General features: G+C 32.5%; 6 protein-coding genes and 1 pseudogene across 8 annotated transcripts in view; 4 read left to right on the top strand and 3 right to left on the bottom strand.

Moving 5' to 3' along the window:
* Positions 1-6,300: 6,300 nt before the first annotated feature.
* LOC113873730 (calcium-dependent protein kinase 10-like) lies at positions 6,301-10,013 on the bottom strand. Of its 2 annotated transcripts, none has more exons than XM_027512014.1 (7): positions 9,675-10,013; positions 8,748-8,888; positions 8,474-8,626; positions 7,949-8,064; positions 7,563-7,730; positions 6,915-7,139; positions 6,301-6,479 (listed from the first exon to the last, which is right to left on the bottom strand). In XM_027512014.1, the coding sequence occupies exons 1-7, from the start codon at positions 9,982-9,984 to the stop codon at positions 6,351-6,353; spliced, it is 1,242 nt and encodes a 413-aa protein (XP_027367815.1). In that variant the 5' UTR covers positions 9,985-10,013; the 3' UTR covers positions 6,301-6,350. The 2 variants fall into 2 exon arrangements, with proteins under 2 accessions (XP_027367815.1, XP_027367814.1); XM_027512013.1 differs by having other exon boundaries at positions 8,745-8,888; positions 9,675-9,993.
* A 15,878-nt stretch (positions 10,014-25,891) lies between these two features.
* Positions 25,892-27,639, bottom strand: LOC113871386 (syntaxin-81-like). The gene is made up of 5 exons (XM_027508479.1): positions 27,625-27,639; positions 27,110-27,349; positions 26,852-26,983; positions 26,661-26,740; positions 25,892-25,994 (listed from the first exon to the last, which is right to left on the bottom strand). The coding sequence occupies exons 1-5, from the start codon at positions 27,637-27,639 to the stop codon at positions 25,892-25,894; spliced, it is 570 nt and encodes a 189-aa protein (XP_027364280.1).
* Positions 26,414-31,290, top strand: LOC113873321. The gene has a single exon (XM_027511388.1). It carries the CDS (start codon positions 30,442-30,444, stop codon positions 31,240-31,242), a length of 801 nt encoding a protein of 266 aa, XP_027367189.1. The 5' UTR covers positions 26,414-30,441; the 3' UTR covers positions 31,243-31,290.
* Positions 31,291-32,553: 1,263 nt separating this feature from the next.
* Positions 32,554-36,260, top strand: LOC113873544 (pentatricopeptide repeat-containing protein At2g37320-like). The gene is made up of 2 exons (XM_027511698.1): positions 32,554-32,622; positions 35,206-36,260. The coding sequence occupies exon 2, from the start codon at positions 35,346-35,348 to the stop codon at positions 36,054-36,056; it is 711 nt and encodes a 236-aa protein (XP_027367499.1). The 5' UTR covers positions 32,554-32,622; positions 35,206-35,345; the 3' UTR covers positions 36,057-36,260.
* Positions 34,544-35,345, top strand: LOC113871385 (putative pentatricopeptide repeat-containing protein At3g23330). Its single transcript, XM_027508478.1, has 2 exons — positions 34,544-35,287; positions 35,340-35,345. The coding sequence occupies exons 1-2, from the start codon at positions 34,544-34,546 to the stop codon at positions 35,343-35,345; spliced, it is 750 nt and encodes a 249-aa protein (XP_027364279.1).
* A 4,768-nt stretch (positions 36,261-41,028) lies between the features above and the next one.
* On the bottom strand, positions 41,029-46,045 carry LOC113872107 (annotated as a pseudogene).
* Positions 46,046-67,190: 21,145 nt separating this feature from the next.
* LOC113872952 (syntaxin-81) overlaps positions 67,191-72,089 on the top strand; it is a 14,993-nt gene continuing 10,094 nt past the window's right edge. Inside the window, exons 1-3 of one of the 2 annotated variants that reach the window (XM_027510857.1) lie at positions 67,191-67,325; positions 67,411-67,487; positions 67,614-67,812. The gene's annotated coding sequence lies outside the window, so the exon portion shown is untranslated. The remainder of the gene's footprint in view (positions 67,326-67,410; positions 67,488-67,613; positions 67,813-72,089) is intronic. The other variant, XM_027510858.1, reaches the window with a different exon arrangement.

Genomic DNA, 72,089 nt, shown 5'->3' with positions numbered 1-72,089 from the left:
TTTTACTTTTGAGCTTTTATCTTCTAGTTTCATTATAAATCTTCAAAAATTTAGATGAAAAGAAAATTAAAAATTTTAAGTAGAAGAACATAGATAAAGCCATAAAGGTTAAATTTGTACAATTTTAAAAATAGAGGGATTAATCAGCTCAAGAAAATTGAGAGACTAAAATCATATAAAATATAAGCTAAAAAAACTAAGTGTAACTAAATCTAATTTTTATGATTAAATTTATAGTATTGAATTTTATTTTAAAAAATGATCAAATAAGTAATTAATTAAATTATGCAACTAAACACACGCTTAAATTTAATTTTAATTCCTGATGCAAGGGAATCACTCAAACTAACAACATAGATTCTTAGGAATAATATATATCCATTCTTATTAAAGAAATATTAGAATTATTGAAAAGAAAAACTGAAATATCCAGAAAAGAAAAAAAAAACTCATAAGATCTTATTTAATTAGTTTAATCAACAAAATTTATGATTTAAACAAAGCAAACAAGACAATATAATTAAAATTATTTAGACCCAAAGCCTATTTTACATTATTTAGAACCTGATTTTGAGCAATGTTATATATACGATTGAAGTTAATATAATCCCCAAGGTCTCCTATTCTTTTTTTATAGTAGAAGCTATCCCTTCCATTAATTCTATTTTTGTCTGATTAAATTGGCAATTGACGTACATTTCTATTAAAATAAATTACAATAAAAATGTCATATACTAATAATTTAATATTACATTAATATTTATTTTTATAATTTTGGTTTAATAAAATTTAAACTATTAATGTTAATATCATGAGTCAATAAAATAACATAATTGTATTATATTAACAAATAATTTTCTTATATAAATTATTGATGCATGTTAGAATGTCAGAAATTAGTATAATATACAATATAAATTTTAAGCCAAAATATATATTTAATCTGTATAGTTAATATTCGTTTATAAATCAGTTATTGCATTTTAAAAAATTAAATTTAGGTTTTAATAAATATTTTATAATATTTTACTTTTTACTATTATAATAACATTAAAAAATTAATAAGAATGAACATAAATTTTTACTAATAGTAAAATACTTATATAAATATCAAAATATAAAATTTTGGAAGTATAAAAATTAATTTATAAATAAATATTAATAATAAAAAAATTATATATATAAACCTGTTTTTATTAAATAAAATTCAATTGGAAGAACTTTACTATCTTAGTCGACAATATTTGTAAGTTAATAACACTATTATTATGTTTCTTTTTTTAGTGAAAGTCAGGTACAAGATTTAAACTTGTAAAATATTAGACACATATAATGCTTGAATCAACTGCCTATTGATAAATCAAAATACTTAGCGAAAATAAGTTTACATAATTTTTGAGTAAACCACAGAAACTTGCCAACTGTGACCCAAAAAGAAATTTAATAACAATGGTTTTCTTAAGGCTGTCGAGTGGGCCACAATAAAATACGCAATAAAACAGTAACATATCACTTTATTTTGCCAAATAATGCTAATAATTACACAGTTTAATTCAATTTATATTCATGACGTTGAGTTCTTCATTACTTATGTATATTAATAGTTCTTTGGGGGTCGAATCGTATTATATTCAACTTTTTTAGATTATTTAATGCGCGTTATGAATGTTGATTTTCGTGGTATCGTGCTTAAGGTTTGTGTTGTTTGTGACAACCATTCCTATTTTATTCTATTATATATTTTTAGTATAAACTACTTTTTGTAATCTTTTTTGTCCTTTCCTCCGTTAAAAGTGTTACTTTTATTTTACAGAGTTTCTTAAAAGTATTTTGAAAAGGAAAAGAAAAACAGTATATTAATATGAATAGATTATTTGTTCGGTGAGTTTTGTTTTCTTGAAGTTAGTAGTCATAACAATGAAAAAAATATTTAACCTGTAATGTTTTTTGAAAGATCAAACGTTTGGCTTCGCAGTGTTTTTCATAGGCGTCCACGCTTTCTTCAAAGGTTAGAATAACCCTTTCAATTTTTTCTTTCTTGACATTCTAATAAGTGATCCTTCTCATCATGCAAATCACATACCTCCTAAATAAATTTACAAGACACCGGTGTTTTATAATACAACGTTGAATAGTATAGTTAAACACACTACCTAGAGAAAGAATGAAAGAAAATGAAATAAAAATGACATTGCGTGGAAGAGAGATGTTATAATAATTATATTTATTATTTAAAAAAAGTAAATTCTATTTTGCTCTGAAAATTAAGTATATGACAGTTAATTTTAATAATAGAGTTAGTAATCTATTTAAAAATATATATAAATATTTTAGAAAGATTATTCTATGTCCTCAAAGTTAGAAATGCCGTAGTAAATACTTAAAAAAAAAAGAATATTTAAGTACATTTTTAGTATTTGAAAAAATGGATTAATGAGGTAAATTCTCATTAATTGTGATTGCAATACGAAATTGGAAGTTGGGCAAGTGATGGATGATACTCACCGATCAATTAAATCTTTAAAGGCAAAATTGAGGCATCAACAAAATATTACTCCTAATCGGTTGATTAGATACCCCACTTAATTAAAGAGTTTGTGTGCAAATAGAATCAACCCATGTCTTTGAATAATCTAAAAGGGGATATTATGTTATCTCTCAAGTTTCCTGTAAAATCATATTCACACATTTGGTAAATGGTGATATCCACTGCCTTTCATGATTATATTAACTTCATATAATGCACGCATTCTCAAAAATAAAAATAATAATGCAGGAAAGACCTGCAATAAAAATAATTCTAGTAATAGCAAATTATTTGTAGTATGATATCTTCTCAAATACTTTTTTTTCCAAAAGCACAAAAAAAAACTAGGCTAAAAAGGGTTCCTCTCTACTTTATTATTTAAAGATTATTGGAATTTTCTGTTATAAGAAAATATAAATTCAATATACTTTTTTTTTTATAGTTCTTTGCAACCCGAATCCCCTTGTTTATTAGGTAGACAAGCATGGAAATGGAGTAAGATAAACTAGACATTTTTTTCAAGAATGACTATTTTAATTTTTAACCTAATTTTCTACTAAAACAATACTGAAAATTGAAGCCTATTTAAACATTTTAATTTGTATACTAAATTAATTTGAATATGCAACCAGAGCAATTTAGATTCGTTGAAGATTACATTTATTAATTAACTTAGTGAACTTAGTTCATCAATTGACTGAGTTAAACTATAACTTAAAATTGAAATTGACATAAGTTTAAGACAAGTATATATTTTTCTTTTACTCGCGATCGTACACACGAGTTGAATTAATCATATAATTTGTAAAATTGAAAGGAATTGAATTACAGTTGAAAAAATATTCCATATAAAATTCATGTCAAATTAATAACCCTGTTACTTAAAATAGACCAACAGGACTAACTTAAAATTAATAATATCTGAAATAGTTAGAATATTTTATCAACATAGTATTATGTTATTTACAAAATTAATATAAGAAAGTTAGAACTTCGAGTTTAAAAGAATTTTTTTTAAAAATACAAGTAGAAATAATAATGAGTAGAGTTCTGTACTTCCCGGTACCTGAATTTTTATATCCGCTTTTATTATCTGTACTTTAGTTCATTAAAATATTTTATTTTATTTTATTTTTTATAAACTAATAAAAATGCTAATTGAAAATACATTAAATATAGTACAGAATTATTATAAACACAAAAGCATAAATACAATGAGAACTTCTAATGTTAAGGTATCAAAGTTAAATTTTGTAATTTACAATACTATTTATCAAAATTTTTAAAAAAAATAAAAAATATAATGGTAAAAAAAGAATCAAAATTTAGACTTAGGGTAAAAACAGAAAATGGTGTTGGTTAAGAAAGAAATTATAATAAATATAAAAATTAATGTACTTATATCCAAGGTTTAGAGTAAAACATAAAATAATACCATGATAAAAAAAATTAAATTTATTATTTCATATAATTATTTTAATTTTATTTATTTGTTATAAAAATATTTAATGATAAAAAATATAAAATATGAGCAAATAAATATAGATACTATATTTTACTTGTATTTATAGTCATATCTGTATAATTTTTAAATATTCATATTTATAAAGTGAGTAACTATTGTATAGATGGGACAAAATTTTCTTACATTAGTTTAAATTTAAAAATTCTTACACTCAATTTGAATATTTTATTTAACTTATATTTAATGGGTCATAATTTATTAATTTACTGATTGTTAAATATAAATTAAATAAAAGACTCAGATCAAATGTAAATTTTTTACACTAGTATGAGAAATTTAAAAATTTAAATAAAATTTTTTAATTTTTTTCATATTAGTGTAAATTTAAAAAAATTTATACTTGATTTAACTTTTTCATTTAACTTACCTTTAACAAATTATAATTTATTATTTAATTTTTATTATACATAAATTAAATAAAAGATTGAGAATGTAATAATTTTTAAATTTCCATAAAGATACACAAGCTTATCTTTCATTTAAACATATCTCAATAATGAAAAAGACCAATTCACAATTTCTTGACAGGGTCCATTTGGCATACTTTCTCCTCTACCATGTCGAGACATTAATTGTGTTCATAATTGGTTGAGCGCTCAAAAATTCATTTGATCTATGTGAACAAATTGATGGAGTTGATACTATTATATAAAAAGAATATATACTATTAATACACCATGTTATTATAAAAATACATTTTATTATTATTAATTTAGATTTAAAATATTTACACTAATAATTTAATTTTATTAAAAAATCATTAAAAAAGGCTAACCAAATAAAAATTTGTTAGTAAATAGATTTTGGAGCGCTATTATTTGAATCCATTTAATTTGTTCATCAACGGAGCTTGCTAATGATAATATTAATTTTTTTTAGTGCTTAATATTGTTAAAATATTTATATTGATTAAGAATATAGCTATAATATTTGTCTTTATTAGTGTTGAATAAGCTAATTCTTAGAAGTGAATTATTCTCAATTTTCTTATCTATAGGAAATTATAATCATTAATTAATTATTGCAATTTTAATACAAAATTATAGAACCTACTAGTTATAGAGTTAATCAACCCCTAATTTAAACTCAATTAATTAGTGTCTGCCTTTACTTAATGCAATCCAGTGATGGTGTTCAAGAAAATGACATTATACAAATCCAAAAAGAAGACAACGATAATTTAGATGGCAACATGTAGCTTTACAGAACCTAATAGTTTAGCCCCCAAATGGATTATATTCATTACAATTCAATGTTTGTTCCATTGTCCTCATCATAAGGTTTTCTGGAATCATTTTATGTAAAATCCTCCTCCATGTTTTTTTAAGGTAATGCAGCCACTCTGTGTTTTCACTTGATATATACCATGATATACAGTTACAATACATTGTTAGAGCATAATCTAATAATATAAGATATTAGATTATGTGTCTTTGTTCATTCATATTTAATATAGCAGTGAACTGATTTTAAAATAATTTTTTATGTCCATACATTACCAATTTTTAGTATTCATTCTGAACTGATTATTTAAATAAACTTTCAACTACGTTGAAACTAAAGATTTTTCTAAAATATTAAAGAGATTTCTTTATTTGAATTTCACATTCAATCCAAAATTTTAAGGGATTGTTTAGAAATAAAGGTTTTGAAATGAATGACAAAATATTTTTTTTTATTTTAAATAAATATATTTAAAATTAATATTTTTTAAATAAAAGATATAAATTGATATAAAAACATGTATGATAAGCTATCTGCATATTATATTTTTCATTGTGTAGTATTTTTCAAGTATACAAGAGTTTACTGGTAATTTAATTAGAATCAGAACTCTTTGTCAGGAACAAAATCCAGACAGTGATATTTCTTAGATTAGGGAATAGTCATCATAGCACTTTGAACCCCAAATGTACTGTAAAGCATGACAAATACCCATTGAAAAGTGCTCTTTACCAACTCTATAGTCAAGTCACTATTTCATGTTAAACATGAATTATTTTACACTCCATGAAGATGGATGGAGTTCTCAAATATATAAATGTTGATCCAATGGTACTTAAGATATTACATTTTCATAGGAACTTAAAAGAATTTACCCTGTTGCCAAAATAATGTTTTTATCCATAATGTACATAACATTGCAAAATCCATGAAGCTTACCTATCAACATTTTTACCGAAAATGAAGCCATTTAAATTCTTCAAGAGAAACCAATTAAGTTCAACACAGATAGGAGAAAATGCTAAGTTACTATAGTAAAACAAGAGAAACTCATTAACTACTATATTTTTTTTATTAGCATACTGGTAGTGCCTCCCTAAAACCAATTCTAAAACTAGTGCTACCCTTTCGACCCCTCTTACCCAAATCAGCATTGCCTCTTTGCATCATAGCCACAAATTCATTGTAGTCTATTCGTCCATCCTGAGAGTGACAAAGTCATCATAAGATAAATGGAAATTAGAATTTCACCATAGCATAAAATTATTTTCATATCAATCTAAAAAATTGTATTAGCCACCTAGCACTTTCCATGAAAATTCAAAATCATGTACTCTACACAGCTGAGAAAAACATGGTGAAGATGTTAATTTACTTCTCATTCTAATTGTAGCAGTCCAGAATTATGTGATCAATATATTGAGGAAAACCAGAACAGAATCAATTTATATACGAAAATAGTGTTTGAACAACTAAAAAGTTGTCCCCTTTACTTATTTAATATTTTTTTTTAGAATGCATGTATACTAAAAAGATAAAAAAAAGTGAGAGATAAAAATAATTATACATAGTATTACATACAGTATTGATTTTCAGTTGTTAATATAAAAAAACTTTTAATTAAATATATATACTCACATTATCCTGATCAGCTTCTCGGATCATTTCCTCCAAGCGGACATCTCCAATGCCAAATTCTTCACATGCTTGCTGAAGCTCATCTTGAGTAATGTAGCCACTTCCATCTTTATCAAAATATGAGAATGCTGCAACTAAATGATCTTCCCTGTCAACCTTGTTCAAATGCAATGTTGCAGCTATGAATTCTCCATAGTCAATTGTGCCACTATTATCAACATCTGCCTGCAATCCAAAACAAGATTGGTTAACTTTTTTTTTTCAATTATTATTTATTATCAATCTGTCATTATACTAAAAATGTCTCACTAGATGATACTAAAAAGTCAAAACACTTATTTTCAAGCTTAATTAATTAAAATAATGAAACAGTAAAAAAATAAATTGCTCTGGGTCCTGATGGCATAAAAAAATTGTTACTCATCTGTAACCATGCCTGACATTTACTATAATATATGTATTAGAATAGCACGATCTGATCAATATATGAAAATAAGTGAGAAATGCAACACACTATTTGACAGTCTCTTCTTAATTAACACTATTGATATGTGAAATTCTATGCTAGCCCCACTAAATGGAAGAAAGGGAGAAAATGTTGATTTCATAAAGTTAAGGAAATAAAGATGATTCTGAAGTAATACTTACTGCTTTCATAAGGTCATAAATTTCGGATTCATTGAGATTAGCACCAAAATTTTTCAATCCAACCTTGAGTTCTTCAAAAGTAATTTGACCACTATTGTCTGTGTCTATCATCTTAAACATTTCTTTCAATCCTGCAATTTCTTCTTCAGAGAGATTCTCTGCAATAACCTGCAGAGAACCACAGAGAAAATTTAAAAGAGCAAAATTTGACAATCTACGAAGAAAATTTCCAACATCGAGCACTGAAACTTATTATAATAAATCAGCTGACACAGACAACTTTGCGAATAAAAGAAAAAATAGCACAACCTGTGGTTATCAATCCCTAAAGAGAGTAAAAGTTGATACTCTCCTGATACTGGATTATGTGATAGAATATAACTTACTCTAAGAGCCATTTTCTTGAGTTTGTTCATCGCAGAAAACTGCTTTAGGCGGCTCAAAACTGCAGAATCAAGAGGCTTGTCTGGAGCTGCTCCATCAACCTGAATCCAGGGGTGACCTGCAAAGAATCAACGCATAATTACTAACAATGTGGTAGAGAACGCCTTAAATTTAACAAAGTTATGATAATTTGTATTCACAAGTCACAATTCTGATAATTCAGTGCATAATCTTTCATCCAAAATAATTTAAGATCCCATCAAGGTGTTGGATAAGACTAAAACATTTAACATACTGAATTTTTATGAAAAACTGAATGAATAACTTTTCTAAAATATTTCCATTTTAAGTGATTCAATTTTGTAAAAGAAAACTTTTAGCATTTAACAAAATAAATAACGCAATGCTGAAGAAGAAAATATATAATATATGATCACATGCCAAGTGTGGCAAGATAATGAGTTGTATGTTGCCTAATAACTTCTCTTTCACTGGCATTTCAGTTGGATCACATTATTGAAACTTACGAAGAACATCATAAGCTGTTATCCGTTTACTAGGATCTCTAACAAGCATCTTCCTAACCAAGTCTTTTGCACTTTCAGATATACTAGGCCAAGGTTCTGATGAGAAATCAAGCTCATGATGCAAAATTGCCTCAAATATCTCGTGTTCCGATTCTGTTATCAAATAACTAAATAAATGTCAAAATATTTAGAACTAGGAAACTTTTGAAGGAAATATAAACAAACCAAAATGGTGGAATCATAATGTGCTAGTAGGGTTATGAACTCTTACCACCCCAAAATGGAGGCACCCCACTTAAGAGAATGAATATGATAACACCAGCACTCCACACATCTGATTCTGGGCCATAACGTTTGCGTAGAACTTCAGGTGCAACATAATAAGGACTTCCTACCACATCACTGAAAATTTCACCTGAAAATGAGTGTTACTGTGTTAGTGACAAAAGTTTAAGCCTTAAGGCGATCATATAAGTAGAACAATGCTGAAAATTTTATGTTATGTCAAATGCATGATATTTAGTGAAGCATTAAGATAGCAGGAAGCAGAGAAAACAAAACCTCTTCATCTTAACCTACACACAAACTTCCACAAAAAGAGATTTTTTTTCTAATCCAAAAAGAGCGTTGTTCTTCGCATTTTAATATACTAATCTAACTTTGCTTAGCTAAATTGCACTTGGAACCTTGCCTAATTCTAGATTGAGCTCATTTCTCATTATTTCCCCTTCAGGAATGTTCTCCATGTTCAAAAGTACTTGTTTTATAAGTCAAATTCTCACATCAAATCATGTAGCTATATTGGTTTCAGTTTCTCTTTTTCCTTAAAAACATTCCAATCAATTAGATGTTACAGAAAAAATTATGATCCATACCATTAGTTAGCATATTATGCACAATAAGAAAAAGATTTCTCCACCCACAGAAAGCTATAGCAAATTAATTGCCAAAGCAAACGGGTGATAAAATCTGAACTAATCCCAATGGTAGGACACATGCACGCAAGCATTTGCCAAATCCGGGAGATTCTCTATATAGTTACACTTGGGTACTTTTTCAAAGAGGAATGTCCAAGTTCCACAAGGTACACCATTTAGAACAAATGGCCCAAAAAAAGATTTCATGTGGTTATATAGCAAACAACGGAAGATAGATGTTAATTATACAAAGGGAGGGAAAAAGAGGAACTTTTTCGACAAACCTGGTTTGAAAAAAGTAGAGAGTCCAAAATCTATTGCCTTAAGAGGAGAGTCTTCCTGCTGACTGACAAAGAGAAAATTCTCAGGCTTGAGATCCCTATGCATTACTCCGAGGGAGTGGCAAGACTCAATCACACCAACTATAGTCCTTGCAAGTTTAGCTGCTTTTCTTTCAGTGTAATGCCCTCTTTCCACAATCCTATCAAAAAGTTCACCACCTACACACAGTTCCATCACAACATGGACAGCAACACCATCCTCAAAAGCCTCTTTGATGGATATCACATTAACACTCCCTGCCAAGTGATGCATTATCTGAATCTCCCTCCTCACATCCTCCACATCCTCTTCTGTAAGTAACTTCCTCTTCAATATGGACTTGCAAGCATACTCTTTCCCAGTGGCCTTCTCCACACAAAGGAATGTGGTCCCAAATTGACCTTGTCCAAGCTTTGGTCCCAAGTTATAAAACTCCCTAAGGTTACCAGTTTTTCTTAGCAACACGGAATCTGCTTTGAGTCCTGCACTTGCAAGCCTCTTCACGTTGTGGGGCCTCTTTGGCTTTGTAGGGTCCTCCACCACGTGCCCTTTTGGTTCTGAATGTGGTTGCTTAGTCTCTTTGGGTTGACGTGATGCCGTCAGCTCCTCCTTGTCAATTTTCACTATCTGTGGAGGCTTGTTTTGAACATCTTCTGTTGCATTTTTGCTCTTTTTGCCACCTTTGTGTGCATTAGAAGCCTCTTTCTTATGTGACCACCAGAATGAACGTGGAAAAATTGACCCAGATGCTCCATCCTTGGAAGAATAGGTCCTCGATCCAATACAATTGTTTCCCATCTGACACTAGACACCACTTCTACTCCCAACCATCTATATAACAACAAACCAAAACCAAATCAAAATAAAACAACAAACTTAGAACCCCAAAAACCCAAAACACCAAATTTAACACTATTCTTTAGATAGTTTTTAATCAATATCAAAATTTTATCCTATTCATTTGTCAAAAGTTCATAACCAAAATACTTACTTTTATCGTACACGTTGCTGGAATAAAATTATAAATTTAACAGAAAATAATATAAAAACATTTTTTAAACTGCATCTAAATATTGTTCAAACACCCCAATTCATTTTTTTCCTTCAAATCAGAAAGAGAGAGAGAGAGATTAAGAAGAATGCATGCAATGTTTGTACCTTCTCAGGTTGATGGTGCAATGGAATTGATACTAGAATGCGCGTTGAACAACGAAGGTTTTGGTTTTGGTACATAGTGTGAGGGATGAACATGCATGCAAGTGTGCTGAGAGAAGGGTATCAAAGAAGATTAATTAATGTGTGGAACCCATTATGATGGCAATCTTTGACGGATGAAAATGAGGGGAATGATATGTATGCACGTAAATGGAGAAGGGTTTTGATTTTGAAGGCGTAAATGAGAGAAAGCTTAACGTGACAGAATCGGAAGGATAAGAGAAAGAAAGAAACAAGAGGAGTTGTACCGGTTTTTCTGTTAGAAAACGAGTTCCTACACATTTGGGTGATCCAAGGGCTCAGAAGAATGAGACAATTGGAATGGACGGTCCAGATTTTATGGGTTTGATGGCGTGGTTGTCTCGTTGTTACGTGCAACTTGTAATCTCTATGTATCTTCCCTGGCGCCGGCCGCCGGCAGCAGGCCATTCACGTTGATTTCTTTTTTTAATTTAAAATAGTTTAATTAAATATTTATTCAATATTTTTTTAAAAGATTATTTATATTATAAATTTATCTATTAAATTTATTAGAAAAATCACAAGTTAATTCCAAAATTTGTTGATAAACTTTTTTGTGCATATTCTTATTTTGTTTTCTGAGTTCTTTTTTATGATAATTTCATAATTTAACACTCAGAGTCATTTTTGTTCAGAAATTTATGAATTTGAGAAAATATTATCAGAATAGAATTTATCAATATATTTTGAAAAATTAATTTATATTAGATATAATTAGCGAAGTACTTGGGATAAGCTACATGATTTTTATTTTATAATATTTATTTTAAATAATAAAAGAAAATTATGGATGATATTTTTAGACCACAACGTAAATTAATGATAATAGTTTTCAATAACATTCAAAATTATTTTAGACTCAGATCCGTTGAAATTACGTATTAAAAATTTTTGTAACTTAATATTTTTTTTATAAAATTTAAAATTAACTAATTTAAGATTAATTTTATAAAATTGCATAAAAATAAAAATAATAAATATTTTATCACATTACTTTATTTTAACGAGTATTTTATTTTTAAAATATAAATAAATATAAATTTTTTATAATATACTTACACATGTCTAAAAGATTTAATATATATTATCTTTAAAATATTATAAGTTGATTTAATTGTTGAATTATCAATTTTTTATAAAAAACATTAAAAAGTATAATTGTCAAAATTGACATCTAATTTGAACTTATCTGGCTCGTTATTTTAAATGTAAAGATGATAAATGTATATAAATTGAATGTAAAATATATGTTGAGGGAATAATTAAGATGCAGTCAAGTCCACAATTGCCTCTGTAGACTAGCTTGGAATTTTAGGATCCAGTTTTTTTTTTTTTTTTTTTTTTTTTTTTTTTTTTATTAAGGGTATTTATAGCTGGGGCTTGGGAGATGAGTATACTCGTTTACTTTTGGGATGACTCGTAGTTTTAACTAAATTTAAATTAATCTTTTAATTTTTATAGTTTCTTTAAATTTTTAATTTGGTCTTCATGATTTAATTTTTTTAATTAATTTCTTACAATTTTAAATTGTTTTAAATTAAAATCTCAATAATAAATGTTGTTATATATTTGGTAACTATAAATGATGTGGTCTTTCGATAAAACTTGGTAACCTATTTATTTTGCTTTCGGATTTTTTATAATTATTTTTCATAAATATTCTTTTTAAAATTTATAAATTATATTATTATTATTATATGATATTTTTAGTTTAGAGATAAGTGTAAAATATTTTTTATTTTTTATTAATTTCTAATAATAAAATATTCATATATAATGGGTATAAAAACTTAATAAAATGATGTAGAATTAATTTTTAAAAGTTTTCAAGATTTTAAGAGTGATTCAAAATCTCTCTTTTTTTCCCCTCATGTTGTTTGGTTTATCATATTTTTGTTGTTGCGTATTGAATATGTGGACATAAATATAATTTAAAAGATATGTCATCAATTTAGTGTTAAATTGTTTATCACCTAGCAATAATAAGATTTAAGAATTTAGAGAAAATTACTGATAAAAATTAATTATAAAATAGAAAAATAAATTAATAAATTAGAAATGTCATGCCATTAATATTTAATAAATATATAATGAAATTGATCATTAAGGTTTTAATTAAAATATTTTAAAATTATAAGATTTTGATTAAAGGTTTTAAAATTATGACAAATTAATTAATATAAAAAAACTATAGAGACAACTAAATTAATTTAGATTTTAATTAAATAAATTAGTTTACTTATTAATGGGGCAGGTGCGAGTACTAAAGTATTTGTAACTGCAAAATTTATTGAAATGCCCTTTTGTAACTCCTTCCACAATTTTTGCAAAAAATTTTGATTTTTGCTTTCAGTTTCTGCATGATTGGAGCGGATTCGCATCTTGTGTTAGCTCTTCAAGCAATTGTGATTTTAATGTTCTCATTATCTGGTAAATCTAATATAGTGGAGACATTTACAAGACAGTCTTATAAACATTTTGCTTAAGGTCAAGTTTTGTTTAGTAAGCGAATATTATTCATTTTTGCTTAAACGATGCAAAATTTGCCTAAGCACATTTGCACTGCAAGTCATATTTGCATAAAAAATTTAAAGGATAAGTGAAGTGAATATTACTTGTTTTCGCATTTGCTTAAGTAAATTTGGACTATAGGATTATATTTGCGCCAAAACTGTAAAGAATTCGTATCTCTGTTTCTCTCCTTATAAAAAAGTACTCAGATAATGGAGATGTCCATATGCACTCTCAAGCATTTTGCTTCCCTCTTTGTTCCCTTCCTTGCGTGTTTTCAATTTTATATTTATATTGATTAATTAATTAATAATCAATGCTTACTACCTCTGTCACTTCGCTTTTCCACCATATATTCTTTGTCCATACCATTCACTGTCACATGGTCCATTCCAGCAAGCATAGAACCTTTGATAGTCTCATTTGTAAGTTTGTATGGGAGAGTTTGACAATTGTTGTAGGCCTTTATACTAGTTCACAGTCTTATTTGTAATTGCACTCTACGAAAAGCATTCTGAATGATTTTCTAGAATAATCCTCTTACTTGATGTGATTCTCAATTTTTTTTATTATATATGTTGAAAAATACATTAGTCTACTTATTGAAAGTCATAGCATGATTATTTTCAGCTATATGAAATCATGATTTTTACTTGGTTGCATTGTAGGTTAATCTAACAAGAAATGAGCTACCTATTATTAAGACAATTATTAGAAAGGAATTTAGATAAAGATAAATTTAACATGAAAGGAGATTCAACTCTAATGAGTAGAATATATGTTCTTAAAAGGAAGTGTGACATGTCTTCATGTTTTGTTGAAATTTTGATTTAATCCTTAAATTAGAGGTAATTTAGTTGGATTTTAACAAAACTATTTTAATTATTATTTCTTGAACTTTTATTTTTATTAACTCAAATTATTAATTTGAAACTTTTATTTTAAAATTTTTACAATAAATCAAACAAAACATTAAAGTATATAACTCATATCTTTTAAAAAGTAATAATTTTGTTATTGCATAGATAGATGCTTGTGGTATTGTATCTTTGTATGGGAGCTCAGTAGACATAAATTTGTATAAAAAAGTTAAGTATAAAAATTAATCATACTAGCATGGTAAAAAAAAAAAACCAATTTGTTGAAAGACTTAATGAAATATAAAGAAATTAGTTATAAAAAAATTAGTTATGCCTATAAAAATTAATTAGCTATAACAATTACATATTTGCATAGTTGGTACTTTATATGTACAAGTAACCAATGTTAAGAAATTATATTGAATATGCTTCCACTAGTGTCTACAGTGGATTGTGTATTGTTTGTGGGAGATAAGGTTCTCATTAGATCTCTGAGTTAGGCTTGAGAGCATCACCAAGATTTTTATCTTGTGATATCTCATGTTTCTCTTTAGCGACATTAACAAGAACATATAAATTACCTCCAAATTGTTAATAATTAACATAATCATGTTGCTAACATTATGAATTCTTAATACAATCCAAATCATGTATAGACATTTGAACTAGATCAACATCAGACAAATTACTATCTTCCTTAAGTGTAGTCTTTTCCATCTTATTAATGTCTTTAATGGTTTAGTCTACCATAAACTCTACATCACGACTTCTAATAGGTTTCTTTTCAACAGGATCATACAACAGATAACTATATTCATCTTGATCATAACCAATGAAGATGCACTGCCTAGTCTTCACCTTTAACTTGAATTTTTCATCCTTTGGAATATGCACAAAAGTCTTGCAATCTAAGACTTGCAAATGATCATACTTGGCATTTTTATCCAACCAAATTTTGTCTAACACCTTAGTATTCAAAGCAATTGCAGGACTAAGATTAATAATAAGTGCTCAGATAATTTTTTTCATAAAGCATACAACTAACTCTCTCAATCAATCTTCTCCAATAAAGTCACCTAGCATGTGTTTCACTCGCAATGTAGTTATAAACATTATCACCCATAAAATGTCGAATGAAACTACACATTTTGTATGCTTAATGTCTCATTTTTCATTAGAACGTGGAATCCGGCTTCTTAGTAGCAAAGGTAAAAAGATGCATTTTCTTAACAAATAATAGAGTTTCGTATGAGATATAACCTTAATCCATTCATAGAGTTCCATGTTATAGCATTCATCAATCACAAATTTTGAGATTTCTTGCCCACAAAAAAGCCACAACCCCTTCACCTTAAATGGTGGTTCTGCTCCAATCCTAAACATCTTTTCAAGTGTATACTTGTAGGTCAAATCCATCCATTGAAGAAATTACTAAAGATTACATCTCTCAAGATCATACATGTCCCAAGGGAGTCGTAATAACACCACTTTTGATTATAATGTGTTTGAAGTTGGTTTTAGTGCTTAAATAAAGTCTTTTCCAATTATCTAGTATCATCATACTTAGAGGGAGAAGATTAAGGAAATTCTTGGGTTTGAGCTTGTGTTCCTCTTTGTGAGAGAAATTAAGATTTTTCATGAGAAAAAAGAAATACTATGGAAAACGACATTATATATGTCAACTCAACCACTTTCCTACATATCACTTAACATAATATGTTAGCATTCTATGAATGTTTGTCAAAAATGTCTGAGTATAGACTAAAATGTTTAACGGATATGAAAGTAAAAGATTAATGTGACATTTTAAATATTTCAATGACTAAAATACATAACGTTAACTATATTAGGGACAAAAATCGAAGGTTTAGTCATTTATTTTATTATCCTTACGTATATTAAACATAGTATAAAATAAGAGTTTATCATTCTTTTATTATATCCTATTTTTATTCATCTATCAAATATTTTTTTTTTATTAAGGTTAACTATTTGAACTTTCAAAAATATCATCTATGAATGTTTGTTAAAAGTGTCTAAGTCTAAAGACTAAAATGTTTAACACATATGAAAGTAAAAGATTAATGTGATATTTTAAATATTTCAATGACTAAAATACACAATGCTAACTATGTCAAGGACAAAAATTGAAGATTTAGTCTATTTATTTTATTATCCTTACATATATTAAATATAGTATAAAATAAGAGTTTATCATTCTTTTATTATATCCTATTTTTATTTATCTATCTATCATATATTTTTTATATTAAAGTTAACTATTTGAACTTTCAAAATTATCATTTATGTTTCTTAAGGATTTTTTTCCTTCTATTAATCTACCTTAAAAAACATGAAATGTACCTCAAATGCAAGAACGCGAAAAAAAAATCACCTTATTTATTTATCTTACACAAACTTACAAAAATTACTTATTAATTAAAATAAAAATGGCATAAACTACTACTAATAATAATAATTAATTTTTAAATTTATAAAATATTATATGTGATAAAAAATTATATATAATATTTTTTAATTAAAATAAAAGATTTAATGTAATTTTATCCATTGATATTATTAACAATTAAGATTTCTTGATATAAGATGTCATATTTATATATTTATATTATTTAATAACTTTTTATAAAATGTAATACTAATTAAATAAAATATAATATTATTTTATATTATTTTTATAGTTATATATATTAAATTTATATATTTAAAATTTTGTAAGTACGTTATTTAAATTTTAATATTTATTTATTTTATTTTTAAACTAATTATTGAATTAATTAAACTTATAATTATTTAAAAAGTTATTAGATAATGTACATTAAATATATAGCATCAATAAATCATAATTTTATTATTAAACATAAAAATTTTAGTCAAAATATATTATATCTAACTTTTCATCATTATTAGTATTGTACAAATTATAAATCTCCACTAAATATTGTTAAAATTTAATAAGAACTAACGTAAAAATTAAGTTAAGACATTTTTTTATGAAATTAATTTTTTATTAAAATAAATAAATGATTCATATACAAATTATCATCATCATATTATTAAATTAATTATTATAATTTATTAAATAAAATATATATTTGCATTAACATGAGCATAAACATTAAATTTTAATAATTTTATATTAAAATTATTTAATATATTATATAATATCCATTTTGTTAATTATTTTCAGTTAACCAGATAAATGGTAAATTTATTGTCTTTACTTGTTCAGTTCATTGATGCGTGCGGTGCATTTTTTGAAACATTGTAAGACACAACTTGGGTCTTCAAACGGAAAATTAAAGTTCTATGACATCGGATCCAAATTCTCTCCAGTTCACGCAGGAACTGGACGTCCAATCATTTTTTTGCTTAAGCGAAAAAATTTGCTTAAGCGAAAATAGGTTATTTTCGCTTAAAATCATGACAAAATGGCTTAAGCCAATTTTCATAAAACAAATGGCATAAGCAAAAAATGGCTTAAGCGAAAATAATAGGCTTAAGTGAAAAATGGACAGAGAGTTTTAATTTTCACTCAATTTTCTCTTCTTCTTTCCCCTAAACATAACATTTCCTCCTCAACAATATTCTGGTACTCTACCGGTTATTACTTGCAACAGAACCGGTATACTTGCCGTATTTGAAGGAAAATAAACCAACACTCTTATACTTAACTCTTCTCTTTCTCTTCTAACTCTCTTTTCCTTCAACCTTATACCTAACTCATCTCCTCTTCTTCTCATTCTCACATCACCAAATACCTATCTCTCCCTTTTTTCTCTATACTCAACTCTTCAATTTCCTCTTCTTCTACCGTCACCATTATATCACTCGCTCTCCTTGTCTACATCCATTCTTAATCCTCTTTTTTCTCTACACTCAGCCTTCATATCTTCAAACACATAAAATTCACTTAAGATAAAATAATTCACTTAAGCGAATACACAATTTGCTTAAGCCAGAAAAATTAGCTTAAGCTAATTTTGCATAAAAAAAATTTGGCAGTGGAGGAAGAAGAAAGTGAAGAGTTGAGTGTAGAGAAAATAGAGGATTAAGAATGGATGTAGACAAGGAGAGCGGGTGATATAGTAGTGACGGTGGAAGAAGAGGAAATTGAAGAGTTGAGTATAGAGAAAAAAGGGAGAGATAGGTATTTGGTGATGTGAGAATGAGAAGAAGAGGAGAGGAGTTAGGTATGAGGTTGAAAGAAAAAAGAGTTAGGAGGGAGGGAAAGAAAAGAGTTAAGTATAAGAGTGTTAGTTTATTTTCCTTGAAACACGACAAGTATACTGGTTTTGTTGCAAGTAATAACTGGTAGAGTACTGGAATATTGTTGAGGAGGAAATGTTATGTTTAGGGGAAAGGAGAAGAGAAAATTGAGTGAAAATTAAAATTCTCAGTCTATTTTTCGCTTAAGCCATTTGTTTTATGAAAATTAGCTTAAGCCATTTTGTCATGATTTTAAGCGAAAAAACGACTGGACGTCCAGTTCCCGCGTGAACTGGAGAGAATCCGGATCCCTACGACATCGTCTTCTTCCACTTTTTAGTTAGGGTTTGTTTGCTTTCAAGCCAAAACAACACGATACAGCAATCGCAATTGCGAAATCGAAGCTCCTTGAATTGATTGATAGCAGATTTGGGGTATGGCAAAAGCAAGGGACAGAACCTAAGATTTCAAAGATGTCGTGCGCCCTTTGGGCTACGACGAGGTTTCACATTCACTTTTTTCTTCCTGTTAATTCAAATCATGAGTTTTTAGATAGAAATTCCAACTAGGATTTGTATGTAAGTGAACGGGATCAATCAACATTATTCAAATTGGTCTGAACATTTTTTACAATTTGTAAACCTCATTGTGTTAATGATTATTTTGGCAGGCTAAGCTGGCATCAATTTTGGCTTCTTTCATTATTCATAAACCTCCGCAAAGGTCACCATTTACCAAAGCTGCATTAAAGACGGTAACGATCAACTTTCATATTCGTGTCCATTAAGCTATTGTTCTGTGTGTGCTGTGTGTTGAGTTGTGTTGTTTCAGTGAGAAAAAGGAAGCAATGTTACTTTTATGTAATGTATTTTGATACTAATTATCCTTTTTTCTTTCCTAGTGTGACCTTGTGTCTTTGTTTATAGCTTGAGAGTATTGGAGAACTGGAACAGTTTTTGTTGAAGCATAGAAAGGACTACATGGATCTGCATCAGACGACTGAACAGGAGAGAAATAGCATCGAGCATGAAGTAAGTTGCATGACTTTACCTGTGACATTAGTTTTCAAAAGTAGCAGTTATCTTTCTTGATAATTAGAAAATACTTAGTGGTATTGCTATTGTTGTTAGATCAGATTGGTTCTTGGCGAAAGCTTGGAGTTTCACATATCAATTAATTTTGTGTTTGTTGCTGACATTGATGTTTTATGACTTTCTTGCTATAATGTAGTAGATAAGACTTAAATTTGTTTGCTTAGGCAGCCTTGCAATTTAGCATGTGAAGTCTTTCTCCTTCTAGATGTTATGTCACAATTCTAGAGAGAGAACAATTAATAGGAAGACATATTAGCAAGCAAGAAATAGATCCAGAAGCGACTGAAAGAGAGAAGAGATTAAGATATTTATGTTTGTTGATGAGGAAATGGAAGTACAAGGAAAGAACTCCTTCTCCAAGTGTTGCCTCTGCACAAATGAATCCTAGGCTTGGTTCTCTCTTCGATAATCCCCTTCTGTACAACATATTATCCTATTATTAACTATCATTTCAACAGTCTATTTGCTTGCCAGATCAGCATAACTAACTAACTAACTTTCCTAAGTGCTGTATAACTTTTTATATACTCTGTAACTCACACATGCACCTTACAGACCCTCTGGTAGGAGCCAAACACAAATTTTATAGAAAAGGAATTACATAAAGAGATTATTAATATTGCAAAAAATATAAGATGAACAATATAGACAGTCACAGAGATGTCCTGAAGAGCAAAGTTCTTAACAGAGAGATACTCTCCCTCCCACTATGGCAACAACAATTCTCTCAAAACTTCCCAATACCTCCCACTACATGATACATACAAAATATAATCAATTCACACTTCACACACCCCAGGTCCCTCCTTCGTAACCAACTCTCCACTTTTAACATGTGTGATTTTAACTCATCTTTGAGCTTTCTCTTGTAAACCTTCCATATCTTAGCTCCATATGACAATTGATTAATTGGTTCAAGACTTGCGTCCCTATCACCCTCTCTTCATTAACCCAAGGACTAACATCAAGGTAATTAAATCATGATTCAAATTGTGAATCGTAAGTCCTATTTTTTGAATCGTAAATTGAATCGTAAGATTCAAGATCAATAATTTAAAACATAAATATAAGAGTATTGTAACATAAAGAAACATCAAAATATCTATATATTAACATTTCGAAGTCAATTAGTATATAGCAAACAAATATGCACTAGGAGACAATAGTGCAATAGAGAATAGCATGAACCCGTGTGCGCAAAGAAGAGGCATGCGCGGGAATGAAAAAAATAAGGTTTTCTTTCAATATTAAAGAGTGGGTTGACCGGGAGAGGCAATATTATGTAGAAATCGGTATTTCTGTACACACAAAAAAAGTTTATTACGAATTTTTTACTTAATTGGGTCGTGTTGACTCGACCCATTTTGCACTTGAATTGTGCATCGCCACGGTGAATTGCAGTTCAACAGCGATTCTTGGAATTGGCGACCTGATTTTGGATGCAAAACGATTCATCCTGCGATTTGTATCCCTGTTTTACAGATTCGTATTGCGTTTTCATGTGGTACTTACTACCATGACTAACATGTTACTAGATTAATTATGGTTCTTGTTAGTTGGGTAATAATTTATGCCTTGACTGCTTGTGTTATTATCACTGAATCGTACTAGTTTTCACATTTTACTTCCATTCAGAGTGGTTCTACTAAATTAGTCAAAAGTTGAATTTTATATACTGTTTGGTTTTTTATTTGTTGTATACATTAATGCTCACTCGCATTAATGCATAAATAGAACTTATTTTAAGCCTGCAATGTTATCAATGGTGGATGGCGCGTCATGGTGGAAACCTAAATAAGTGCCATAAAGTTATAGCGGCCGCCATGGCGGGTTATGGCTAATGGTAATAATTTATAACTTGACTGCTTGTGTTATTATCATTGATTGATGCTGGTTTTCTCGTTTTACTTCCATTCAGAGTGGTTCCAATAAATCAGTTAAAAGTTAGATTTTATACACTGTTTAGTTTTTTTATCTTTTGTATACGTTAATGCTTACTCACATTAATGCATAAATAGAACTTATTTTAAGCCTAAAGCCTGTCAAGCAATTTGGCTCAGTGAAACTTGTTTACTTTACTATATAATTTATATGTTTAACTACTAATTAGATTTTGTCTCTTACTAGTCATATTTCTTTCCCTTTGTCCCAAATAAGAAAAGAAACCAGTGTCTCAAAATCTCTCTCCTCATAAATTCAAGAGAGTTTGCTATCTTATTTTTCGGTCTCGATTTATAAATCACCTCAAATTGGAAGCCAAAGAGTTTTTAGACCCAACATTGTTGTTTTGTAACAAGTGTTTAAGACTTTTTTGGTTTGTGAAAACCACAGAGAGCTCTGTCCTATAAGATAGTCTTTACAATGCTACACCGTTGACACAAGAGCTATTATTTCCTTTTCATACACTGATTTGGACAAGCTACTATTAGTCAAAGCTTAACTAAAAAAAGTGATTGGCTCGCTTCCTTGAATTAACAGCTCCTACCCCGTTCTCTGAAGCATCACACTTATTCTGAAAGGGTAGTAGTGAGCAGTGTTGTCAAATTTTGGTTATGGCGGCGCCATGGCGGTTTGGGGTGGCGGAAATGACAGTCGCCGTTACGAAGATAGCGTGGCGTGGCGGAATGACGTGGCGGCGCCATGGCACCCATTACGAGCATGGCAGTAATACCCGGCCTTGGCAGAAATTGTGATAAATGGAATTTTAAAAAAAAAAAAATGTATTTTCTGCACTTTTAGGCCAAATCCAACCTGACCCAGTTCAGAACCCAATTGCCTAAATCCAGGTTTTTTCTCTCTCTTCTCCTTACGATCTCACTCTCCCTCTCTTTGCAATTGCACTCTCTCTGCAATCTCACTCGCCACTCTGATCATCATCTCTTTTCTCTCTGCCCTCCATCTCTCTCTCCATGTGACTGCTTTTGAGATCTCTCTGCAACCGCTTCTCTCTCTCTATGACTGCTTTCTCTGAGATCACTCTGCTAAGATCTCATTTTGTCTTGGGCTTTTTGTGTTTCTGTTTTGGTGCATTTCGGTCTCTATTTCCGGCGACTGCAGCTGCATCTCTGGCAACTGCACCATCTTCGGCAATTCCAACCTCCATTTCCGGCAACTGCACCTCCATCTCCGGCGACTCCATTTTTCTGGTAGCTATTTTTTGTCATTTTTCCTCTCATTTTTTTCTTTATTTCCCCCATTTAAATTTTACCCTTTCCATCTTTCAATTTCTACCTTTCCCACATCTCTATTTTTCTCTGATTTTCCTATAAAAAAATTCTATTTATTTCAGCTACTCTTAACATGGCTCAACATGAGTCTTCATCAAATTGTTCAAGAACTTCTAATTGTTCTGACTCGGGATGGAAATATGCTCATTCGGTGAAAGATGAAGATACAAACAACATTGTACGTAACTTTTGTAGAAAAGTTATGAGTGCTGGAATCACTAGAGTGAAACAACATTTAATTGGAAAGAAGAGTAACGTGAAAACTTGTTCCAAGTGTCCAGAAGAAGTTAGAAAAGAGATTGAGACATATCAAAAGGAAAAAAAGAATCAAAATAATTTTGAGATGCCAAATGTGAGAAGCTTTGAAGGTATAAACTATGATGTAAGTGAGGATGAAGAGGATACCCAAACCCGTAGTGTTGCCATTGGAAATTAGAAAGGGCCAATGGACTTGTTTTGTAGAAAGCCTAAAAGTGCAATTGAGAAAAGAAAAAAGGAAAAATTGAGACAAACAAATTAATAGAACGATGTGACAAAGAAGCTAAGGCAAGGGTCCATCAATACATGGCTCAATTTTGGTATCAAGCTGACCTTTCCTTTAACCTTGTTAAACTAAAGAGCTTTTAAGAAATGCTCACATTTGTTGGTGCCTTCGGTCCAAATTTATCCGCTCCAAGTTATCATGATATTCGAGTTCCACTTCTTAAGAAAGAGTTAGAATATACTGATTCTTTGATGAAAGATCATAAAGAGCAATGGAGCAAACATGGTTGTTCTATCATGTCAGATGCATGGACAGATCAAAAGCAAAGATGTTTGATTAATTTCTTGGTCAATTCTCCTGCTGAGTCTATGTTTATGAGGTCCATTGATGGACCTAATTTTGTGAAGACTAGTGAAAAATTATTTGAGATGCTTGAGGCTCTTGTGGAGGAGATTGGAGAAGATAAAATTGTGCAAGTGATAACCGATAATGGAAGCAATTATGTCTTGGCTGGTAAGATGTTGGAAGCAAAAGACAACATCTTTATTGGACTCCTTGTGCAACTCATTGCATAGATCTTATGCTTGAAGATATTGAAAAGCTTCCCTTGATAAAGAAGACAATTCAAAGGGGAATATTTGTTGTTGGCTTTATCTACAGTCATTCAAGTACCTTGAGTTTGTTGAGAAATTTTACAAACAAGAGGGAATTTGTGAGGCATGCAGTTACTAGATTTGTAACTTCTTTTCTATCATTAGAAAGGCTTCATCAAGAAAAAGCAAATCTTAGAAAGATGTTTACTTCTGAGGAGTGGTGTAAAAACAAATTGTCAAAAGAAGTTAAAGGGAAGCAAGCAACCAAAATTCTATTAAATCCTGTATTTTGGAATAATGTAGTATATACTTTGAAAATCATGACTCCTCTTGTTCGGGTGTTACATTTGGTTGATGGGGAAAGAAGACCAGCCATGGGATATATTTATGAAGCAATGGAGAAAGGTAAAGAAGCTATTATAAAGTCATTCAAAAATAATGAAAGCAAATACAAAGATGTGTTTGAAATCATTGATAATAGATGGACTTGTTAACTTCATCGTCCATTACATGCAGCTGGTCACATTTTAAATCCAGAGTTCTTTTATGACAACCCCCCAAATAGAATTTGATTTGGAAGTTACAAATGGGTTGTATGATTGTATCAAGAGGTTAGTGCCAAGTTGGGATGTGCAACAAAGCATACTACTTGAATTACCAATTTATAAGAGTGGTGGTGGTCTCTTTGGGTCTGACTTTGCAAAATCACAAAGAAAAAATATTGCTCCTGATAATTCATCAAAGTCTTCAGCTTTTTAATTTTAAGGTTATAATTCATCTTTAGAGTTATAATTTATCTTTCATTTTATAGCTCAATGGTGGAGAATGTATGGACATTCAGCTTCACATTTGCAACAACTAGCTATCAAAATTTTGAGCTTGACATGTAGTGCATCTGGATGTAAACGCAACTGGAGTGTTTTTTAGCAAGTAATTTCTTATCTATCAAGCCTACTATTTTCTTCTAAAAATTAGAAAGAAACTAATTAATATTCTTTTAATTAAACTCATGTTGCAGATTCATTCAAAAAAGAGGAATAGGCTTGATCACAAAAAAATTACATGACTTAGTTTATGTGAAATATAACCAACAACTCAAAGAACGTTACAATCTTAAAGATGTAACTGATCCAATTACACTCAATAACATTGATGAGTGTAATGAGTGGTTGGTTAGAGAAATGGATGATGATGCTCATGATGAGGATGCTGGAAATGACTTAGTTTTTTATGGTGATAACACTTTAAATTGGGCAACTGTTTATAAAGCTTCTGGAATTGGAGAGCCTATAACATATACTAAGCGTCATTCTAAGAAAAGAAAGAGTCTATCAAGTGGTATCACTATCAAAGCTGCAAAAGTTTCCAAAATCAAGGCATGTTCAACAGCCAAAGGAAAAGAGAAAATAGTTCTTGAAGAAGATGATGAAGATTTAGAAGATGAGGAGATGTCGGAAGAAACAGAAGATGAATTAGAAATTAATCTTCCACAATCTGAGGGAGAAGAGGAGGAGGGATATGCCTTGGTAGATGAAAAAGAGGATGATTATGTTGGAGTTGAAGAAGAGTATTAAATTGATCATCTTTGTTTTTATTGTTAATTTGACATTTGATAATTGCATATTTTGTATTGAGTTATATTTTAGATTATAGTTTATGCTACATATATTTTGAGTTAATTATTTTCTATCATTTTCTATGACCTATAGTATTTTTTTTATATATTTTATTATATCTGCCATAACTCGCTATGGCAGCCACCATAACTTTATGGTAGTTTTTTTGGTTTCTGCCATGAACTGTCATTCGCCATTGATAACATTAGTAGTGAGAGCCCTTTTTAATTCTTCAAACTCTTGCAAAGCTTATGAACCCCAATCAAATCCCTCCTTCTTGGTCAGTTCTGTTGGAGGTCTGGTTAACCTCCCATATCCCTTAATGAACTTCAATAATCTATGTTCAATCTTAAAAGTCCCCTTACTCCTTTAACATTGGGAAGAATTGCCCATTCCACTACACTTTTCACCTTGTTTGGATCAATTCCTACTCTAACACCCAAAATGACATACCCAAAAGACTAAATCTGTTGTCTTCCAAATAAATACTTTTCTTATTAGTCACAAAGTAAATTTCCTTCAACCTCTAGTGTACTTGATAAAGGGGTAACAAGTGTGTACGCCAATCCTTACTATACACTAGGATATCATCCGAAATACTCAGCAATATAACTAATTCTCTCCCTTCTGCTTTTCTTTTTCCCTATGAAAATAAATTTTCTAGATATTGGGTTATAGTCATTTAGTGGAGAATAAACAATTAGTGTGGTAGTTAAAACACTGCAATGTCAAACCATATAAAAATTATTATGCCCTTACTGTATGAATTAATACACAAAATATGGATATTAGGATTATTAGGTTTATAAACAATTATTGTGATTTTGGGATTTTTAGGTTTTTTTGGGGTTATTACTTCTTGGAAGTATTTAATAAAATTGTTTCAGGGTTATAGTCATTTAGGATTACAGATTACTGGGATATCAAGTGAGATGGCTATTAAGATTTCTTAATACTAAGTTTTGCATATTTAAGCCTTGAATTTGAGATGAAGCAAGTACATTGTTCTGTTTCTCTCTACATGATCTATTTCCTTTCCTTATTTTACTTTAATTCCCTTCCCCTTCTGCCTACGTTCTTCCTGTCTATTTCACACACCTAGCTTTACTTAACAGTGTTGGCAGGTTAGGCAACATAGATACATATGAAGTAGTTACCTCACCCAAATATGTGGTCAACTGTGATCCATAGACAACTTAATATATATAGATAGACAGATAATGGCCTTAAAATTTGCACACACGAAAAAAAAAAGGGAAAGAGGAGAGAAAGAATATATGTTATCTAACCTGCTCATACAAATGCTCAATTTGCTGAGCTTGTTGCAAAACATGTGTAGACATGGGGTGATTTAGTGTAGACATTTCCACCATCTTAGTTTCAGTTTCTTGAACTGTATCTAGAAGACTAGACAATTCCATCTAACAGAAAAGAAACAATAGCAAAGGGTTACATGTGAGAATCTAAAAGTCTTCAATTAAACAAATGGCACAGAAAATGACAGAATAAGTCCTGCACAAACTCATAAGGGAACCAATTTTTATCACTTGAAGGGCACGCGTTTCATCATCCAAGAGTTGTTGGACCCTTAGAGGCTCACTGTGTAATTCATCAGGTTCTTTGAGCTCCAATTCATCTGATTTAGAGGTTTCTACAGAATCTTTTCTAGTCACACGGTTAAGTTTTCTACACGGTATTGCTCTATTAGTAGCATCCTGGAAGCGTACAGCTTTAAGCTGATCAAACTGTGCTGTCACTGAATGGAGTCTTTCACTTAAAATTAAAACCTATAAAAGTAGGCAAGTAAACATTAGCATATGAAAAAGTAAATTACAAGGAGTATATTGATTAATGGAAATCCCATGGTTGGATTAGGCAACTTCAATTTCCAAGAAATATTTAAGAGAACCTAAATTCTTTGTTTGAAAATAATGGAATAAGTGTTGTTTGAGTTTCTGAATGTCTACACTATCATTGTTAGAAATGACAACGTCACCTACATATATTACTAAGTAGATATGGTATAGGATGATGAGTGAAGGAAGAAGACAAAATGATCTACCTCATAGCAAGTCATGTCATATTGTTGTAAGATGATAAGTCTGTAATTAGGCCTTTTTTTACAGCTCATATATTCATATTTGACATTTATTTTATTTGAGTTTTATACTAATTTATATATTAATTGTGCAGTTTGGTATAAAGAGGCCACAAGTGGATTTTGGGTGCATTCTGGGCCCAAATTGATGGAAGATTAGAGTTTCGCAGCAGTTAGTATGCCCAAACTCATTCAATAAGTACGGGGTGCTTCGAGCCCATGTACGACCATGCTCATCTGCGGGAAGCCCAATTATGAAGAGTTTTTAAGATTTTCAAATCCTATAAAAGGGAAGATCTCAAGCATTGTAAAAAGACTATTTTTGACATATAGTCTTTGGCTTTCAGATACACGTGTCATCTCGTCTCTCTTGCACGGGATCCTTAGCACATGCTTGGCGAAACTTGGAGCTTCAAGCGACCGTATTTGAAGACCGAGAACACATCTCATATTCTAGTTTGCTATTTCTTTTGATTATGGCTTTGTTTATGATTGTTTTAATTCTTTTCTTTAGCATGAGTAACTAAGTCCATAGTTAGGGCTATGAGAATTATTGTTCATGAATTTATGAAATTTTGATGTTTGAATCTAAATTTGATTTCCATTTTGTGATTAGATTTTATCCTATTGTGCTTCTTTTTTAATCCAAATTAATTATATCGTCAGACGATCGTACTTTAGTTAATTAATAGATCTATAGGGTAAAACGAGACAAAGGATTAGGTGGACCAAACCAATCTTTATTTTCTAATCGTTATTAAATTAAAAAGTTCGTAGGCTCCTAAAGTTTTCTTAAATTAATGTCTTGCATGACCATTGAGGATGTTAATTTAGAGAAAAGAATATTAATATTGCATGACTATTGGATATTAATAGTATTCGTATGAATGATTGGTAATTATAAGGAAATTGAATTTAGAGTTAAACAGAAAAATAACATAAAGGATTGAATGAGAAAACCCATATGCCCTAGGTTCCTCTCTGATAAGTTTAACCAAGACATGCATTGTATTCCTTACTCTTAGTTTTATAATTGATTTTATAAATTCTTGTTTTTAATTAATCTTGTATCTTTGAAGCTTAAACAATTAAATTAGAAAATTCTTAGTAATTGAAAATTAATCTTTGTGAGACGATATTTCGGGAACTTAATTTAAGAACCCTTCATTACTTTTTGTGGGTACACTTGCCCTCCGAACATAAGACATGAACTAAAGTAGTTGAACCAAGCACGTGAAGATTGCTGAAGTAGATGCTTCGTGTGTAATGAAGCCAAGACGCTAATCTATATAAACTTCTTGTAACTCTTCGTGAAGAAAAGTATTCTTGATATCTAATTGATGAAGGAGTCATTGATAAATGGTAGCAAGAGCTAAAAAGATACAAACAAAAGCAATCATGCCATGGAAGAGAAAGTATCTCCATATTCAAGACCAAATATGTGAGTGTTGCCCTTGACCACTAATCTTGCTTTTAAACGATCTACCTTTCCATCATGTCCAATGTTGACATATATCCACTGGCATCCAACAGTAGTCTTACCTGGAGGGAGGGAAACTAAATCTCAAGTGCCATTAGAATGTAAGGCGATAGTTTTATCCACCCTTACTTGTCTCCATCCTAGATCAGACAAGACCCATTTGTATTCTGAGGTATAGACATAGAATCCGAAGAGGAAACAAAAGCAGAACAAGAAAGAGATATGCAATTATAATTCAAGTGACAAACATAAATAGGATTAGGATTATGAGAGGACATCTTTACTCGAAGCAAGGAGTTGTTCAGGAGATAGAAACATAGAAACGGTTGAAGTAGTAGATGAATTTGGAGGATTAAGCTTCAATTGTTGTAACTTAGAATTTGTGCGATTCCTCCTATGGTAGGATAGAAGAGGAGGAGGAGTAGAGAGAATGGGAGCTGGAACAGATTGAGGAAAAGAGAAAAAAAAAAAAAAAAAAACTCGAGGGAATGGAGTCCAAATGGTCAACAGTAACAAAAAGAGGGGAGAAGAAGGGATGACTCTCAAAGAACCTGAGGTCTGCAAAAACAAGGTAGCAATGGAGGTTAGAAGAAGTGTTTGAATATTGTTGTCTCTTGTCTGACCCAAAGGTCTAAATTATACAAGTGGACAAGGATCTATATTAATTGTAAAATATTTTGATAATAAATGTAATCTTGTTATTATGTTCTTAATTACTGTATTAAACATAATTATGATATTATGCTCCTAATTACTGAATCTACATATCAACAATAGCAATGTGATGTCTGCTACAACTTATAACCTTGGTCTCAGATCCTCTATTGCAGTTATTTTTATCAGCAAAGAAGTATTATTGAAAGGGAGCACAAGGGGTTCTCCAATCCTCTATACAAGAGCAATTATCCAATACTACTATTGCATTATTTAACCAAAATGTTTAAAACTTTAATTTCCATGCCAACCATTGATGAAAGGGAAAAGTGCAAAGATTAACATATTATCTAAAAAAGATATTACCCGTGTTCTGTCTGATGCTGCATATCAGAAGTACTGCAGACAAGTTCGATGGGGTCCATTTTATTGAAGTTGGTAATCTACTAAAGGCTACAGCACTCTAGGATTTAGGACAGACTTAGAATGAAATGCATCCATTTAGTGGTTATGTAAATTAGCCTCCTATTACATTAGCAAATGCTGATTGCACATTTTGCCCTACTTAATTTCCTCTGCTATAATTTATCTGACTGTGTTTCTTTCATGAACGTTGTCAGGGATGAACAATACTTGACATTGGGAAGATGCATGGATTCTCCACGGTTGATGGTTTTGTGGAGATAAGTGACTGTCTGGCAGAGATGATTAAATACCTGGCTAACGAACCGTCTGTTGGTCTTTTCTTTATCCAACAGCACACTCAAAATGCAGTGCCGAATATCATCAAACTAAATAACGATGTTATTGAGAAGTCTCATGAAACAGCATTGCACACAGAAGATTTGGAGGACTCTGTCACAGTAGTGAGATCAATGAATGAGTCTGGATTTCCCATAGCTGATGAGATGATTGGAGACATAAAAAAAATCCTTGGAAACCATGACATCAAAGCAACCGAAAAAAGGGTAATTCATCGGTCGGCATCAAATTTTCAGACTGAGAGTAGTAGATCATGGGGCAAATCAGCAGTATATGCCCAGGAGGGTAGTGAAAAAATGAGTAACTATTTTTCAAGTGTTTTTAAGTTCTCAAAACAGAAGACCAACAATTCCAAGTGGCCACAACTTGATTCTGCGGTATCAGTAAATTCCAAGACTGAGATGCCACAGCCATACTGTAATGTGCCGCCGTCGGACCCATCAGCAAACACTGCTACATCTTCACAGGGAATGGAAGCGGACAAACAACAGCCACAGTCAAGCCAAGTTGAAGATGAATCTCAACTTGAACTAAGTGATACTAGTGATATTGGGAATAAGTTATTGTCAGTATCAGAAAAATATGATGACTTCAAAGCTAGCAAACAAGCTGAGCTGGAGGAGTGGCTTGAAGGAACAAGCAATCATGAGGATAATTGCCTACCTGGTGATGAGAAAAGGCTTTAGTTTTTTTTGCTAACGCTTAGATACAATGCTTCACCCTGTATATAATTTTAATATCCAATTAATTTTTTCTAGCTAACTATTATAAAGTGAGATATTTTGTAGTGCTGTCAATTGTACTTTGGATAACTATGAAACCGTCTGGAGTTGACAAGATTCAGCAATCCGTCCGCGTGGAATGATAAAACTTCGATTTTTCCTTTGTAAAATGTGATTATACAATTATATGTGCTTTTTCTGGTTTAAATTATTTTTAAGTCAATCAAGTTTTATTATTAAATTAAGTAAATTTAGTTTCTTTGTCAATTTTTCCACTTGAAAGCTTTAAATTATCATTTTTATACTCAAAATCTTTACAAAATGAATTAAATAAATTGTACTATACTTTTTTATGTTTTAATTACCATCTATCAAAATATCATCTTTAATTGAAATAAACTTGTAGCGTAATTCAAGTTCACCAATATTTTAATAGAAAAAAAATGAGGGATTTAAGTTAAAAATTAATAGAACAATTAAATTTGTTTAATTTTAAAAATAAGATTTAATCAATTAAAAAAAATTTAAGAGATTAAAATTGTTTATAATGTAAATTAAAGAGACTAAAAAAAAAATCAAACGCTAATATTCTAGATTGTGAAAGTAACTTCCTCTCAAGTACCTACAATTTTTTCCTAGTTATTATTGTTTTGTTTTTGTAATAGCTTTGAGGATAACTTACTATAAATTTTATATCATATGATAATATATTATAATTATTAAAATTGTCTTAACAAAACAATTTAAAATATTATATACATGATCATATTTATAGAACAGAATTGTGAAATAAACAAAGACAATAATATTAAAATAAATGCAAGAAAAATTGTAAATTATAATAATATAACTATTTTTGTATGAAGGATGTCTTTTAGTTGATGACTACTGTTTTTTAATCTTTTTGAGACAATAATATTATTGGAATACGTAAAATCTTTTCTAACAAATTATTTTCCATACAATAATATAATATAAGTGTTAATAAAAGTAATTGTTAACTGTGGCAATGAGAATTAAATTTAAAATTTTGTTTAAATATGAGTAAAAAAAAGTGTAATAATAAAGAAATAAAGTAATACATAATTCAGAAGTGTTTCACGATTATTTTTTATTTTTATTTGAGAGTTAATTTTTAAAAAGAAAAAGTTTATCTGACAATAACTATTACTTAAAAAAATTTAAATTAAAAATCAACCTTTATTATTATTTTTCCTTTACCATCCATTTGAAGTCTTTTTTTTCTTTTCTAGCGCACTTGCAAATCGAAGGCTTGTGGATTGACGTGGTATCCAAGTAATAGATAAGGGGACAGTCCCAAAACCTCTTTTCACCCGCTGTCAGGTGCGCTGTTTATTTTCCAATTCCTTTCTCGCTGCTTTGCATTCCTCATTTTCATTGTTTTCTGTTCATTTTCATGTCTCTTTCGATCTTGTTAAACTTCTCCCTCATTAGGGTTTTCACCTCAGAAGTAGCTATATTTGCCTCGCCAATCTCGACTTCTAAATTCTAACTACAAATCGTTCTGTCTTCACATTTGGTTTTTGAATTCTCTCTTCCATTCAGAGTTTGAATTAATGAAAATTCCAGTAAATGTTATATCCCTGTAAAAGAAAAAAATTATTACTCTAGGTTAGAGATATTGGATTCTGTTTGGAAAGAATCAATAGAATAAAAGAGTTCGGGCAATATTAGGATTTTTGAAGATTTTTTTATTTAAATATTATAAACTTAAAAACAAATTCTTAATATATAATTTTTTTTAAAAATTATTTTCCTGTCTGAGTGTGTCAGTCTACATGGCACTAGTTTTGCCAATGCAGTTGACAAAAATATTAAATTTTTATTTAATTTTTAAATAAATTTCGTCACAAAAATGCGAAATAATTAGATTGTGATATGTGTTAATATTTACAAATTTTGCAATATAATCGGTGAAATTAAATACTAATTTCACCATACACAGTGCGAAACTCTCATGTGATACGTGTCACAATCTGAGTGAGTTTTACCATAAAAATTGCACAACTTACAAGAATTTGACACCTGTCACAATTTTAGGCTATTACGAGAATTTATCTTTATTAATTTTAATAACATAATCAAACCAAATTTGATTTAGATTTATATACAAATCATTACTACATTTAAAATAAAGATCAAATTACTAACATTCCGTAAAAAAATATTTTTTTTATTTAAATATAAATTCAAATTACATCTTAATTTAATAAATTTAAATCACTAACATAATTTTAATACCAATTATGATTACATTAAAAATTTAAAAAAATAGTAACATAATACAAAAAAATATTTTTTATATTTATATACAAATTACTATTAAATTTTTCTTATATTACATTAATATTTTTAAATTTAATATATTTTAGAAATTTTAAAAAACAAATATTACAATTATTAACCATAAATATTTTATTATATTAAACATATATTAAGAATTTGTTTTGATGTTTATAATATTTAAATAAAAAAGTATGTGGTTGAAAGGAAGGTTAATCAAATAATTTTCCACCAAAATCTCGAGTTTTTCATTGAGTTAAAATTCAAAAGAAAAGTGTGTGCGCCCCTATATATATTTGGAAGAAACTTGTACAATTTGGGAAGGGATTTTGATTGATCAAAAAGAAGAATTTACTTCAACTGATATGCCTTAGACTTGGCCATACATATATATATATATATATATATATATATATATATATATATATATATATATATATATATATATATATATTAACAGTTTAGGAAAAAATAATTTAAAAATATGTGCCGATGAGATTTGAAACAAAAAAATTAAAATTAAAATTTAAAAAATCTTCATATATATATATATATATATATATATATTAAATTAATAACTTACGAAAGAAGAAAAAAGTATGATAAAAAAAATACATATATTAAAAACTGAACACTCAGAATTATAATATAAAATTTATTATTTAGATCCTATTGTTGAAAGGCAAATTGATTAGTGGGGTTTTTTTCCCCCTAACCCATATGGGTCAGGGTTAGGACGTGTCTGATCTGGTCTGGCTATTTGATAACTCTACTGTTTTTCAGTTGCTCAAATGTGTAGACATCAAGGTGATTGGTTGGTTTTCTGGATTTTGTGATCATTTTGCTTGCCAATGATCTCATGTGCCCAGACATTTTAGTTGCTAGAATTCGATGTTAGTGTTACACAATCCCTGCGAGACATTTATTTATTAACATTCAGCACACGATTGAGGTTTACACAATGTGGTATGGTGCATTTCCTAAACGTTACTTTGCTGATGCTTTGATGCAGAAATTCTTTGGTAAAACATGTGTAGTCGATTACCTTAGGAAGCATTCTAAAAATGCAAGTACCTGCAGAGCACTGGAGTCCGTAAGCAGTATGAATACATTAATGGGGAAGCCAACTAAGTTTTTTCTTTGTACTGCACTTAGTTCTAGTGCAAAAACCATGAATTGGCATTTGGGTATTCAAATACATGCTTATATGATTCGATCTGGATATGAAGATAATTTGTTCCTTAGTAGTGCACTTGTTGATTTCTATGCAAAATGTTTCGTTATTGTGGATGCAAAGAAGGTATTTAGTGGCATGAAAGTACATGATCAGGTGTCATGGACTTCACTTATTGCCGGATTCTCAATGAATGGACAAGGAAGAGATGCCTTCTTGTTGTTCAAAGAGATGTTATGCACCCCAATTAAGCCTAATTGTTTTACCTTTGCTAGTGTCATTAGTGCCTGTGTGGGGCATAATGGGACACTTAAAAATTGTTCAAGTCTTCATGGTCATGTCATCAAAAGGGGATTTGATACTAACAATTTTGTGGTCAGCTCATTAGTTGATTGTTATGCAAATTGGGAACAAATTAATGATTCTGTATTATTATTTGATGAAACTAGTGAGAAGGATGCTGTTGTATACAATTCTATGATCTCTGGATATTCTCAAAATTTGTACGGTGAAGATGCACTGAAACTATTTGTAGAAATGAGGAAAAAGAATCTGAGTCCTACTGATCATACTTTATGTACAGTGTTAAATGCTTGCAGCATCCTTGCATTGCTCTTCCAAGGAAGACAAATACACTGTTGTTATTAAAATGGGTTCTGAAAGGAACGTGTTTGTGGCCAGTGCTTTGATTGATATGTATTCAAAGGTTGGCGATATTGATGAGGCCCGATGTGTGTTAGATCAGACTTCTAGGAAGAATAATGTGTTGTGGACATCGATGATCATGGGCTATGCACAATGTGGGAGAGGTTCAGAAGCTTTGGAACTTTTTGATTGTTTATTGACCAAGAAAGAGTTAAGTCCTGATAATATCTGCTTTACTGCTGTCTTAACAGCTTGTAATCATGCAGGATTTCTTGACAAAGGGGTGGAATACTTTAATAAAATGAGAACAAGTTTTGGCTTGTCTCCTGATATAGATCAATATGCTTGCTTGATTGATCTTTATGCTAGAAATGGAAATCTAAGAAAGGCAAGGGATCTAATGGAAGAAATGCCTTATGATCCGAATAATGTTATATGGAGTTCCTTCTTGAGTTCTTGTAAGATTTATGGAGATATAGAACTTGGGAGGGAGGCTGCTGATCAGCTCATTAAGATGGAACCGTGTAATGCAGCACCATATTTAACACTAGCACATATCTATGCCAGAAAAGGTTTATGGAATGAAGTAGCTGAAGTCAGAAGGCTTACGCAACAAAGGAGAATAAGAACATTTGTAGGATGGAGTTGGGGTTAGATAAGCAGATTCATGTCTTTGCAGTTGATGATGTAACTCATCAACAATCAAATGAAATTTACATTAAGTTTGACAAGATGTTTTAGAGAATTTAGAAGCATCATCTTATTTAACAAAGGATAGCTACATTTCAAGCATAGATTTACTTGCTTCAAATATGTATATCCCAATTTACAATGAAAGACTTGGATACTTATGAGCCGTTAATCATTGCACACTGAACTACAATACCAGGTGGAATTTCACTTTGTGAAAAATTACCTACTTCCAACTCCTTTTTGTGTACCTGTGAAATTTCACAAATCTCAAATACTTGTTCAATCTGTTGTTTTACTTCTACTGTCAAAGGTGGTTGTACACATGCATTAATGTTCCAAACAGTGTGAACACTTAATTTTGTACAGTTCTACTTCTATTTAAACTAAAATTTAAAATAATATATATACATAATAAAATAATAAATATAAATAATAAGAATAAAATAAATATAATAATAAAAACGAAAACAAGAATGAAAACAAAGAAAAAAAAAATTGCTTGAGTGAATTTTGAGTGGCTCAAACTAATTTTCATTTGTTTGCATTTTAAATTTTGTTTAAGTGTGTTTTATTTTTCTTAAGCAAATTTTATCTTGTTTAAGTAATTATATATTTACTCTTTTTTGGTTAAACGGATTTTTACATGTGTAAAAGAATTTGATCTCTTGAGGGAAGTATTGACAAATTCTTTTTTCTCCACTCTTATCGACATTTATACATATACACCAAAAATCTTTTCTCACTAGCATTCTTGAGAATTACCTTGATCTTCGCTGGCCATCACACATTCTTCTTGGTTACTAAGCTAATGGAGTTTGGGTTCATTTTTTTTTTTCCCGCTTCACTTGGTTCATATTTCTGGTTGGTGGTTTATAATTTTCTTTTATTTTTCTGTTTGAAGTTTCTTTCCCATATTTAGTGTGTATATTACATCGTGATTTTTTTAATATAATTGATCCATTTAAGAATCATTGAAAGCCATTGTTTCTCTTCATTATCTTGGTAGGAGTATGTGAACCATTACCATAAATAAATAAAAAATGGACAAGGAGAAAAGTGGCAAATGAATTTTGATTTTAAATTTTCTCTCTTTCATCTCTGTTATCTTAACATCATAGATAGTAGTATTCTACTCTCCTTCCTTTTATGATTTTCCTTTTTGAAAATGGAACATAATTGATTTAGATTTTCCTTTTTGGGACCTATTAAGCTTGCATTTAGTAGTTTATATGGCTTAGGTTTACTAAGATAAAATCACAAATAGTTTCTTGATTAACAAATTAGATTTGAATTATAGATATATTTTTTAAAAAGTATGCTATATTTCTTTTATTTTTGGTATACAGTAAATATAAAATTCAACTTAACTTAAGGGATTGAATTTGAAATTATTTTTGTAATTCAAATCCAATTTAGTCATACTTATCATCAACAATAATAATAAGTAAAAAGAATAATTAAACATTAATTTGTATATGACATACTAGATTTTTTCGTTGAGTAATAAATTTTGAAATTATATTCCATTAAGTACAATAAATCTACTTATTTCTCACAAAAATAATTTTGAAACAAAATTTAAAACTTAGTCAATTATCTTTGCAAAAACAATGTATAAATTATTTTTATGATTTGTGTATTAAAAGTTAAATACGTAAACTTTTCTCATAAAATATAAATGATTATAAATTATAAACTCTTATGTTTTTATTTTTAAAATAAAATGGACAAATAATTTGTTTCAATCTTTTTTTTATAGAATATGTTTTAATCTTTATTCATATAACAATTTATAATAATAATAATAATACATTATTTTATCATTCGTAAAGAGTAATAGTTTAAGTACATTATATAATATCTTGTACATTTGAATTATTGTACATTTTATTTTATTTTTAAAAATTAAATATTTTCTTACCTCTTCCTACTTAAAATTAAAATTAAAATTCACAAAATGATATATAAATTATTCTATTATTTACATGTTATATAGTTATAAATTTTTTTTTTAAATTCATATAAATTAAAAGATGAAATTTTATATTTTATATTTTATTTTAAAAAAATTAAAGACATAAAAATACCTTTCTCCAAATTATTTTAGTACCTTTAAATAGTTTATTTTAATTCTAATATTTCTTTTTTAAAAAGGTTTTACTTTTAATTTTTCTTACAACCTTTTAATAAGATTTTTATTTTTAGTTTTGCACCTTAAAAAAGTTTTCTTTTAGAATTTTGTAGTTTTGTATTTTTCCATTGCACTGAGAAATACTAAGAGTATGAATCAAAATTTATTAAATTTAATTATTTTTAAATTTTTTTATTTTCTCTTTAGTTTTAGAATGTGTTAAGATATAAAATATTTTACAAAACTCTTATATTTTTTAAATAAATAATCTTACAAAATTGTTTGTTAAAACAAATCAACACTTGAAGATTGCAATAAAATCCAGTATGTGTAAACAAAGTTTAAAGTTAATTACAATTTCAATGGTTAATCCTTCACTTTAATATAGTATATAGGTGGAGGAAAATGAAGGGAAAAGAATACATTTTTATAAATTTTTTATGTTTTGTTGAATATTTTGAAAGAAAAGGAAGAAGAGTAAATATTTTTATAAATTCTTGTAATTGATGAGGTATACGAGGGATAACATTCAATCAAAGTAGCACCAATTAGATCTCTGGAACAGCCACATCATCCAATAAAATCATAAGAAAGACAAAGAAATAATAGAGAAATCGGGTAGTAACAAAGCAACTATGTGCATGCTGAGTTGGCGAATATCAACCAAATTGTTTTAACTGAGGGGAGATTTAAATTTTATTGAGAATCTTTGGAATTTTCAAAACAAATGAATAAATATTTTCAAAAATCAAAACCAGTAATAGATGTAGCAATGCTGAGTGAAATTATATGATATTAAATTCATAATAATAAGATTTGAAGACCTACAATTTCTTGCATTGATCAATTTATAAATATTCAAGAACTAGCTTTCATAATAGATAAAGCTTTGAAGATTTTAGTTTTATATTTTCTTGTTTTATTTCCACATCTCAAATATTCATATATATGTAAGGATACAATCAATAGCAACAAGATCAGTTAAGAGTATTTAATTTTGTTAGAGTTCAACATTTTATTCAGTGAGAGAAATGACCTTTAATAAATTATTTTAAGTGATTAATTGATTATTTGAACTTAATCAATTATTTTTAACTAGTAATTAATTATTTTGATTCACAAAAATATTCAAGAATTGATATACGAACAAGTAATCAAGAACCAATTAGTAAACTATTTTCTTATAAACTACTATTCCAATTCTATTTATAGAAAATAACTAATTTTTTATGTAAATTATAACAAACTCATTTTCAAATGTATTAATTGGAAAAAAATTTATACTCTTATTTGTTCTAAAATTTATATTAACAAAGTATTCACTCATTATCCATATAAATAAATACATTCATTCATTTAATGCATAAAACACCAATTTAACCATTTATGACTATTAGTATTTTTAAAATATGCTATAAATTTACAATATATAATTATTTTTTATTAGTCTTAATAAATTTATTATTTATTTTTTTATAAAAAAATATTGAAAGTATTAAATGCTATAATAGAATACATGTTTAACATTTTAAAACTTTTAATCTATGTTAACACATTCTCTACCATTTTTTTATTCGCTAAAATTTATTATTAAATACAAAAATTATATAAATATTAATTTTTTTCACTCTTAAATTAATATTTGTCTTTCATACTTTAATAATTTTTAATAAATTTTAAACAATGATAAAGAGTATATTGCAAACATTCTTCTACCTACTAAATCAACTATAACTAACTTTATAGCCATCTGAAATGGTTGATTTTACGTTTTAAGAGCCAAAACAATAATTATTTAAAGAGTCTGCATCACTCCCTATTAAAGAAACGAACTAAGATTTTATCGAGATTACTCCCTTGAAGCTTGATCTCGTCTTTATCAAAATTCATACTGAGATCATTTTCTTCTACAGAGAACGCCTCAAGAACTAAACTTTATGCATAAAGTCAACGCTTAATCCCATGAAAGCCGAATGGCACCCAACATTTGTGCACTAAAAAGAAGTTTAAAAAAAAAAAAAAAAAAGACTCATACAGGAGAAAATTGAGGAGCATGACTTTCCGATCGTAGAGTAAGTTACAGATTGTGGTTTCATTTCCTAATAAATCATTCAATAAGCACAAATGAGAATACAAAATATTACAAGAACAGATTTTCTTTCCCCTTTGCTGCCTTAAAAGGTGGCACTGAACCTTAAAAGGGGCAATGGCCAGTCTCAAATCTAAATTTGCAGGAGACGTGGGCATAATGAGACCTCTGGTCAGGAAACCCATGCACAAGTTCATCTCTTCGGTAGCAGGCATATCCATCTATTCAAGGCATATCAGGTATAGACCAAGGCAATGTCAACATTCTGATTGGTGTTGAATCTGTTGATTTAGAATAGATATAATACATGCTAGTTTGCTGCATCAAAGCACGATCAGCACTCAAGGTATTTTGCAAGACCCCATCTTCAATTTATTGAACAATTGCGCTGAGGATGATCCATCCAAATGCTATAAATTGGTACCTTACCCAAAGACATCTACCACAATGTTATGTATGAAACTTTGGCAAACAGCTGGTACCCATATTGTTAAAGAATGTCGAGGAAAATGATAGATGTGTATCATGAATGGGCCAACATTGTCAAGATCTTAGATTTAATTAGAAGATTATCTACTACCACTTTCAAATGTATTTCTTACAAATTACCCTGTGTATGAGGCTCTCGCCTAGTGAGGTTTGGGGGTTGTAGAGAGGCTTATCCTTGCAAGTAGCGAGGCTTTTCTAGGATTTCAACCCTGGGCCACAAGGCAGCAATCTTACCATGGTACCAAGGCTCACCCTCGCACTTCTTACTAATTACCATTTACTAGAAAAATGTTAAGAGAAATATTGTGGATAAATTACTGAGGATACAGAGAATGACACCTGATGATCAGAGAAAAGCACTAAGGGAGAACAAGTTGAATGGCATCTTAGTCTCTCTGCAATATGAAAATTTAGTCTATTAAAAATTAAAATAATAAATCTGAAATTTCCAATAGGATAGTAGAATGCTGGACTACTAGCTTCACTTCTTAATGAATATAATACCAGAAATATATAATCCAAGAAAAAAATATCAAGATTCAGGGTTGTTAGGTATGTCTCACCTACTAGGTGAAGGAAGGCTATTCATCCATTCATGAATTTGACAAGTCATTTTGATTGTTCCCTAGAAATATTTAGAAAGTTAGTATTTCATTAGGACAAACTACATAACCAAAAAAACATGTTAGTTAAGTTTAAGTTATACAATGGCATTTGGTTAAATTTAAATAAGGGTGCTAGGGATACCCTTATTTTATTCATTTGATTAGATAAAGAAAATGTAACTGTGTTTAGAAGTCAGGTGCAACAAGGGGGAGGGTAAGATACCCTCCAAACAGCAAACAGCAAACAGAAAAGGAAAAATAAAAAATGTCAAGAATGCAAAATCATAAAGGTACCCTTATAGGGAAAAAATATTAAATGTAAATAAATCCTTGGCAGCAGAAGAGTAAGAAAATCAAAGAGAAGAGTCTGCATGTGCACGCATGTGTCTGCATAAAGATGAGAAGGTACACGACTAGTAATTCTAGAACAGATATGGAAGAAGAACTAGTATGGAAAGTAGCTGACTAGTGAGATATTACAGACTGGTCAATTTTAACAAAATAGTTGCAAATCCATACATATAAGAAAATAGCCCGTTACCAACTGTCCATGTTTCTAGTAAATTGTCCCATCTGTAGAGCGCTCGTTGGGGGGTGGGTGTGTGTGTGTGGGGGGGGGGGGGGGGGGCGACACCCAACCCATCCGAGGTCCTTAGTCTAATATTTTAATTATATAGCAAACAAGTAGAGTAAGCAGGGAAAGGAATTATTCTGCTTGATCACATAAGACGATTACCCTGTCATCTGGGTAAAGTCTCATAATATTTGATAAGAGGATAGTTTGGGGAAAGACAACAATAAAATAACAAAAATCTGGATTCTTTGACATCCAGGTTCAGGTTCTGACCATATACATAAAAATCCAACAAAAATAGATGACATATCTCTATGATGGGAATTGATCTCCCATCTTAAACATGTTAAACTGAAAAAATCCAAGTTATTAAAGTCAGCAGCATACTAATCTAGGTGTTTCTGAAAAAAGCATTTCATAACAAAGGAAACCCTCAAAACTAAGTTACCTACAAGAAGTACTAGAACTTAAAACAACCTATCATACAATCCATGCAGGCAGCTCCAAAGAATGTACATTTTGAGAGGGAATACTGAATATAAAAATATTTTTTTCCTTGTAAAATAATTACCTGAAACAGGCACATCAGGAAGCCCTTGATCTGTCATCTGTATCTCTTCTGATACTTTTTTGGCACTCCCCACATTTGTGCTAGTATGAACTACAGACCCATTGCTTTTCCTCCCCACTTTTGCCCTTCTGAATTGACCAATATAGAATAGTTACAATTTCATAACAAATACAATTCGGATATTTGAGATGAGGAGACAATATAACATATATCAAGAAATTCAGCCCAAACCTGATTAACTTGCGCTTCATTATGCCAGCTTTCAGCTTTGATACTCCTTTTATAAACCAAGAAAAATGTTATTTATATTGGTCATTATGCATACACAGAGGAGAACAAATAAAAAGAAAGAGACGCAAAGAAACAACAAATTTAAGGGGCCTATTTGATTTGTGACAACGTTTTCCATTTTCATTCTGTTTTCATAAATAAGTGCAAAAATGCCTCATTATTTTCACTTTATTTCCTGTTTCCAAAGAGTTGTAAAAATGATGAAAACAACATTTTATTGTGTATAGCAGCCACCTGATTTAAGAGCCAAAGAGGTTGAAATGGGCTTCGGATTGCCCCTCTCAGCTTTAATAGAAGCAATGACAGAATCAGCACCCAGTCCCAATCCTTTTCTTCCCACCAGTTTCACTCCTAGCTTTTCACAAAGGTAATTCAATCTCATTTCATCGCCACCTCTTACCTCCCTTAGGTCAAGAACTTGTTGTCTTGACAGTAAAGTGTAAACATGAAGCTGCTGCTGTTGATTAAAATGTGACTGAAGCTGCTGAAAAAGTAATTTGTTTGAGTGCAGTTGTTGGTCTTGTTTTGCAACTTCATGACACTTCTTTCTAGGCTCACTAAATGTTACCCTCAAGATTGCTGGTGACTTGGGGTCTGCATTCTTTCAAGCAAAAATGACAGAGAAACTCCCAAATTCTATATCAGGTTCTCTAAATAAATCTGCAAGAACGGAAGCACAAGAATGAGCATTTGAAGGGGTCTTATCGACTTTCATCTTCAGTGATCGATTATTAGCATAGTGGGCCATATTTGCAGCTTCTCTTAGACCACTTAGAAAAGCCCCGTGCATGGTAGCAGGATAGCGCCTAGTGGTTGCTTCCCCAGCAAAGAAAAGTCTACTATCTCCCACACTTTCTGCTAAAATGTCATAATCATCACCTGAAGCTCCAACTGCAACATTAGAGTAAGAACCAAAGCAGAAGGGATCACTACCCTATCTAGTACAAACAGTTTGAATAGGTTCAGGAACATTGATTCCTTTTGGTACATAGATACCTGCAGACAGATAAAGCACTTTGCTTCATAAATATTTCCTAAATAAAATAATAATCAAATTTAAGAAATTTATTAGACTGAAATTCAGCAACCAAAACTTGTTCAGAAGTATTACTGCTGAATTATAATGGGCAACTGATATAACTTGTATTTGGTTCAGCTTATTTTAGAAAAATAATTACTTGTTTTGTCAATTTCCCAAGAGAGGTTTTGAAAATAAGCAAACAAAATTAATCTCAACCAAACGTATACTTACTTTACATATATTCTGAATAAACTCATAGCCCAAGACACATGTTGGGGAATTGAGGAAAACATGCAAACTATTTGATATAAAGACATGCAAATCTTATCTTGTAACTTTTATTTTTTTTATTTTGTAGGAACATTATTATATCATAATTGTATTAGCTGATTATGATGGGAAAGAAAATATCAAGGTTTTCGATTTCATATAAAGATTACCCTTGAGAATTAGAATAACACGTTGTGACCTCGTCTGTAGGGGGCATGCTCTCAAACTTATGTGCAGCTTCCCCTCCTACTAAAGCAATCAGCAAGGGACCGCCAGCAACTGTAGCATAGCTATAGAACAAAAAGAATTCCCCACGGCGACTTGGATCATCAGAAAGATGTCCAAATGTGTCAAGATCCATCTCCCAGAACACATGAGGAAAAAGCATAGCAACCTTATTCAGTAGACCAAAACCCAATCTTTTTATTCCATCAAGCTTTCGTTGAGGCAACTCTGGTGTAAATTTGATAGACCCTTTCTTTAAGACACCTAGTGGAACCGTACACAATGCCATATCACCCTCAAATACCTGACTTCCTGCAATGACCTGCACTCCATCACTACTGTACCTAATCGTATGCACAGTTTTCTCATACAAGATAGACACATTCTCAGCCAAAGCTTGAACCAGCTTTCCATTCCCTTCAGGCAAAAAGCAATGATCCCCTCCCATATCATAAGGATCATCTTGGTCCCAAAATGCAAGCGAAAGATTCGATAGTAAACCCGCATTCGCATATTCCAAATTTGCAAGATGCCAATTGAACAAGTTTATCTCCTCATCAGTCACAGCATCCTTATACACTTGCCTAAATGTTTCCAGCGCAGCACCAAGTGACACATCAACAGAGACCTCCCCCATCAACTGCCTAGGGCAAGCAGTTGGTTAAAAGCAGATTCCACCTTCACATCCATATCAGGATCAACTGGCTTTCCATCTACACAATAAAGCGGACACCGATCCTTCACCTTATGAAGCAGATCACCTAACTGCCGAGCCACAATCCCAAGGGGATTTCCCAAGGTACCTGTCAAAACACTCCCACCTAAATCCGCCGCGGCGCACACCCTATTCCCTCCCTCCATCTTCTTTGTGTAAACCCGTCCACCGGCTCGTTTCCTCCCTTCCAAAACCGTCACCTTAAACCCGAACCTCATCAGCTGCCGCGCCGCAGCCAACCCAGCAAGGCCAGCACCGATAACAATCACCCCTGGCTTACTTGACTCCACCAAAATCTTTTCCTTAATGGAAGGAGCAACTCCAAAATTGATATACCCATGTGAGACAAGATAATTATACGCAGAGTCCAAAAGGGCATGGTAATGTTGAGGTATATAATCAACAAACATTTTCTTACTGACCCAATTGGACACATTCTCACGCCATTTCGCAATAATGTGGTTCCTAATGATAGTGCAATTCACCTGTTCGAGCCCTCCAATGACGGGGAGAACCCCGGCTTCGATTTCCTCCTCCGTCAGCGAATCCGCCTGAAAACCAGCCGTAAGAGCAATCAACTCTTCTGTTTTGGGTTCCTTGTTGATCACGATGATCTCGTCGGCGATGTCGGGTACAGATGACGAAGGGTTTCTGGATGAAGAAGAAGATGGATCGTTGTAGTTAGCGTTGAAAGAAGCATTGAGAGAGAGAGGAACGCGAAACGACGTCGGATTGCGTTGGGACCTGCCGCGCCTCCTCTTCTTAGGGACAGACAAAGAGAGATAGTGACTCAAGGCAGGGTTAGGATTAGGGTTTTGGAGCAAATTTGGGATCGAATCGGAGTTGGTGTCCAAAAAACCATTAGGGTTAGGGCTTTGCAGAGGAGGCAATGAGGAAGAAAATTGGGGTGGGGGATCCATCACGCTGTCATTTGAATTCGATTACAATGAAACTAGTTTTGTGAGTTATCAATCACTCATTAGAATTCAGTATCTCCCTCGCTCATCAGCTATACTCCGCCGCTACCGCCGCCGTTTACTGCTACTTGGCAATTTTCTGTAGGTGGTGGTCATGCTTCCGCCGGGATATTTTAAGATTTTTATTTTTAAAAACATATATACATATATTATATTGTTAAAAAGTTTAAAAAAATAATCACTTAAAATCGATATAAATTAAAAAAATTATTCATTTTATGTATTGAATAATATCTTAAAACATGCTTAATATTATATTTTTAAGGTTAAAATTTTATTTGAATATATTTTAAACATAATAATAATAATTAAAACTTCAAACCGCCATTGCCTATATTTAAATATTAAGTTAATAAATTATTGTTAGAAAGTAAATTATTAGTTAAATTGATAGATAAAAAATATTAAAATTAAAAATATATCATGTAAATTAAACTTGAATTGACAGTTGTTTATTGATTCTTTCTTATATATAAGTATAAATTTTGTGGTTGCATTTATAATATATATATTTTAAACATTTTAACACTTTTCTGAAGTTTCAAGTTAGATGGAGCAGCGTTAGTAATATAAATTTTATGTTTTAAATTTTTGAGATCAATAAAAATAATTAAATCACTTATATTTTTTTATAAATATAAATTTTATTTTAAAAATATTTATAATATTAAATATTATAATTAATAATTTATATAATTAATTATATTAATAAAAGAAGAGCGTAAAAGAAATTTAACAATTAATACTTCTTGAATCTATCATTTATTTCTTATAATAAAGATAAAAAAAATATTTTATTTTATTTCTTATAAAAAGAACATGAAAGAGTAATTTGCATCTCAACTAAAAAATATATGCATAGAAAATTCTATATAACTATACTTGATGTCAAGTAAATGTAACGTTATTAATATTAAATAAATACTCAATTTTACTCGATTATTAGATTATTAGTTTAATTGGTCACATAATGATCAAACTAGTTAAATTGTATAATAATAAGGTAGATAAATAAAATCTTTATCTTTTCATTGTTTTATTAAAATTTTTATTTTGATCAAACTTATATTATTAGCACATGTTTTGGTTTTTATTATTTTTGAAATTCAAGTTTTTTTTAGGTTATCCAAGAATAAAATTATTTAATTTTTTATTTACTTAAGTCAATTGAAATTTTTGTGTTAAATTTGTCTTTAAAATTCAAAATAATATTTTTTATATATTTTTAAATCATTCATAGAGCAATTTAATTTTATCTTTAAATTAAATTGTTTTTAGTAGTATATTCTTTTTATTAGTTAATTTTATAAATTTTATTGTTAGATATTTTGAATGTAAATTAGATTTGTAAAGAAAAATAGTTGTATTAATTAAAAGTTAATTAATTTAGCGTAGCTTTTTATTTTATTTTATGAAATAATATATATATATATATATATATATATATATTTTATTTTATTTTTATTGTATGGTACGTGAAATTAGATCAAAATAAAATTCACATTCTTTATTATTCTATTGTATTCTAACTTAATACCTTAAGGTTTATCACTCTTATCGATCCATTGTACAATCCTTAATCAATTGATCATGTTTTAAACCTTTTCATATGTAGTATCAAAAAAATTAGATGATGAAAACTTTCTATTTTGGAAGCGTCAAGTTCTTGCATAATCAAATATTGCTAGCTTTTCAAAAGCATCTTACAGAAAATGGACTACCTCAAAGGTTCTTATCAGAAAAGATCATGTAGTTGACAAAGATTGGGAATAATTTCAAAATTGGGAGCAATATGATTCATTTCTCATGTCTTGGATATTGACATCCATAACAAAAACTTTTACTACTAGAATGGTTGGGTGTGATTATTCCTATTAGATTTTGAGCAAGTTAGAAATTTTTTTGCATATCAAACAAGAGTAAAATATATCAATTGTAGTGTTAATTCAAGAGCATAAAGAAACAAAGACTAACATTTGAATATTTGTTGCAAATAAAGAAAGTCTTAGATACACTTGCAGTAATTAGAGCTTTACTCACAAATGCCCAACACATCAATGCTATATTATTTGGATCAGAGGTAGGGTAAGATTCATTTGATGTCTTAGTTACATTTCAGACAGATCCTTACACCATTGATGAAATAGAAGCTCTCTTGATAGCTCAAGAAGAGCACACTGAGAAAAAAATGAATGTTGAGCTTTCTTTCTCTATTTCAGCAAATTTTGCACAAAGTCAAAACAATATAAGCAATTTTAATCTTAGAAAAGGTTACAATAATGGTAAAAATGAAAGATTCAACAATTCAAATTTCAAATGTGGTCAATCAAACAAAGGTGAAATAGTAGGTCAAAACTTAAGAGGAGTAAGATCAAATAATTGGTCTAAACCTTATTGTCAACTCAATGAAAAATTAGGGCATATTGCATGGAATTGTTATCAAAGGTTTAATGAGAATCTACCACATTTCTATACTGATCAAAATAATCAAACTTTCTCTTATTTGAATACATCATCTCATTAATAAGCATTAGCCTCAACCACAAACATTAAAAAACACACCTACCTCAATAATAGATCCTACATGGTATCTAGATTTAGGTTCCTTAAATCACATGACATCTAAAGTGTCTAAGCTACACAATTAAGGTTCCATACAATGGTTAAGAATTTGTACAATTTGGTAATAGTGCAAGTATTCCTATAAAACATGTTGATAGTTCTAAAATTGTTTTTGAAAATTCTTTCTCTCCTTTGATTCTAAACAATTACTCCATGTTCTTGGAGTTTGGAAAATTTTAAGTGTCTCACAATTTTGCAAAGACAAGAAAGTTTATTTTGAATTTTTCTCTAACCATTGTTGTGTTACATCTCCCAACACTAAACATATTTTGCTGTAAGGAACACTTAAGAATGGACTATATGTCTTTCATAATCTTCTATCAACTACGTTGAGTCACAATTTATATTCAAACAATATGTCCTTAACCTTTTATTCAACCAAGAATATAAATTTTGATCTTTGGCATGTTAGATTAGCTCATGCAATCTAGAATACTGTGAAACATATATTATAAAAATATAATATTTTAGTTAACAATGATAAAGAAGAAATTATTTGTAAATCTTCTTGTTTTTCTAAGTCACATCTGTAACGCCCCAAATTTCACGAATTAATTAGCAACTCTTGGATTAGAACGTCTCGCTGTCTCTGACTTTCTAGTATTAGAAGGAGTAGATGGAAATTAAAATTTTTAGAATAGTGATTTATTTTAGAGTTGGAATTTTAGGGAAAATTGCGTGCAATACTTGGTTTTAGGATCATCCAGGACTAATTTACTCTGCAGTACTGTCTAAAGTGTCCACTGATAATTCTGTCCAGAAAATATATTTTCGTTCTATTTGAATTATTCAAAATAATAATAATAATAATTAATTAATGAATATATTTGTCATAATTATCTTTCTTGAAAAGCGTGAGATTTGGTAATTATTACTTTGGATTTTCAATGATTACTTAGCCGTCATAATTTTGCACGGAACTTCACGAGATCTAGTAATCATTCCCTTGAAGATCCCAAAAATCTAGTTCGGCCACTAAGATTGCATGCAATGGATCTTGTTCCCTAATTCCTAGACCAAGTCACTTCGGAAACTTCTTGTCTTGTCTCACAAATTCCAACATGATTTCTTTGAAATTGCCACCATGTCAAATGTCTTTTCAAATGTCAACCAAGTCACGTCAAATTCCTCGTCGGCCAATTATTTTGCATGCATGCTATCCAAAGCTTTAAACCTTGATACTTTGTGTCAATTCTTGGAACTTGCATCACCAAAAACCGTGTACATGCAGCCTAGACCATTCCATGCAGCTTGCTTATCAAAATGCACTAAGTGTTACTTGCAAGCCTTTCTAAAATTCACCTTTTCATGCACAAAAAACCGTAAGCCCCTTTTCATGCAACAATCCTTTTACTCTAATTGGCCAATTTCAAGATTGGAAGCTTTAGAATCTTGTCCAAGGAGCCTAGGACCGTGAATCCATTCCCTTGGCCATTTCATTTTCACTTTTCATACAAAAGAGGACACTTGGTCCGAATTGGCATTTTTGCTGCACCGAACCAAGAAACTATCTCACACTTTCTCTTGAAACCCTTCCATTTTCTCATTCTCTTCATCCTCTCTCCAAACCGAGACCTGCCCTTCCCAAAAATCTCATATTCTCTCAACTTTTCAAGGCCAAAACCAAGAGACTCCAAGCACTCACCTTGTTCCTTGCTTGCTTTCTTCAAACTAAGACCACAACACCAAAGAGGTAAGCCGTTTCTCATCTTTACTTCCTTGATTTAGAGGAGCCTAACACCATAGCACCTTCCTCCACCTTCCTTTCTAATTTTCGTGTTGAAGGAACCCACTTTAGAGGGAGAACTTGAAGAATCTTGCCACTGTTTTTCGGTCCAGCAAGCTTCCCTTGAAGATCAACCATTTCCAGCCCTTCTCTCTTCAATCTCACGTCCAAAAATCAAAGGCAAGGGGGAGTTCTCACCTTGCTTGATCTTGCATGTTGCGATTTGATGTTCTTGCTTGTTTTTCCTTGATAAACTCTTGCATTTTGAATTGCATGTGCAAGTGACTTGAATCTGATTTTTGCATGTTGAATCCCTTCAAAGAATGTGTTATCTTCCCATTTACATGTCTCGGCCAGCCCCTAGAAAAAAAAAAGAGTGGACTTTTTCTCAATCAAATTGATTCACAAAAAGGTTGAGACTTTGAAGTGTGCATGTTGATTTCTTTGTCTTTCCTTGACTGTTTTTGCTTGTTCGTCCTTAGAAAAATCTATAAATTGGACTGCACGTTGAATATACTCCAAATCTGAAATTGCATGCTAAGTTCTCAAAAAAAAAATGTGTGAACCTTTCTCTTAATGAATTCACTCTTGAAAATCTGAACCGTTGATGTATGCGTGTGGTTTCTTTCCATTTGCATGTCTCGGATTTGTATACCTTTTGACTTGATCTCTTGTTCAAATATTGATTGACCCTTGAAATCAAGAAACCATGGATTACACGTTAATTTTGCATCATTACATGTTAATTTCAGCCCTATGTATTTTGGTTTCACTCTTGAAAGTTTGGACATCCCTTAGGAAATTTAGTGTACTACACTTAGATGATGAAACCTTGTTTTTGCATGAAAATTTCCCTTGAATTAGTAGTGTGGTGTTTGAAAAAGAAGGAAGTAATAAGGAGGTTCATAAGACTGGACAGTTTTGAACGTTTTGAGGAAAAAGGCAAAGATTCCATATTTTAGAACTTTAGAATAAATTGGGAGTACGAGAATGGACCATGGACATTAACCTTGTAAAAAGAAAGGACCAATAAACTTGAATGATTTTCAGTTTTGACAATAAGTGATGCAAATTATTTGGAGATGTCATGCTTGGATTGAACCTTGGCAAATGTGTGAACTAAAGTGTTTAACAACCGAATTTTTGAAAGGAGAACCCTTGTATATGCCTCAGTTTTGTGTCCCTAAAAGCTTGATTTTTTATAAAATAAAATCATGAACTTGGACAATGAGTTAGAGTCTTTGTATGTTGATTTTCCTACTTTAGTATGTTAGAAAACTTAAGTAGAATAATAAACGTAAGTGTTGGACAGATTTAACTCTTAGAGAAAAGATTAGTGTTTTTGCGCCTTGATGTCTTGTTTTATCTAGGTTTAATCAAGGAGATTGGAAGCATTTTACCTTGAATTAATTGATTGAACCCATGCTGAATTTAATTGGTTGAATGATTGTTGTTGCTTGTAAGTTTGCGTGATTAACCTCGTAAGAAAAAAAAAGGGGTGTATGTTGTAATTTGGCCAAGCTTTGAAGTTAGGAAAGTTCTGAATATGGTTATGTACAAGTGCTGGAAAAATGGGATTGACATGGCTTTAAACTGTGATCACCTTTAGTTTTTAACGATGAAGGATGGTAAAACTTGTGCTTGGATGGTGTGACTTCATGAAACTTGGATGGTAAAGATTATAAGATGATGGAATGTGCCTTGTCTGCTTATGGGAACTGTGAACATAAAAATGTTTCATGCATCATATCATTTTCTTGAACGACTTGATGGCACAACAGAGGCACAGCTGTAGGTATTGGAGGTTCGGTCCCGAGTAGACCTACGGGGGTGGTGAAAGGGGGAACAGCCGACCTAGATGGCGCAGTAGAGCTCTCTGTGGCCGGGTCGTGACCCTACTTGCAAGCCTTAGCCAAGCCCGACAAGAACTCCACATCCTAGGGTCGTTGAGGTCCATTCCCGAAGAGACCCAGTTTGGGGCCAGCACCAGTTTTGGGTGTTCTTAGAATAATGAAATAAATGTTTTCTATGCAAATTGTGATGCAGGGAATGGAGTCCTCCGATCGCCACACGACTTGGATATGAAATTGTTAACTCTACACTAAATGCTGGGCAAGTCGCTGGCAGTAGAGTAAGGGATCCCCATGCATACCATGTACATAAAAAAAAGAGAAATTTTAGAGATGTATGATGACGGTAGAAATTGCATTCATGCATCATGAACATCATTAGTAGACAGTGGATTGTTTTTGATTGTGAAGTTGCTCTTGCATGCTAATGATTGTTATCATACCCTATGTATATCTCATGATGATAGTGGAATGTATTAATTGTTATGCCTTGTAGTAATTGATATGCTTGTGTCTGAAACGCCACCTTCCTTGGGGTATGGCAACTATATGTTAAATTGTGTTTGGAGAACTCACCCCTTGGCTGTATTGTCTCTGTTTTACTTTCCATGTATTATAGATGGCCAGGGACGGGACGAGAGTGCTGGTCCTTCCTTCTGAGGAAGACATGTGGGTGTTCGACGCCGCGGCCCAGCAGAGCATTTTCCGTGGTCGTGCCTACACCCTTCAGGGACGATATAGTGGAGGTTCATGGATTACTGAGTACGTGATTGAAGGTCCTATTGAGATTGTTTTCTCTATTCCTCCTAGAGACACACAGCTACCTTATCCCGCTCTATCCGCCTCACCCTCACCTACTTGTGTTGACCCTCGTAGCCCCGGTGTTAGACCTTCGCCCGCATCTATACCTTTCCCCCCACTGCATTCTGATTCCCCGCCTGCACCTGCTGAGAAGGATGTCCATGTGGTGGAATCCTCAGTCAGATATGAGGCTAGACCATCACATATGTCCCCTACCTTCCGACCACTTTGTTCCCCCTTCCTTACCTCTCTTTCGGCCCCTAGCACTACTGGCTGGACAGAGGACAGTGATGAAGGGAATGCCGCTACTACCGTCACGTCTTCTTCCCCCACCTCTTCTGAGGAGTCTGATCCTATGGAGGATTATTCTCCTCTCAACTGATTGGAATAGTTTGTCTGTTGTTGTTTCTTAGGGAACTGCTCTTAGGGAGTCAGTCTGTTTCATTCCATGTATCTCTGAACTATGTTAGTTTTATGCATTTTAATTATGTCATTTTACCTTATCAGGTTGTAGTACTCTGAGATTGCTACTAACTATTTCCCTATCTATTGCATGAAGTTATTCAGTTATGATGGAGTACTGTTGTTGTTCTACTTTGGTTTTGTTATTAGATTTTGAGGTCATAAACCTCTAAGCAGAAATGTGATATGCTAGATATGAGTTCAAAGAATGCGTCTATCTTTCTGCTTCTCCTGTCAAAAAAAAAAAATTTACCAAATTTTGGTGTTTTCTGACTTACTACATTGATAAAGTGATATAAGAGCTTTAGTATTAGAAGGGTCGTTACAACATCATCTACCATTTAAAAATTTTACTATTGTTTATTATACTCCTCTTGAACTTGTGTATTTAGATATTTAGGGGCCTTCACCTCTTACAAATGGTGTAAGATATTATATAACTATCACTTATGCCTTTTCATGATACACTTCGATATATTTTTTATAGAATAGGTCTCAAACTCTTTTAGCATCTCAACATTTCAAGACAATGGAAGAATTGCAACTGTAAACACAACTAAAGGCAATTTAGACATCTTGCCTCAAACGTAATTATTCATAGGTTTTCATATCCTTATATACATTAGCAAAATAGATGTACAGAAACAAAACACGAACATATTACAGAAACTGATTTATCTTTACTTGCTCACTCTCGTATGCCTTTAAAATATTGGAATAAAGCTTTTACTACTGTTGTACAGACTATTAATATGTTGTTTACATCATCTCTTAATTTTACATCTCCATTTAAAAAGAATATGATTATTTTCAATTAAAAATTTAATTGTGGGTGTTATCCAAATCTTAGACCTTACTATAAACATGAACTTCAATTCAAATATCAACCTTTGTACATTTGTTTGGTATAGTGTATGTCATAAAGGTTTTAAAGTTATTTTTGATGAAAAAAATTTATATAACTAGAAATATTTTTTTTGATAAATCTATATTTCCTTTCAAACAAAATGACAATAATATATCAGCTCAACGTTCTTTTCAGAGAATGAATGAACCATGTCTTCCAAACTTTCACAAAGATTAAGTGAGTGTTCAATGCCCGTGGGAAGGGCGTATTAACTTCAAGTCAGCCTTTCATGTTCATATCCATTCATCCCTATCAACTTCTACTAATAATGTATCATTTATTAAAGTAATTCATCATACTTCTACACAAAACACTCAAATGAATTCTTTACCTTCTAAATTTGTTGTCAATAATTCAATTATTTCTACAGTTTCTTGTGATCTCAAAAATGGAGTTATCAATAGTAGTCATCAAAATCAACATAAAATTTTCAACTATACTTCTCAACTTAGCACAAATACTCATCCTATCACTAGAGTTAAGGTTAATGTCTTTAAATCTCGAGTGTTCACTGCTGTCATAGAAACTAAATTGACCTCAATTAAGTTAGTCTTGCAAGATCCAAATTGGAAACACGTTATGATTGATGAGTATAAGTCTCTATTGAAAAATAACACTTGATCTTTGGAGACACTTTAAACACATAAGAGCACAATAGATTTAAGTGGGTCTTTGAACTTAAATACAATCTTGATGGTAGCATAAATGAATACAAAACTACGCTTATTGCAAAAGTTTTTTAACAAGCAAAAGGCTTTGGCTTCAAGAAAACATTCGGTCCAATGGTAAAATCAAACACAATAAGAACTATTTTAATAGTTGCTCTATCCAAGCAGTGGCCAGTAAAGCAATTTGACTTCTATCATGCTTTTTTAAATGGTGATTTGAGTGAAAAAGTATATATGCTACAATCTCCAAATTTCTCTCAAGGATCTTCCAAAATGATTTGCAAAGTTAAGAAAGCTCCTTATAGCTTAAAATAGGCTTCTGGTTTGAGAAATCAACTTTATCTCGTTTTGGGTTTACTCAAATTAAATGTGACTCATCCTTGTTTGATAGAATTACCACCAAAGAAACTATCTTTCTTATAGACTATGTAAATAATATAATAATCAAAGGTGATTCATCTCATGTCATCTCTTCCTTGATCATAGAGCTTCATATATAGTCTTTTCCTTAAAAGATTAGGGGATTTATATTATTTTCTTGGCATGGAAGCAACACAAACAAAGGAGGGAGGTTTGTTTCTTTTTGAAACCAAATATATCTAAGACTTGTTACATAAAATAAAGATGAGAGATTGCAAACCTGTACCTACTCCCATGACATCGGGTCTTAAGCTCTCAGCTCATGAAGGAACACATTTTCCTAACCCTTCACTATATAGGTCTATAGTTGAAACTCATCAGTATGCAACTTTCAATAAGCCAACATTGCTTATTGTGTAAATAAAGCTTGACAATTAACACCAAATCCTCTTGACTCTTATTGGAAAGTAATAAAAAGTATTGTACTGGATAAAGATCAACTCGGTCCTACTTGTAGGAAAAAGAAACCGAGTACCTATTCAGCATAATAGGCTGGATGCCCCTCGTCAGGATTAAAAGGTAATTAACCCAATTAAAGGTAATAATCAAGATATTATTTACTTTAAATAAAGGCTAAAATGAAGATTGGCTCGACAGGCCCATTGGCCCATTACAGTGCCTATATAAGGAAGGTAAAAGTACAGGTAAAATGTTGACTTTTCATTATTAAATAGCATTTATTACTCAGAACCGAATCCTGACTTCAGCATCGGAGTGCCTTTTGCAGGTACCCTCCCACGTTAGCACGGTTAGAGAAACGTCAGCATGTCAGAGCAGAGACTTGAAGACCCGTGTTACCTTAACAGGAACATTTTGGCGCTCGCCGTGGGGCACGATTAGCCTCATTTTTCAGAATTAAACATGATATTAACGAGAAGCCAGCAGGAAGGACATGTTCAACAGGGAGGATCATCTCGGCAACAGTTGGAGAATGCTACACCAGATGAACCGACACCTGAAGTATTGATACAAGGAGGGACCGATGAGAGCCTTTTAGCTGTACTAAGACAGCTCAAAGCAGAAATGGCAGAGATGAAAAGGGAGAGAGAGAAGGATACACTAGAGCTCTCGGCTCTGAGAAGGAAAAATGCTAGCTTGAGAGAAGAGATCAGAACACACATCCCTTCCCAAAATACACCTATCATCCAGGATCAGGGAGAATTCTCGGCGCTGCAAGAGAAATCAAAGCAGGTTTATCAATCTGAAACTAAAAATGACCGAGACGATCGCATAAGCCGAAGCCCATTTGTTCACCATATACTGGAGCCTAAGGTGCCTGATAATTGAAGAGGCTTAACAATAGATAAATATGATGGCACATCGGACCCTGGAGAACACTTGGATGTCTTTACAACTCAACTCAATTTGTACATCGAGAATGATTCTTTATGGTGTAGGATTTTTTCCACCTCACTCCGAGGACCTGCACTCAGTTGGTTCACTCGACTCCCCCTTCATCCATCGACTCTTTTGTAACACTCTCAAGACAGTTTAACTTGCAGTTCGCCACAAGCCGACCTCATCCCTTAATATCCTTGGCGCTGGTCAACATTCGCTAAGAAAAGGGAGAGTCACTTAGAGCGTTCATGGAACGCTTTGGCAAAGTGACCCTTTCGATCCATAACTTGGAGCCAGCAGTGGCTATGCACCACCTCACAACGGCCTTAAAGCCATGACCTTTCGTTAATAGCATCTGTAAAAAACCACTTGTCGACCTAGACGAGTTAAGAAGTCGGGCTGCAAAGTATATGCAAATAGAAGAATTGTCTGAGTACCGAAACTAGATACGGATGGACCAATGGTCCAATTCAAAAAATACGGACAGGAGAGAAGCTTTCAAGGCTAGGCAGGGAAATGAGAGAAGAAATAAACTTGAAAGGCTGCCCCGGGGACCTAAGTATCCTTCCTATACTACCCTCAACATTAATTGGTCCAGCTTGATCAGGCATTGGCCACAGAAATATTGAGAATGCCTAGACGCGCCAACACCCCTCCTCGGGCAGATAAAAGCAAGTCTTGCTGATATCATTAGAACAGGGGTCACACCACTGAGGAGTGTACAGTGCTGAAAGATAAGATTGAAGAATAAATCAAGGAAGGACATTTAAAAGATTTTGTACAGACAAATCCCATCGGTCAAATTAAGAGAAGAAGAGATCAATACCCTGAACCGCCGAGGAGATCTGATGACAAAAGATTCAAGCAATAGGGAGTAGGTCCAGGAAACCCCCAGCTAGAAGGTACGATGAGCGTGAGAAGTATCCTAAAAGGATCATTAATACCATAGCTGGAAGGTTTGCAAGTGGAGGACCTACTCATTCGGCCAGGAAGAGGCATCTCAGGCAGGTCCGTTCTGTGAATAATGTTTTGTTGGGCAGCAGAATTCGAATCCCCCCTATTACATTCACTGACGATGACATTCAAGGAGTCGATCCGGTGCAGAACGATCCCATGGTCATTAGTGTAGATATTCTTAATTGCACCGTCTGAAAAACACTAATTGACTAGGGGAGCTCGGTCGACATCCTATATTGGAATACGTTTAAGCAATTAGGCATCCCAGAAGAAGAGCTCAGAGAATATCATGAATCGTTGGTTGGTTTTTCTGGAGAAAGAGTGGAGACTCGGGACTGCATTAACCTGTATACCTCGTTTGGATCAGAGCACGAGGGAAAGAGAGTAAAAGTCACTTATCTTGTGGTACATGCGAATACCTCCTATAATATACTACTTGGCAGACCATCCCTAAACAAGTTAAAGGCTATAGTATCCACTCCACACTTGGCCATGAAGTTTCCATCTGAAAGAGGCCGAATCGTTACAGTTTGTGCTGATCAAAAGACAGATAGAAAATGTTATTTTGCAAGTCTATGTCTTAAGCCTTTCTGTGGGGGCAGCCGAGATGTCAACATTGTATCCCCTCGGCTGGGAGAGGAATTGGATGTGGAACTGGATCCTAGAACGGATGAGGGGTGTCGGGTTGAACCCAATGAAAATAAACAGCCTTTCCAACTTGGATCAAAACCAGAGCAAGTAACTTATTTGGGGGTTGGGTTAAATGTACAAGAAAAGCAGGTTTTTTAGGAAATATTGTTGAATAATGTCGATTTGTTTGCTTGGTCAGCTTTGGACATGCCTGGTATCGATCCGACATTTCTATGTCACTACTTATCAGTTTATAAGGGGGCCAAACCGATAGCTCAGAAGAAAAGGAAGATTGGCGGTGATAGAGCAAAGGCAGTAGAAGAATAAACGGGTAAGCTGCTATAGGCCCGCTTTATCTGAGAAGTCAGGTATTCAACATGGTTAGCCAACGTGGTCATGGTTAAAAAAGCCAATGGTAAATGGCGAATGTGCACAGACTTCACAAACCTCAACAAAGCATGCCCAAAGGACGCATACCCCCTACCAAACATTGATACCCTGATTGATGGCGCAGCTGGTCACATGATACTAAGCTTTTTGGATGCTTATTCTGGATACAACCAAATACGTATGTATCCCCCGGATGAGGAGAAAATGACAATCACCATAAATTCAACAAATTTTTGCTACCGTGTAATGCCATTCGGTTTAAAGAATGCAGGGGCAACATATCAGAGACTCATGAATAAAATTTTTGAGAAACAAGTGGGTAAATGCATGGAGGTGTATGTGGATGACATAGTGGTTAAATCCCTCGCATTGAAGCAACATCTCGACCATTTGGAGGAGGTATTCGGCGAAGCCAGGAAACATGGTATGAGGTTCAATCCCGAAAAATGCACATTTGGTGTAGTCGGCGGTAAATTCTTGGGTTTCATGTTATCCGAAAGGGGGATTGAGGCAAACCCTGATAAATGTAAAGCCATCATCGAAATGGCCAGCCCTCAGAATGTCAAGGAAGTTCAACGACTGGCCGGGTGGATTGCAGCCCTCGCTAGATTCTTACCAATAATGGCGGAGAGGTCTCGGCCTTTCATTGAATTATTAAAGAAATCCCAAAAATTTGCTTAGTCCAATGAATGTGAGGTCGCCTTCGTCCAACACAAGCATATGCTAGCAGCGCTACCGGTGTTAACAAAACCAAAACCTGATCAGGATATGATTATTTATTTGGCCGTATCAGATAACGCCATTAGTTCGGTGTTGCTTCAAGAAATACCTGAACCGGCTCTTGTATACTTCGTCAGCAGAACATTCCAAGGTCCTGAATCTCGGTATCAATTAATGGAGAAAGTGGTGCTTGCCCTAATCTACACAGCTCGTCGGTTAAGACATTACTTTCAGAGTCATCGGATGGTGGTACGAACAGATTGTCCAATGTCTAAAATTTTAAGAAAACCTGAGTTGGCTGGTCGGTTGGTAGCATGGGCAATAGAATTATCCCAATTTGATATACACTTTGAAAGCCGACACCTCCTTAAAGCTCAAGTACTTGTCGACTTTGTCAACGAATTCACGGCTCAACCACACACCAGTGGGGATATGTGGAACTTGCATGTTGATGGATCATCAAACTAATCCGGTAGTGGAGCAGGAATTATACTCGAAGGCCCAAACACCGTAACAATTGAACAATCTATTCAGTTTGGATTCAAAGCCTCTAATAATCAAGCTGAGTGCGAAGCCCTCCTAGCCAGCCTTAGACTGGCAAGGGATGTGGGAGTAAAACATGTCATTTGTTGGAGAGATTCAAAGATAGTGGCCGAACAGGTTAATGGAACATATCAGGTGAAGGACTCGGTCATGCTCCAATATTACCAAGAATTTAAAAATATAGCTGCTGAATTTGATGAAGTAGGTGTTCGATACACCCCGAGAGCAATGAATGAACAAGCCGATAAGCTTGCTAAGTTGGCCAGCCAAAGAAAACATGGTCAATTACAAAGTGTAATTCACCAGGAAATCCTTAAATCGAGCATAGCTAAACAAGAGTGCCTGGATGTAGAAAATGTACCTCACAATTGGATGACCCCCATTATCCAATACCTTACTAATAGCAGCCTGCCAAATAATCCAGACTCGGCCAAGAAAATAAGAATGCAAACAGCTAAATACCTCCTTCTCGGTAAAGACTTGTACAGAAGAGGGATTTCAACACCTATGCTTAAATGCCTTGATGACGACCAGGCAAACTATGTCATGAGGGAGATTCACGAAGGAATCTGTGGTACCCATTCAGGTGGATGAACCATGGCGGCAAAAATAATCAGAGCTGGGTACTATTGGCCAACACTCTCCCAAGATTGCCATTTGTTTGTAAAGAAATGTATCCCCTGTCAACAACACGGTCCATAATTACATCAACATGCCGACACTCTCCACCCTATTAGCTCTCCTTGGCCCTTTGCCATTTGGGGTATGGACCTCCTCGGTCCTTTCTCCTTAGCAAAAGGGCAGTGTAAATTCCTAATTGTCGTTGTGGATTACTTTACCAAATGGATTGAGGCCGAACCCCTTGCCACCATCACGGCCAATAATGTACATAAATTCACCTGGAAAAACATCATCACACGTTTCGGTCTCCCTTATGCGTTAATAACAGACAACGGATTGCAATTCATAGATCGGCGATTCAATAAATTTTTGAAAGGGCTTCATATCAAGCATAGGGTTACGTCTGTCGAGCACCCTTAGACTAATGGTCAAGCTGAGGCCGCAAACAAAGGAATTTTGCATGAATTAAAAAGAAGATTGGGTTCGGCAAAAGGAGAATGGGCAGAGAAGCTGCCCGAGGTGCTATGGGCTTATCGGTGCACGTCGCAAATCACAACAAAGGAAACTCTTTTTCGGCTTACCTATGGTACTGATGCCATGGTGCCGGTAGAGATTCGAGAACCTTCATTTCGATGGGAGAGTTTCAAGGAATCGGCTAATGAGGAGGCTCTGGCCGTCAACCTGAACTTAATAGATGAAATGCGTGACAAAGCAGCCAGTATGACTGAGGCGAGCAAAAGAATGATGGCTAGAAAATTTAACTCCAAAATCAATCCACGACAATTTTATGAAAATTACTTAGTATGGCGAGTAACCGGAGATGCATGCAGGGATCGGCGAGAAGGGAAGTTGACAGCTAATTGGGAAGGCCCCTTTCGGGTAGCGGAAAGATTAGACAATGGAGCATACAAGTTGGAAACATTAGAAGGAAAACTAATACCGAGGACCTGGAATGTTACACACTTAAAGCATTATTACAGTTAAAAGCTTGTAATTTGTAATCGGTGTACTCTTTTCCTCCCCAGGTTTTATCCTCTTAAAAGAAAGTGAAAACAGGTTTTCCTAGGAAGGTTTTTAATGAGGCACCTCATCAATAAAATACTTCTTCTCAGCTATACGATTTTTTATGAATCAGTATTTCTTTCAAGTATTTCATTTGGATTTAATTAATTCCCTCCCGAGTACCCCTACTCGGCCAAGGATGAATCATTATTTAAATTCCCTCCCAAGTGTCTACTTGGCCAAGGTTGAATTAATTAATTCCCTCCCGAGTACCCCTACTCGGTCACGAATGAATCATTGCTTAAATTCTCTACCAAGTGTTTACTTGGTCAAGGTTGAATTAATTAATTCCCTCCTGAGTACTCCTACTCGGCCAAGGTTGAATTATTGTTTAAATTCCCTCCCAAGTGTTTACTTGGCCAAGGTTGAATTAATTAATTCCCTCCCAAGTACCCCTACTTGGCCAAGGATGAATCATTGTTTAAATTCCCTCCCAAGTATTTACTTGGCCAAGGTTAAATTAATTAATTCCCTCCCGAGTACCCCTACTCGCCCAAGGATGAATCATTATTTAAATTCTCTCCCAAATGTTTACTTGGCCAAGGTTGAATTAATATAATTCCCTCCCGAGTACCCCTATTCGGCCAAGGTTGAATTAATTAATTATTTAATCACTGCTGAATCCCCTTGCAGACGTTATCCTTACAATGATTAATTGTATGAATTGTATAATAAGCGTTCGGTTATGATTGGGTAAGTTATTTCAGTTTTCAATACACATGCAAAAATCCAAAGAAGAAAATTGTATTTCAAATTTTTTGATTACAAAAGGGGAGCACTATTGCCCCAAAAGTACAAGAAAAAAATTATAAAAGATGATTTTAAGATTGTTCTTCCCCAGCATCAGGTCTAGGGCCCTCAGGAGGGGGGCATTTTCATCAGCAGCTCGGATAGGGGCTTCGGCATTCGGTTCCACATCGTTATCAACTTCAGTGTAAGGAATGAACCGGCCACCGAAGAAGTCTTTTGTAATGTCAAAACGGAAGTCGGCTGGGACGTGACAGAATCCATAGCATTAACGAACAGCGTGCTTAAAACCAGACTCGTGTTCAAATGCAACTTGATCCGAACACTTTGCGGCGAAAGCCCTCAAGTCGGTTTCAGCCTGCCTTTCAAGTGCCACAGCTTCCTCCATCTTGGTCGACTTGGCCCGTAGGGTTTCCTCCATTTGAGCAGACTTTACCCTTAATGCCTCCAATTCCTCTTCCTTTGCCCTCAGAGCCTCCTCGGCCGTTTTTAGTCATCCCTCCACTATCCGGTAGTGTTTCTTGTACTGGTTAACCTCAGCCTCCAAGGATTGAATGGTCTCGCCAAGGCTGGATTGAGTCTCTCAGCTCTCGGCTAAAGCTTTTTGTGAAGCCGAATACGTCTTCTGCATATTCTTCAAGTCAAGAAGTGGATTAACAACCAGCCTTCGAAGCATAGCTGTCGATCGTACTTGAAGTTCTGCATAGCGGCGCCAGACAGTCTCATAGTCCAAACTGTTGACTAATTCTTTACCCGAATTAGACAACAAGTTTGGAGCAGCTAGCCGGCTGGCGTGAGTCCTATTTACTAGGAAGGCCTCGGCAAGCATATCCAGAGGAATTACCGGATTGGATGTGCTTACGTGCCCCTTCAGCAGCATTCGGCTCACCCGAGTGGGCATGTTTTCTCTTTTTCTCCCTCTCGGTCTCCTTACCCTTGCCCTTATCTTTGCGCCTCTTGGGCTGATTTTCTATCGGGACTAGGTCTTGGGGAAGAGGGCGAGGCTCAGATATTTCTGGAAGTTGGTCAAGTTGAGGGTGTCGGTGCTCCTCAACAACTGTACCTTCTGGCGTCCTTTGCTTCAAAGTACGACGGAAGATTGGTACATCAACACCTCGCTGAGCCATTAAGCCTACAGTAAAAACAATAAGTTAAATCAATACAACTTGATTCAAAATATAAGTTAAAATCAAGACAATACATACCCTCCATATCCCAACGAAGACGCGGAGACTTGAGCACAAGGATTATATGTCAGGCAGGTAGATCCCGGGGGAGAGACTTCAAAAATTCCAAGTCTGATAACTCCCTAGCCGACAACATGTCCTCGGGGAATATGTCGTATCGGCGAGGTGCCCGACTCTAATGAAAGGGGAAGAGGGGATTATTCTCGCTATCAAAAAAATAATTTCTACCTACAGGGTCCACGGTCACCTTGAAGTAACCGGTCTTGAAACCCTTAAAAGACGAAGCATATGGTTTAAATAAAGGCAACTCGGGTTGCCTTATTAGAGACACCCACCTTGCTAAGTCAGATGGGTGTGTACAAAAGAGATGAAGAAATAGGCCTACACTAGGTTCTATATAATGGAATTTACAAAGTATCCTAAAGGCCTGTATCACCGCCCACCCGTTCGGGTGTAGTTGTGTCGGCGCTACATTCAAAACCCTCAAAACTCCCATTTGTAAGTCATCAAAGGGTAGCCTGATACCTTATTCGTACATAAAGAAGGTGTCGGCCATTCCGACACCCCCCAAGAAAACTAAGTCAGGGTTCTCGGTTTCGTCCCCTTGGCAGGGATTGAGGTGTATTAGATACGGATCAGACGCCTCCCACAAAGAAATATCACAATTATCTACAAAGAGTTGAAGACTTTTATTTCTTCTAAAACGAGAAAAGTACGCGGCCACTTCACCGTGCACCCACTTATATTCAGGTATTGTACAGGGGGGAAACACCTGTCTTTCCCTAGGGGGACTAGTACTCGGTAAGGGTTCAGAAGCGTCAGTATCACTCGAAGTAGATGACTCGGCTTTGTTGCTGCATTCCCTGACCTGTGCTTCTTCAGCCCTCTTGTTTGATATGGATGAAACCTCGCTACTCCCCTCAGTTTCGTTCATAATGTCTACTTTGATAGTATTCGGTCCCGAGACATCAGACAGAGAATCCTCCCACTCAATAGGTTCGGCCATGAAAAAAAAGAAGTGAGAAATTAAAACGCACCTTACAAGTAGTCGATATGGAAGAAAAGCTGAAGATCTTTGAACACTCTTCAGTTTGGAGCAACAATGTGCAGGTTTCGGTACAGAGCAAAAAAGCAGAAAATGGATGTAGGGACCACCACATATTTATAGGGGATCTGGTGTCGGGCAAACGAAAAGACGCCCCTCCTTTTGAACTGTCAGATTCCTTTCAAATCAACGGATAAGGTTGTGCACCCTTTCGTTTCGTACACCCGCTGACGAAACCCTAAAAGCCAACATTCTAGAATATTCCTTTATAAATTATGTATTTTTATATTATGATTTTTTATCTACTATCTCGGTTTGTATCATTATGTTACTAAACCGAGTACCTTTTGGTGTACGCCTGATACACATTCAAGTTTAAATACTACCATCACTCGTCCACTAAAAACCGAATACCCCCTTCGGTATACTCAAAATCACTATAACCGAATACCCCTTCAGTATATTCAAATTCACTTTAACCGAATCCCCCCTCGGTATAGTCAAAGACATCTTAACCGGCTACCTATTGTAGCCTTAACACTGATATTTAAAGCCCTCGCTTCGTACCTCTTCGGTCTTGGGGGGCTAGTGTACTGGATAAAGATCAACTCGGTCCTACTTGTAGAAAAAAGAAATCGAGTACCTATTCAGTATAATAGGCCGAATACCCCTCGTCAGGATTAAAAGGTAATTAACCAAATTAAGGGTAATAATCAAGATATTATTTACTTTAAATAAAGGGCTAAAATGAAGATTGGCTTGACAGGCCCATTGACCCATTACAGTGCCTATATAAGGAAGGTAAAAAGTACAGGTAAAGGGTTGACTTTTTATTATTAAATAGCATTTATTGCAACCGAATCCTGACTTCAGCATCGGAGTGGCTTTTGCAGATACCCTCCCACGTCAGCAACGGTTAGAGAAACGTCAGCACGTCAGAGCAGAGACTTAAAGACCCGTGTTACCTTGACAGGAACAAGTATCATGTCATACATACAAGGAATATTAAATCATGATATAGATCTTCTACTATTCACTCATTTAAAACTCTATGCTTATTCTAGACTCAAACTGTGGATTGGATCCAGATGACAGAAAGTCAACATCCAATATGTGTGTTTACCTTGGACATAATCTCTTAGATAGCTAAGAAACAATCAATGGTTTCCAAGTCTAATATATAAGTTGTACTTAAAACTTTACGAACTACAAGTGTCTCTCCCTTCAAATCTCCCACTAATATTCAGTGATAACCTTAGTATTATTCTCACAACCAATCCCATTTTATATTCTAGGACAATTGTTCATAAAAATTACATTGTTTGTTTTAATATAAATTTAGTATTTTTTGTTATACATGCTAAAGGTTTAGATTCAATGACATGAAGTACTTTTATATTGGCTTATGGATATAAAGAATAAAGAATGTTATAAAGATGAAATTGAATTTTTTTAAAACAAATAATTTTTCTTCTAGCTGGTTCACTTTTGAAGTTGTTTCGTCTATTTGCAACAAAGTTTAATTTATTATTTTAAAGATCTTTGATTTATTGAAAATACATAAATTAGAAGCATTTGAAGAACATTCTCTTATAATAATTAAATACTCAAAATTTTATAAAAATAAATTCTTCCTTGTAGTAAAGAGTTACATGCCCTCAAGATTGAAGAGCAAATAAAAATTTAATAAGCTTTTAAATATAAAATTAGTCTTAATGCACTTAGAAAAAAACTCTCTTTACCTTTTCAATTTTTAGGACATCATAAATTTTATTTTTTATTACAAACAAACTATCATTTCACTATTTACAATTTTAAAATTTATTAAAATAATTTTTAAAATAAGTAAAACGTTATTTTAATCTCTAATGTATATAATCATCGATTATTTTGATTTGATTGTGATTATTTCTAAAATTTATCAAAATAGTCATTTAACAAGTAAAATGTCATTTTAAATATTAAAACATATAATTATTAATCATTTAATCTTAAACAATACACAATTATTAATTGTTATAGTTTCTATTATTAATGTGACTTTGTTTTAATAAAATGTAATTTTTAGAAAAAATACTTTTTTATTATTTATTTAAAACTATTTTACTCTCTCTTCTAATAATATAATTAGTTAGTTGTATATAAACATTTTCTCCTTTATTAAGATAACATATCAATTTTATCAAATATATTTATTAATGTGCGTCACTAGTTGTTGCCTTTGTTTTTCTCGTTTGGTAGTGCTATAGAATTTAGTTTCAAAATATTGCAACTTTTATAATAGTTAGGTTTCATATCTACTGAGTTTGATATAAAGTGCTAAAAATAGGTTTAAATCTTTGTAACCTAACTACTGATGGGGCAAAAATAAGTTTTAATTGGTTTAGGAACTAATTTTACAAATTTTATACATAACAGCGACCACCATAGTTTACAAATTTTATGACTAAGCCTATTGAAACTTAAACCGCAATTTCATCCCAATCCCTAATCTCGAATTTCCTAATTTCGTTGAGTTCGAGTCACTGCATCTCTACCAACCCAAACCGAATCCCTCTTCATTTGTGCTCTCTCTTGGTACCCTTCATCTCGTTTGTATGCCTTTCGTTCGTTTCAATTTTCACTTTATGCTAATTAAATTTCTCTCTTTTATTTTCGGTAGCAGCAAGGAACTTCGATTTCTCGTCCTTGAGGTATTACGAGTTGCTCCTGAATCGTTCTTCATCTTCATCCATCCTGGTAATTGACTTGTTGGGGATCTTCATCTAATCCCTGATGTCTGGTTTGGATGCATACTTTGTGAACAATTTTGCGTGCCAAGTTGGTATGATTCATTTATAAAAGTTTCTCTTCTGATTTTGCAAGATGTGGGTGTTGTAAGCTTGCCCAACAACTATTTGTAGATATAAAGATAAAGCTTGTGTATATGAGCAGAATATTGAATTTGATGTTGAGTGACGACTAGGATAAAGAATACTGTCAAAGAAAGAATACATGGATTGGATGGTGATACTCTCACTATTTCTTGCTTCCATACTTGCCTTTTGTTGAACTAATACCTGCTGTAAGTATTTTAATCAGGGCAACCAAGCAAAAACACATCTCTTTCCTGTCATTTTTCCTGTAATCTTCAATTGTGCAAGATAAAAAATTTTCGTCTCCCATATCTCTTTGCAATCTGCATTATTATATATAGGCTACAAATGCAATTTTAACAAAATAGCAGTAGATTAGATTTAAATCCCAGGTAAAAAAATACAGCCAGTCCATTTACCAAGCCAGCAAATATATGTAGACTTGACAATGAACAAAGTAGCTCCTCGAATCAAAATCATATTTCCCTTGGTAGCAGATAAACAACTTCATAATTTAGCCATTTCTGGGTTGATTCAAAGTGGTTCTCCAAATGGGTTGAATCAGAGTGCAGGCCAATTTGTCCAGCCACTTCTGGGAACAATTGCTTTATCATCTTCTCAAGCTTTGCTACTTGATGGAAGGGAGCGAGAACAGACAAAAATGTGGGCTCTGAACTGTTAAATATCTTTTGTGAGAGACTAATAATATCTTGTCATTACCTATCAATTGTCACTTGCTTATGAGTGTGTTTGCCTTTGGCCTGTTAAATAGGCAAGATTCTAGCTTATAAGTTTGTTTGATCATTTGATAAACAAGCTTATTTCACTAGCTTGTACCTTTTAAGCTATATTATAAAGCTACTTTAGCTAGCCAGCTTATAGCTTATAATGTTGTAGCTTATTTTTTTCTTTCATTTTTACCCTTACTATTTTAAATACACTTCCTTTGTTACCCTCTTTTTTCCTTAATTGTTTTTACTTTGTCATCTCTTCTTGCACACCTCTCTCAAGCTCTCCCTTCTGTCTTGTTTTTCAACTCCTTATTTCATCTCTTTTGCCTTGCACCCACTTTTTTGAGTTATACTGCTTAAATTTGATTTGTAGTAAAATATATGATTTTCTAGTTTGCCAAATTTGCTCATATAGGAAGTATACACTTGATCAAACACCTCAACCAAAGTTCTCAACTTTGGATATAGGCCCAGTTTGGATAAACTTGAAAATAAAGCAGTAAAATGAATTAAACTTCTCCTAAAAGTTGAAATCAAATTATGCTCTTGACCTCTTTTAAGAAGTTCTTTCATTTAACTTTTTTAAATGTTAAGGTGTATCGTGCATGATATTTAACTTTTGAAATTTGATTTATTTTACTTCTCCATTTTTTCTCCTATAAATACTTATTGAGAAAGATATGATTCTTAGTCTCGTGAAAAGGGGTAGAGGGAGACATAGAAGAACTTTAGTAGGCTTTGTTTAGGAGTTTGGAGGGAGAGGAAGGAAACGGTTTGAAGGGGGAAAGAGGTTAAACTCCTCTCATGTTTGAATGTTCAATATTGAGAGAGGAGGATAATGGAGGGTTTAATTATATAAATGATATTATTATATTTTATATCTTTTATTTTTATTTTTAATCTTTTTCAAAAAATAAAAAATAAATATTTTTATTTCTCTATAAATTAATAATTTTTAAATTAATATTTTTATTTTTTATAAATTTTTAAAAAAATTCTCACTTGAAAAACTAAGATTTTTTTTTTTAAGTTAGAATCTTAATCATGAAAGAGTAAGAGAGGGTGGGAGAGAGAAAGCTCCCAGAATGAGAGAACTCAAAAAACTATCGTTTGTAGGGTATTGGAGGGTTTGAAAAAACCTCCAAATTCTTTCCTTTCTAATTAAGTAACTCCCAAACAAGGGTTAACCTCTCCTAACCCCTCTCTTCTCTTCCCCTCTCCTCCTAAACACAACTCTCAAACATAGCCTTAAAGGAAATTAATAAAAGAGATTTAATTATAAATAATATTTCAGAGATCTTGATTTTTAATCAAGCTCAATGATGTCATGTGGTTCATGTAGTTGATCTCACTTAGTGGGATAAGACTTGGTTATTGTTGTTTTTGTAAGTGTTGATTAATAAAGTTTATCTAAGATGGGCCGTAATAAAAAAAAAGGACATCTTTTTTTGGGACTACTAATGAGCCGCAATGGCATTATAAGACTATAGTTCATCCATCCAAATATTTATATGCAAATGACCTGGCTTTTGTTTCAATAATTTCAGTATGCATTTATATGTGTTGGATTTAATGGATGCTAATTTTATGCTGGCTGATGCTCTAATCATATATTTGATGCAATGAACGCTTGAAAGAGGCAACTCCAATGGGGGTTTGCACTTGTTGATTCCTATAAGGAGTGGGGCCATTCCCATTTTCCCCTTATGGGAAACCCCTTCATGACTCTGTTGCATGTGTCCTTAGAACTTGACTTTCAAGCACTGTGGGTTAAAGTTTTATTTTCCCATTTGAATTAATTGTGTGAGGAGACTTGTGCCTATTAACAGAGTTCACTATGACTTAAGTTTTTCCTTATATGTTGGATGAGTTATCTGGGCATGAGAGAAAATTATACCAAAGGTATTGATAAGTGATTACTGCCCAAAGAAGCCCATTATTTCTAGTGTATGAGAGAAGGGCCAAAAGGTGCGTTGCACTTGATCATGGCCAAGAGGGAGAAAGGAGCAACTGACTGCCTAGCAGTAGTGCATGGGAATAGGGGGAAAAGCAGCAATATAAGTGGAGAGAGGTGGGGGGAAAGGAAGCAGGTTGGGACTAGTTGAATTTGGGACCATTGGGAGAGTTTAGGTCTCCTGAAGTGACTAAGGAGAGTTTCTTTTATTGTTTTCATTTTGTTTTATACTGTAAGCAGCACTAATCTCAGGATTTGGACTTTAATTCTAGTCCTGAATACGTAAATAATACAGACATTCAGCCCTCATTTCTATCTGTAGTTGATACGTATCAATAAGTAAAGGAAACTTAGTGACTGAGAAAATGTACTTACATTATTGATCATTGAACATAGTTAACTGCTTCAACATAAGTAGAAAAAATAGAAAATGCTCTATTAAGTATAGGGTCCAAGGGTTAGAATTTAGCCTAGAGGACTGATCTTTATAAAGTAAATATTGGTTAAATTTTAGTAGTTTTGGAATTGACTAATTAGATTAGTTGTTATTGGTTTGATTAGAAATGAATTCAGATTCTGAACCAGTAAATATTTGAACCAATTTGCAGCAGAACCTAAATAAGGCAAAAACTGGTTTCTGAACCTGTTGAACTGTTTATGGGCTGAACTGGATCACAAACACTGACAGCACCAAAACTTGTTCAGAACCTTCAAAACCAGTTCACTGAATCAAAACCAGTTATTTAAACCAGAACCCCATTTGGTTTGTTTAAACCATATTTCTGTTTCACTTTTGTTTTTTGGACCAAACCATGATTAGAACCTAATCCCAATACTGAGGGATGTTAGAGGTTCAGGACATGATGAAAGAGTATTTGTGCCTTAGCAAGATTATCCTAATCTAGTTGTAGTGTTTTTCTTTTTGAAATGTTATTGGGGGATGGGGGAATATGCAACTTATTCTATGCCGTTACTATAAGCTACTTTATTTCTTCTCTTTGTTAATTTACTTTGTTGTTGGATATTAGGTATCCTCCATTCCTTGAAACTCCATTTGGTAATAGCAGAAAGAAATAGGGGATTGCTTGCCATCATCCAGAGTTTGATTGTTCTGCAAAGAAATGATAGTATTTGAGTTATTACATTTGGAAATTTGGTGGAATGCAGGTGTTCTATTAGCCAAACTTCTAGTTATTAAGATTAATAAACTTTTATCTTACTTGAAGAGCAAAATGTTGTCTTTATAGTACATAATTGATTAAATTGGTTGTTTAGACATCAAATGCCTGGTGGCTATTGCCCTCATTTTTGAAATTTTGCATCCAAGTTCTGTCTGAGTAAGGTCTGCTGATCCTTTTGTTAGCGTGATACAATGTTTATTTGGTTGGTTGTGACTTAGAAATTTGAATGATGCTCTTTCGCTTTGAAGAGTGTAGACAGATAAACATTGAGCGAAGAAAAGCTTATCATTTGAATAATAGTAGCGTACATGTGATTACAAAAGACAAGGTCTCTGAAGTAAATCCATGACTTAAATTTATCTGGCATCAACATAGTAATAATATTCCTTTTTTTCATTTTTTTATATATGAAACAAAAACTGTGATCAATCCCACGAGGTAGAGAAACAAGCATATTAAAAGAGGAAGGAAAAAAAAAAAGGTTTTGAAGGCCACTTCACTCAATTGGAAATCAGTAGATGACACCAATCCCCCACCTCAGAGTTGAGTCAACCTAACCTGAGAGTCATGGGCCCAAAAGTACTAAGCCCATTCCATTTTTGGTTGCAAGTCTTCTGAAT

This window comes from Abrus precatorius, unplaced genomic scaffold (assembly GCF_003935025.1).
Source record: "Abrus precatorius isolate BTA unplaced genomic scaffold, Abrus_2018 Scaffold7, whole genome shotgun sequence".
Taxonomy (NCBI): Eukaryota; Viridiplantae; Streptophyta; class Magnoliopsida; order Fabales; family Fabaceae; genus Abrus; species Abrus precatorius.
Note: the sequence above shows the minus strand (reverse complement) of the source record. Positions and strands in the feature narration are given on the sequence as shown.

Excerpts from the sequence above, each read along its gene's own strand:
- LOC113873730 (XM_027512013.1), bottom strand. The coding sequence starts at position 9,984 with ATGCATCACTTGGCAGGGAGTGTTAATGTGATATCCATCAAAGAGGCT. Across the intron at positions 8,889-9,674 it reads CTCTACTTTTTTCAAACCAG|GTGAAATTTTCAGTGATGTG; the intron begins GTTTGTCGAAAA and ends ACTCATTTTCAG. Across the intron at positions 8,627-8,744 it reads GGTGCCTCCATTTTGGGGTG|AATCGGAACACGAGATATTT; the intron begins GTAAGAGTTCAT and ends ATTTGATAACAG.
- LOC113871386 (XM_027508479.1), bottom strand. Across the intron at positions 26,741-26,851 it reads TTGAGCATTTGTATGAGCAG|TTGACCACATATTTGGGTGA; the intron begins GTTAGATAACAT and ends TATGGATCACAG. Across the intron at positions 25,995-26,660 it reads ACACTGTTAAGTAAAGCTAG|AGTAGGAATTGATCCAAACA; the intron begins GTGTGTGAAATA and ends TTTGGGTGTTAG.
- LOC113873321 (XM_027511388.1), top strand. The coding sequence starts at position 30,442 with ATGCATGGATTCTCCACGGTTGATGGTTTTGTGGAGATAAGTGACTGT.
- LOC113871385 (XM_027508478.1), top strand. The coding sequence starts at position 34,544 with ATGTGGTATGGTGCATTTCCTAAACGTTACTTTGCTGATGCTTTGATG.
- LOC113873544 (XM_027511698.1), top strand. The coding sequence starts at position 35,346 with ATGCTTGCAGCATCCTTGCATTGCTCTTCCAAGGAAGACAAATACACT.